The sequence below is a fragment of the Dipodomys spectabilis genome, unplaced genomic scaffold, assembly GCF_019054845.1.
Source record: "Dipodomys spectabilis isolate Male_0828 unplaced genomic scaffold, ASM1905484v1 ptg000069l, whole genome shotgun sequence".
Lineage (NCBI taxonomy): Eukaryota > Metazoa > Chordata > Mammalia > Rodentia > Heteromyidae > Dipodomys > Dipodomys spectabilis.
In genome coordinates, this window is record NW_024870746.1 from 21,949,631 (window position 1) to 22,021,719 (window position 72,089).

Below are 72,089 nucleotides of genomic sequence, written 5' to 3' on the forward strand. Positions count from 1 at the left end.
TCCATAAACATCCCTTCTCATTTGTAGATTACATGATGGGTGGAGGGTGGGAGGGAAGAGAGAGAAGAAAAAAAAAGTGCTGGCGTATGGCCATGCGCTGAGGGCAGAGGAAGAGAAGTTAAGAAAGGAAGCTAAAATTGGAGCTGGCTGTCTGGGGACAGGAATGAAATTATTGAAGCGAAGTAAGGTTGCTCAGGTGCTGATGAGAAATGTGATTAATCCAATTGCTGCAGTCGATTTAGCTCCTGGTGAGGATTAGGATTGGAGTTCAGCTTTGAATTAGTCAGGGTTTGGGTTTCCATAGTTTATATTGTAGAAGATGCTTGGGATGTTTCTGTCTGGGGAAGGAACCTTGAGGAATGCGCCATCTAGCTTGTCAATGGTACCTTTCATGGTCAGAGGGTTCCAGATTTCCTTACCTTTACTTGCCCTTCAGTATCTTATCTATCACTCCAAATGTTATGCTAGCTGTGTTCATATCCCAATATCCTGGTCTACCAATAATTCCTTCCCTTCTTGTAAATCAACAGATTTGGAATCTCTAAATTCTAAATAAACAGGGTTAAAAGGTATGGGGAAGAGAGGAGTCGTTGTTAAGTCTATTTTTTGATTGTTAAAAGTTTGTCCATAGGACCATTCAGATTTCACATACATTAAAAAAAAAAATCTCAGCAGCTGCAGGGTAAAGAGAAGTATGTGTGCTCTACACCAATATCCACCACAGCACCTGAACATCCCAAGTTAATACAAGGAGGGATTGTGCATGAAGAAGTTTGGTTGCTTTAAGAAAACTTTAGAATTGCTCTTATCAAGCTGTACACAAGAGAAGACAGAGGTGTGCAGGGGAAATAGTAAAGGCAATTGTAAACAAGAGGCCTTGGCTTCCTGTGCCAAGTGATGTATTCACCGTTGGTGAGCTCTTCACACTAGGACAGACAAAACTTTATTCATGTTAGAGTTACCTAATTTTAAAAAATAATGATCACATTTGATAGGTAAAGAAAAAGCATTTGACAAAATTTAACATTCTTCCACAATAAAGAAAAATCCTTAAAACTTAAATGTAAAAGGAACACAACTGTACACAATCAAGGCCAGTTATGGGCAGCACACAGCTGACATCATACTTGTTGGAGAAAAATGGAAAGCTTTGTATTTTTTTAAAATCAGAAATAAGTATGCCTACCCTTGCTATTTCTATTCAATATAATAGTACGAGTGTCAGCGAGAGAATTAGTCAAAAGAAAGAGAAGACAGGCAAATTGGAAGAGAAACATATTGTCTTTGTAGATGACATGAGCTTATTTACAGAAAAATCTGAAGATTCTATAAACACACGTACACACACACATACACACACGTCACCACTACCACCACCACCAACAACAACAACAAACCTGTCAGAGTTAATAAAGGAATTCAGTTGAAGGATACACAATCAACATAAAAAAAAGTAGCATTTCTGTATACTAACAATAAAAATGAAACTGAAGAGGCAGTCCTATTTACAATGACTACAAATCATAAAAGACTTAGGAATGAATTCAACCAAGCAGGAAAAACATCTCCACATTTAAAATTATAAAACTGGTGGAACAAACTGAAGAAGACACAAATATATGGAAACATGATCTCTGTTCACGGATTGGAAGAATTTAACAGCGTTCAAACATCTGCATTCCTCAGAGACCTACAGTTTCGATGTAATCCTTTTCAAAATTCCAATGAGACCTTCCATAGAAATATTTTCAATGGCTCTAAGACTCACACAGAACCACGAAAGACTGAAATAATTCAAGCAACCTTGACTGAACACAGTGGATACCACACTATCAACATTCAACTATAGCAATGCATTACTCATAGTCTGACCTGTGGAATTAGAACTCCTCTGTACAACTACTTATAAATACACAAGCAAACAAAAATCCTTATGGTGTCTAGCTAACATGACACTGACACAAAAACAGCAAAATCAGATGTACAGGCCAGGAAGAGAGTGGAGACTCTGCCAAAATGTCTATGCTGGAATTTATTTATTTATTTATTTATTTATTTAGGGTCAGTTATGAGGCTGGAACACAGGGCCTTGGCACTGTCCTTGAGCCTCTTTGTGCTCAAGGCTAGGGTTCTACCACTTGAGCCACAGCGCCCCTGCTGGTTTTAATTGGAGATAAGACTCTCATAGGCCTTCCTGCCCAGGCTAGCTTTGCACTGGGATCTCAGCTTCCTGAGTGGTTATTATAAACATGAGCCACTGGCACCAGGACATATTTGATTTTTAACAAAGATATCAAGAATGTACAATGGGACTCTTCTTCCACAAATGACATTGGGAAAACTTGAAATGGACATGCAGAAGAATGCAATCAGTTCTTTATTTTACTCTAGATGCAAAAAAAAAAAGATTAAAATGTGTTTACTCCATTCAAAAGGTACAAATGTAAGACTATAAACTACTAAATGAAAACAGAGGGAAGCATTTTTATGACATTAGTATAAATAAAAAACATCAAAACCTAGAATAACAATACCAGCTCAAGATATGAAACTTAAGAAATAATGTACAAAAACAGAAGAATTAGAAATTAGGGTTAAGATCCAAAATATACAAGGAACTGAAAAACTAGCATGAGAACAACTTAACTAAAATATTGGCAAAGCACTAGAAGAAGACATATTAATTTCAACATCATTAGGCATTGTGAAAATGAAAATCAAAGTGCATGCAGGTATCACTTCATATGTACCACAGAGGCTGTTATTGAAACAATGAAAAATAACATGAGATTATAAATATGTGCAGAAAAATGAACACATGCCTGCTATTGGTGAGGATGTAATTTGGTATAGCTATTATAGAGAGCCATATGGAGATTCCTGAAGAAAAATACAATAAAAATGGAACTATTATATGAAATAACCAGCTCATTATAGGCTGTGTATCCAAAGGAAATGAAATCAGGATGATGAAGAGATATTTGTATACCTGCATTCATTGCAGCATTATTCACAATAATCAAGATAGAGAATCAAACTAATTGTTCATCAATGGAGAATGGAAAAAGAAAATGTGATGTGTGTGTGTGTGTGTGTGTGTGTGTGTGTGTGTCTGTGTCTGTACATATATAATGAAGTATTATCCAGCTTTTAAAAATGAATGAAATCTTCATTTCCAATAATATGGATGAACCCAAAGGACATTACGTTAAATGGAATTAACCAGGCAAGATAAACACTGCATGATTTCACTTATATTTGTAATCTGAATGGTGGTTACTAGAAGCTCAGAATAGTGGAGGGCTGGGAAGAGGTTGATCAAAGGAGATATTTCATTGAAAAGGAAAGAGCTGAAAAGTTCTATTGTGTATCGTGGTCACTATAGTTGATTGCATTATGTTGTATAATTGAACATTACTAAGATCTTGTTAGTTCTTAGATTTTGACAATTCTTACTGCAAAAATTTGATAAGCATATGAGGCAAATGCACATTTTAAATTGCTTAATTTATACATATATTAACATCACATGGGCTTGCTCTTCATGAATAGATACAATTTTTATTTATCGATTAATAATACAGTATTAACAGTCTACTTTTATGTTTTATTTAATTATTTATTTAGATTTTTTTTCTAGCTGGGTGGCTCAATGCCTGTAATCCTAGCTACTCAGGAAGCTGAGATCTGAGGATAGCCGTTCAAAGCCAGCCTGAGCAGCAAAGTCCGTGAGACCCTTATTTCCAATAAACCACCAGAAAACTGGAAGTGGTGCTGTGAATCAAGTGATAGAGCACTAGCTCAAGAGCCTAAGAGCTGAGGGACAGTGCCCAGGCCCAGAGTTCAAGCCCCAAGACATACAAACACACACAAAAATTTCTTAAGGAGTTTTACAAAAGGGTTACAATTCCATAAGTCAGGTAATGAGCACAGTGCTCCTTGGACAATGTCACCCCTTCCTGAACTTTCACCCATTTTCCCCCTACCATACCTGCCCACCAATTGCATGGCTCATTTTTTATATAGTGTATATTGAATAGCATGAATGCACTTGTTCACCCTTCCTCCATTCCTGTGCTACTCTTTACTTAAAGAGTAACTAGCGGAGACTGCTGGTTCATCAGATGTGATCGGAGAAGCCTCTAAGTCCTTTTTAGAGGGTCTGTGAGATCAAACTATTCTTAAGACTGATCTTTAGATTTGGTTTAGACCCATAGCAAAGTTGATCGGAGAACACAGGGAACTCCCTTTTATATCCTTTCCTCACACTTGAAACTGCCACAATCACCTTCCCCCACCTGAGTGGTGCATTTGTTACAATTGAGGGACCTAGGAACATGCTGTTATCAGCCAGCATTCAAAGTGACATGCCAAATACTGTCTGATCATGGGGCTTGAACTCTGGGCCTGGGCACTGTCCCTCAGCTCTTCAGCTCAAGGAGAGTGCTCTGCCACTTGAGACACAGCACCACTTCCAGTTTTCTGGTGGTTTATTGGACATAAGAGTTTCACAGCTTTTCCTGCCCAGGCTGGCTTTGAACTGCGATCCTCAGATCTCAACCTCCTGAGTAGCTAGGATGACAGGCACCTGGCATCTGGCTGGTTTGGGCAAATATTCACCATAGTTTCACTCATGAATTCCTTTCTTGCTCTAGCCATCCCTCCTCATCCCCTAGCCTAGCAACCACTCATCTTTCTCCTGTCCCATAGTTAGTCTTTCAACATGTCTTATCATGTGAATCATACAATAGGTAGCTTTTTTCTTTTCAAGAAACCACGAAATGATCTTCCATAGGGACTGTACCATTTTGCATTCCTATCATCAAGGAATGAAAGTTCTTGTTGTTCCAAATGCTCTCCAGAGTTTGGTGGTGTCAGTGTGCTAGATTTGGGCCATTCTCATGAGTATACAGATTATTCCATTTTCACTTCAGTTTGCATTTTCTTGTGACAAAGGATGTAGAGCATCTTATGCTTCTGTGTAATCCTTAAGATTATTGTTTGCTCCTGCATGTAATTGAGCTTGGTTTCCTTATTGAGTTCCAAAAGTTCCTTAGCAGTTCCTTTTTGGGATATGCCTTTCTCAAACATTTCCTTTCAGTCCGTGATATGTTCCACATTTTTTTCTTAGCAATGACCTCATGGAGAAGAGCAGATTTTTATTTTAATGCAGTGCACTTTCAATTCTTTCTTTCATGGCTCATGCCCAGGTATCATATCTGAAAATTCATTGATATTTTGCCCTCTGCTATCTTCTAAGAGTTTTATAGTCTCTCATTTTCCATTTAGTTCTCCTCCATACTGAGTTAATTTTTTGAAGTGTGTAAAGTCCGTGTCTACACTTATTTACTTCATGTGTGGATGTCTAGTCAATCGTGAACAAGTTGTTGAAGAGTCTATTTTTTGTTGTTTTATTGTCAGAATTATTTTTGGAATGGCAAAATGCCTTCCTTTCATTGTCTTGACATTACAATGATAGTGCAGAGAAAGCGGGAGTCTGTTGCTATCACCTTAGTACAAATTCAGGCAATGCCACCAAAACCAATGCGGAGTCACTGTATTGCTTGCTACCTGGCACTCCCAGAAGAGAGAAAGAAGGGAAGGAAGGGGCCACAAAGTAACTGTGACATTAGTTTTGAATTGTGAAATGAATGCGTCTCTCTTTTCATATATATGATTATTAGAATGAATCATTGAGCAATGGCTGCTTAGACTTAGATATTTGGAAAATATGGCATTGTAAATGAATGCTATAAACCTAGCAATTAAAAAAAATAAAAAGAACTGACATGACATTATTTTTTTGCCAGTGATAATATCTGTGCTTTCAAACAAAAATTGGGATTCTGGAAACTTGTATCTCCTACTGTAAACTTGACAGCTTCTCAATACTTAATACTTTTTTTGATGAGATTAGTAGTGATAAAAAACCAAGAGGTGTTTTTGATGTTCAATAGCGAAATATGTCAACATTTGCAACAGCTGGATTACTTAAGGAAATAATATTTTCCAAAGGATCAATACTTGTTGTTACAAAATTACACTTGGGTAAAAGATCCATTTAATGTGCAAGAAAAGACAATGGATTTTGATGTAGTCTAGTATGAAAAATTAATACAGTACCAGAGTCCACATTATACCAAATCTTTAAGAAACTGTTCAGTCAGGCAGCTCTGTTGCTCTTGCCTGTAATCCTAGCCACTCAAGAGGCTAAAATCTAAGGATCATGGCTCAGCTCTAAAAAGACCAACCCAAGAGATTCTTATCTCCAATTTACCAACAAAAAGCCAAAAGTGGATTATGTGGCTCAAGTGGTTGAGTACCAACTTTGAGTCAAAAAGCCAAAATACAACATGAGGCCCTAAGTTAGAATCCCAATACTGTCATATAAAGGAGTAAAAAAGAAAGATAGGAATAAAGAAAAGGAGGAAGGGAGAAGAAGGGTGGAAGGGAAGGAGGGAGGGAGGGAGGCAGGGAGGAAGGCAGGCAAGTCAGGCAGGCTCTGGTCGGGACGAGGCCTGGTTTTCTTCATCTACTTGTAGTAGAACAATGTAACACAACAGACTGATTTCAGAAGACTATTTGAGAACATGTAGCTACTTTTTATGAAGCTAGATATTTTTGTGATTTTCAAAATGAAAATGTAAGAAAATGTGTCTTTTTCAATCATGTGTTTTGTGTTCATAAATGGATTTAGAGACCAGAAATGTGAGAACTGTACCTGAAAGTAGATGATTTTAGGGATTTCTCATTTTCCCTGTAATTTGACTGACTATAGGGACAGCTTATTCCATATATTCCACTAATTCCCTTCAGAACCAGTTGTAATTCTGCCATTATTTAACTCTTTAAGTCCCTCGATATAACAAATCTTTTATTAGGGAGGGAACAGACAGTATTTATTAGGCAGAGGGCTCTTAACTGTGGTGGCTTTTGAATCCCATGATTCACCTGGCCCTGTCCATCTTCCTCCTTGGTGGTTTGTCTCTGTCACAGAGCACCACCTTATATTACTACAGGAAATTGTAGAATATCCTGATGCAAACCCATGAGTGTTCTGTGTATTAAGGAACCCACATAGATATGGCCCTAAGTGGAAAATTTTACCAAGATATAAAGCAATAACTGGTCTCAGAAATATTTCTTCCTGAAGAAATAAAACGCAATCCAAAGACCTCAGCTGTTTTAAGTAAACAAATTCCATTGATCATTTCTTGACTTCCTTTGTAAGAGTGCTGAAAGAAGGCAGAATTGATGGCCTGACTCTGGAATAAGGTATCAGTTCCACAAACCAATGCTTCTCCTTGGTTAGATGATTTTAGGGAATATGATATGTAAAACTATAGATAAAACATGAGGTTAGATATTAGAAAATGTTGGTTCCAGTCTTGGTTTTGTACTCAAACAAACATGAAAGCCATTAAACATACCAACCACAGGGACGGTAGCTTTCTTTTCCACACACAGGGTGGTAAAGAGAACACTGGACACAGAGGAGTAGAGCACACATTCCATTTAGCAATGCTCTAATGGGAGAGAAATGCTCACTGGCAGTGTAGTAGCATTAACTTTTAATTAATATTAGTGTGATATTTGTGATGCCTGAAAAGTTGTTGAAGACTTGCTTTACTTCCTCCTATCGAAAATAGAAATGGCTGTGCCCTTTGATTCATCTACCAAAGCCATGAGATGCAGTGACAGGGTTAGTGAAAGGGATAGGACAGAAGATACCTTGGGTTTCAGTTCCTATTAGAGTCACTAATGATCAATCATGACTTTCAGGAGCCATGTTTTACTGGCTAGTTTGTTTGTTTGTAAAACAATCCTGGGGCTTGAATGCAGGGCCTTGGCTCAGTCCCTAAACCTCTTTGTGCTCACGGCTAGCACTCTACCCCTTGAACCACAGCACCATTTCTGGCTTTTTCTGAGCAGCTTATTGGAAATAAGAGTTTCATGGAGTTTTCTGCCTGGTCTGGCTTCAAACCATGATCTTCAGATCTCAGCCTCCTGAGTAGCTAGGATTACATTCGTGAGCCACCAATCCCCGGCCCTTTGTTTTCGTTACTGTAAAACAGAAGGACTAGACTAAACAATCTCCCAGTTGTACACAATACTATGATTCTCCAGTCTAGAACCTCCTATGATCCTAGCCGCATTAAACCACTTTCCTAGAATAGGTATAATACTCAGGGCAGAGTAAGATTGACAACTTAGCTCATCTAGTTTTCTGAATTTATGACTAGGTTATCATGTTGAGTGGGGGTATTTCAGGATAATCTGAACACCTGAAAATTCCCCTCTCAATGACTGCTTCTTAAGGAAACAAAACGCCACAAACGTAAGTGTCTGTATGATTAGATCTCTGGTTAAATGAGGAAGGGAGATGGTCTCTTGAGGACTACCTGTCTGGTTCCAGTGGGCTGGAAATGTCACCATAACATCCATCCTCGTGTCTTTTCCTTAGTTCCAGATACAGTAGCAATCAAGAAGTTCAAGGGAGAAAGCGAAAGAGGGAACAGCTTACACTAAGCAAATGGAAAGAAATGTACCTAGCACCCAATTTGGAAAAAAAAAAAATAGCTGTAGTGTGAAAGTTTGTAGAGTCCATAACCTTTATAGACCATGATCATGGCAATGTGCCTTGTGAAGGTTAAAATGTGACTTTAACTATCCCTATCCCACAACACCGTGAAATTTGTGAAATTGATGTAATCACATGAAGAAAAAAAAAAGCGCAAGGGAGTATGGCAACAATGAAAACAAGAAATGAATCCATGTCCTTCTGATTTCCCTAAGTGGGAAGAGGAACAAGGCCAAGGCTGTGGCAGCTAACACTGGGAGGTGCTAACTGCCCTATGCTTTGTACCCATTTTAAGAAAAGTTATGGAAATCGAGTTATTCCAAGAACATGTTTTTAAATCATACCTTCCCTCAGAGTTTAGATAGCTTTTATTGCTCATCTAAATCAGTTGACACAAAAATCCACGTCTGTGTTCCTCTTACAGATGAACAATAAATCAATCGCTTTTTATTGGATGTTTCCTCTCCCTTTGCCATGGTAATGGCCAGTGTCCTCACAGTTGATCAGATCTACCAGGCTATTGATTTGATTTGGTCATTGAAATGCTCCCTGAATTAGGTAATTTCATATTTTCTATCTTCTGAATGGAAATTATACTCAGCCTGCCGTTGCTTTAAAATGTGGTCTGGGAGCTAGCTATCTGTATGAGACGTGGGTGGTATTTGTCATAAGCCCCCTCACCCCCACCACTCCAGCACTTCTCAGACAGAATCTCTACAGTAGAGAAAATGGAAAGCAGCTAGCTTGTCCCCCAGGGGATCCTCTGGATTGACACAGATGTCCAGGCAAAAACCATCTCTGCAATCTTTAGACTATTCACCTTGCTGTACTATTTCACCAGATCTGCGAACTACTTTAAACTTCCTGATGGAAGGGATTCTAAAGTTTCCTTTTTCTTCTAACTCACTTCTGCCTCCCTCCATCTTGACTCTAGAGACTCAATGCTACTAACTTGGCTATAGCATAATTCCCCTCTCTCTGTTTTCTCTTAGCCCTCCTCCTCCGTTCTCTGTCTTTCTGTCTGTCTGTCCCTCTCTCTCTCTCTTTCTCTCTCTCTTTTCTCTCTCTCTTTTTCTTTCTTTTGTTTCTTTTTTTTTGTGGGTATAGGGATTGAACTGTTCTCATGTAAGTACTCTACCTCTTAATTCACAGCCCTTCATTTGGCTTTTTATTTGTTTTACACATAGGGTCTCTTTCAAGTCCCTCCTACCCTCCACTAGCCTGAGACCACAATCCTTTAAAACCTACCTCCTACAGAGCTGGGATAAGAAATATGCCACCATTCTTGAGTCTAGCCCTGTGTTTTTTTTTTTTTTCTATCTTCAGGATAATCTTTTTTTTTAATTGCTAGATTTTAGTCAAGTTGATTTTGTGATTAGGAACTTGGACTATTTCAGAGTCCTGTAGTTGGAAATCAAATACCTCTTTCAAGAGTCCCTAACCCACGTGGTCCCTTATACAATAGCCAAACCATGCCATTCCCTTTTGTAAATACTTTACACTTTCTTCTATACATTCCTCAGTGTACATCTCTCAAGCATAAATGATTTGTCCAATCCAGCTGCAGCAGAGAAACAATCCTACTCATCTTTTCATTTTTAAATTTTAGATGTTGCTTTCCACAATCAGCAGTTTTCTATTGAGTTCTTTCTAAGTCGAAATCAATGTATTTGGTACTGTAAGCAAAATCAAAGACTTTCTCTTTGCTACCATGGCCTCTGAGTCTAGGAATCATTTTACTAAGCAAATCTCCTCCCTTAAATTTTTGTGTAATGCATTTTTGCTATCCATATTCTAATCAGTATTTAAGAAAATTAGATAATGTCGTATAGCTATAACTAGACTGAAAGCCTTTTAATGGCATAGACCAAATGTTATAAGCTTTCTAACCCTCAGAATTCATAGTAGTGGTTCAATAAAAACTTGTTTCTTGGGATTGAATTTAATCTACTCCAATCCCTTTATCTGAGAGATAAAGAAAGTGAATTCCAGAGGGATTAAGGAACTCCTTCAGGTCAAATAGCTACTTAGTAGCAAAGCCAGAACCAATATTTTAATTCTCATGAAATGCCCTCATTCCAGTTCAAAAATCAGCATGAGAGATCTACTTCGTATTTCAGTGTTTGTCCTTTTTGTTCCCTGTGTGTATTCCACCTGTCACCTTCACATGTGTGAACAAATGGTTATTTTAGCCTATGTGCTAATTCCTTTTCTTTCTGTTGGTGAGTTTCATGTTTTCCACTGGATTTTCTTTAGCTCTCTACAAAAATTTTAAAAAAGGAAAGAAAGAAAGAAAAAAAAGAAGCCAAATCAGAGTACAGATTACCTCTCTAAACACAAATTTAAAAATCCCATAACATGGTTTTCTTCGCACACTCTTCTTTCCTCTCTTTCTTCTGACTCAATGTTTTTTCTTTTATTTGTATTCTTTGCTTTCCTTTTTAGCCTCTTTTTCTTTTCAGACCTCTTCGGTTGGTAATAGGAGCCATAAATAAATAGTTTCAAATAGCATCTCTTTGGTTTCCTGCTGTTTCGATCTATACTCAGAGAATTTCAGGCTTAGAAATTTTAGAGAGATAATGCATTGAAGTAGAAAGAAAATCAAATACTTTTATGAACAAGTCTGATTTGAATGATGTTAAGATCACTTCACTGATTTTCCATCTGTACAATGCAGGTAAGAGTAAATAATAAAGAAATAACAAAGACAAGTATTAGAAACAATAAAAATAAATGTAATAATTTTTTTAAAAAAAACTGACAAGAGATAGGATTAAACACAGTGCAAGCTCTCCTGCTAAATGTTGGTTATTGTCATTATAAAACCCTCTTATTCTTGATGGGCTTGGCTGTCCTTTGAAAATTGAAGCTTAGATTTATTTCTGAATTCTAGTTTGTACCAGACATTGCATTTTAAAAAGAATGGCCAGCCTGAGCTTTCTTGTTTCCACATGGGCTCTGGGCTCTCTTTCCCTTTAAAAAACACAATGCCTATGCTGTGAAAATAAAAAAGGGGGCCACTTTCCAAGGATAGCCATTTGGTGCTTTTTGTGTGTGAGGGGAGTGGGGAGGGGGGGTGGTCTGGTCAAGCAGAACGTGTGATTTCCTGTTGGTTGGGAAGGTGAAAGAGATTTTGACAAGTAGAGAAATGGAGAAAGTCTGAGCTTTGTTCATTAACATGCCACCTCCATTGTGTGTGTGTAAGGGGCGGGAGTCAACGTATGGAAGGCTAGACATACGAGCTATAAACTTGAAGCCTAATTTGCTTATGGAAACAGATCTGTGTCTGGCGGAAACACATGGTACCCCAGTCCTCGGGCCATCAGTGTTTGGGAAGGCTGATTTCGTTAATTGGTAAATCATCTGTCTTCCATTGTCCTCCACCAGCGTTATCTGGGAGACAGCTGCCCACCTTGGCTAATTTAAATATGATTTAGCAGGATGGCCTCCTGGCCCTCCTGCCAGGACATTCATAGAACTAAATTAATGTGGATTGGCATTTCCCACCCAGCCATTGGTGATTCATAGATCTGATTTCGTTACTGATCCATGCCAGGAGGAGTTAGAAGCGGATGTCTTTATTGCCCATTTCTCAATGGAAAGCATTTGGCCCATTTGCTAACTTTTTCTTTCTTTTTTTTTTTTTTTCACTTGTCTGCAAGAGCTGTTGTATGAACAGCTGTCATGTTTGCAGGTTGGGCCTCCTCAAAGCATTCTGGGCCATTCCCTTCATTCCAGGCCACACTCCTATTTGTCATCCTCTTTTTGCTAAAAGGACAGCTGATGTGTAAGTGAATAGAAAAGCGATCTTTTAACCAGTTGGGAAGTCTAATGAGAACGTTGGTATTTGACTCAGCATCCAGCAGCCTTATCTTTTGTGGATAAAGCTTTGTGTTAGTTGGTGTGAGAGACAGAAGGTGGGCCACGCATCCTTCTCTGGAAAATCAGTAGTCTAGCTGTAGCCACAATCACCAAGCACCAAATCATGAAGGGCTTGAGCAAGATTGCAATGACATTTTTGCCTGATCTCTCCCCTAGCTTTGTTACTTAGGTTCTAATCCGCAATCTACTTCTCTTTTACACAGTTCTCCTTAGAGGCTAGTCTGAGTTTTCTATTGTCCTCCCTTTTTTTCCTTTCCTAGCTGTATAAGTTATTCTGTTTAAAAGTTCAATATAGAGAGCTGGGAAGTTGGCTCAGTGGTAGAGCGCTTGCCTTGCATGCCTGAGGCCCTGGGTTTGATTCCTCAGCACCACATAAGCAAAACGGTAAAAGCTGGAAGTGGCGCTGTGGCTCCAGTGGTAGAGCGCTAGCCTTGAGCTGAAGAGCTGAGGGACAACGCTCAGGCCCAGAGTTCAGGCCCCATGACCGGACCCCCCCCCCCCAAAAAAAAGTTCAATATAGAAAAGTCACCGGTGATTTTTTTCTCAATTCTTCTTCATATTTCAATCTTTTTTTCTATGGAAATTAACACTATGAATGTTAATTTCATAACTAAGAAATCCTTTAAAACTATTATAAGGCACATATTTTATCTATCTATCTATCTATCTATCTTTCTATCTACGACCTATGTTATTTGTGAAAACTATATCATGTTGTAAATGTAATTCTACAACTTGCTTTTTCTGTCAGTTATAATTAGCAAATCTGTACCATTGCAATTTACTTCTAGTTTATCTCTTAATTACTGTGCAACATGTTTTTACTTCCTTATTTTTCTGACTTTTACCTATTAGATTTTGATTTTTCAGATTTTTTTAATTTTGGTGATAACCCAGGATTGTCAGTGAATATCTTTGAAGATGTGTCTCTTGCACACATAGGTTATATGCAAGGTTGTAGGCTATATATATATATATATATATATATATATATATATATATATATATATATATTCTGCTTGATATTGCCTGGTAAATCTTTAAAAGCATTTGTTCCAATTTGTATTCTTGCCAGCCATGTTTCATTTAATCTTCTTCCCCACCCAAAAATTGCTACCTCTGACTTTGCTTAATCTTTGTTGGCTTCATGGAATTCAATAGTATTACATTATTATTTTATTATTATTATTATTATATATACCAGGTACAGAATCACCTCCTCCATTACTCTCCCTCTTCCTCCCAGTCCCCGTTCCCAAACCAATCTCTACAAGCTTCATTGTTCCACTCTCATGCCTGCACATAAAGTATTTTCTCTGTGTTCTCTCTCCTTCATCTTCTCTAGTCCCTCTCCCCTATCCCAAGAGTACCCGCACCTGGATAGGGCCTGTTTTACCTTCCTGTCCTTCGTGTTGTAGTGTTGACTGTTGAGAGGCGTCACACCATGGGATTGCACACGTGCGTACACAGTGCGCTCTCACTCTCCCATCCCCCTGCCTGCTCAGGGCTCTTATTATTTGAATTCTAATTTAAATGAGCTAGATAGAGCATTTTCCATACGTATGTTCTCTGTGGGTTTCATCTGTGCATTGCCACTTCTTTTCACTCATTCTTCTATATGTGATTTTTCTGAATTGACCTGTAAGAGTGCCTTTATATTTTGTATATTATTGCTTTTTCTGTTGCCCATGCTATCACTCTCTCTTCTGCTTGGTGTTACATTTGTTTATTATAGTTTTGGCTGCACAGATGCTTTATATTTTGGTTTTATCCCTATTGTTAAGAAATGTTGTTCTATTTCAGTATTTTACTATTTTTTAATATTCTAAGATTTTTTTTCACATTTAGGTATTTATGACATTTGGAGCTTGTCTGAGGTTGAGATGATTTTAAAAATCTAATTGGATTTCACTTGGCATATAAAAAGACAAATGCTTTGAAATCACTTTAAGCCCAACTATTATATAGCTTTTCTAATCACCTCTCTACCATCGTATTTTTTGGGATTCACTATGTCTTTAATATATAATTGTAGTTTCCATATCTTTATCCAAAATAGCAAATATATTTTAGAATAAGTCTTTAATTCCAGTTTTTATGTTATGAATCTTCTACTACTCTTTTCACTTTATCTTAATCATTTTGATTACAATGTGGCATCAATGTGATTTTGTTTATTGAGTATTTGTATTTTCATGTCTTTGTTTTTCCAAAGTCAATGAGACAGAATTGGGAGAGTAACTCAGAAGTAGTATAACAGTTGCCTAGTCCATGGGAGGCTCTAAGTTCAATCTCTTGTAACACCTAAAAATATATAAGTAAATTAGGCACTAAATGATAAGGCAATTTTTTCAGAATCCTTATCCTCAAATGAGTAGCACAACTTTAGTTTTTCTTTGTCTTCATATGGATCCTATTCATTTGTTGCTCATATCCTTTTTTTTTTTTTTGGTCAATCATGGATGGGGCTTGAACTCTGGATCTGGGTGGTGTTCCTGAGCTCTTCAGCTCAAGGCGAGCTCTCTACCACTTGAGCCACAGTGCCACTTCCAGTTTTCTGGTGGTTAATTGGAGATAAGAGTCTCATGGACTTTCCTGCCCAGCTGGCTTTGAACTGCGATCCTCAGATCTCAGCCTCCTGAGTAGATAGAGTTATAGCTGTGAGCCACCAGTGCTGAGCTCATATCCTTTTTCTATGAGACAAAATGGCACACACACACACACACACACACACACTATATATATATATGTATATATGTGTATATATATATATATATATATATATATATATATATATATATATATGGCCAAAACTTGAATTTTGGTATCCTAGAGTCTGATCACAAATTCAAAGAATCCCAGTGCTATTTTTCCTCCCAAGACATGCAGAGGTCTTCAAGGGAACCAGACTGCTGGAAATAATTCCTTGGATTTTCAGGGCAAACATAATTTCTACTCTTCTGTGTATTCATATGGCTTTCTGCAATTATCTAATGAACAGCCAAAAATGAAAATGAAACAGAAAGTATGCATTCTAACAGAAGGTGATACCGAAAGGAAAAATGAGAAGAAAGTGAAATTATATGTAGGTAGAGTGAAGGAAATTTTGTCAATGTGCTATTTTAGTCAACATTGAAAATCAAGCAAGAATTTTAGATGACAAAAAAAACCCACTGTTTATCTGAGGAATTGAGGAGCAAGCCTATGTAAAAATGAAACTTCATCTAATTTAGCTGAGATCAAAGAAAGGTTTTAGACTAATTATGTGGCATTTGCATAGAAGCTGGCCAAGAAAAAGTTTTTTGCAAAAAATCCATGTTTTCTAAGAATATATTTTAGTACTTTCATACGTAGTCTATTACAAACACACACACACGTGCATGCACACACATGCACACACACACACACATACACTGGAAAGGACAGGAGAAATTTGAAGGATTTTTATATAAGAAAAATTTGCCGAAGTGCTTTACAATTCTTCCAAAGTCCCCACCCCATATGAGTAATCGAGTAGGTAAAGATCTATCAATCCTGTACTCTCAGTTTCTATGATTTGCTTCTTTGATATCTTAGAGCCTTTCTTACCTTTAAAGGGCTGCCTCTTTCAGGTCTAGCTGATCCTTAGATACAGCAGAAAACTCTACTGAGAACATGACTTTCATATGCAAACCAGCCACTCCTGAGCCTCCATCCCTGAGGGCTTTCTCCACTAGGCTCTCATGGTCGGGGCACTATTCCCCTCCTCTGATCACCTGGGCAAGGGGCACAGATAGCTACAGACAGCTTCTTCACCCAGAGCCCACTGAAATTATTCCAACTACCAACCCCAAGTAGGGCCTGCATGCTTCCTAGCTCTACAGATCCGTGAGTAGAATGCACACCTTCTTTGTGACAATCTTTCCATGGTTCCATGCCATAACCGAAAAAATCCTGGGTTTTGTTAAGGCAGAAGAGTATAACTAAGCTGGTTATGGAGTCTACATGGCCTGAACCTGTCTGTGACCTCTAAAGTACAAAAAACGGGAAGAGGCAAAGTGTGCTGATGAGGGCTGGGAATATTTAACATTCAGCTCCTCCAAAAAAGCAGATGCCAAGCAGTATGGAGGTTCCTCAAAAGACTCCATACAGAGCTCCCCTATGACCCAGCAATCCTACTTTTGGGCATTTACCCAAATGATCACAAACAAGACCATACTAAAGCTACCAGCACCACTATGTTTATTGTAGCATTATTTACCATAGCTAAGATATGGAACCAATCCAGATGCCCCTCAGTAGATGAATGGATCAAGAAAATGTGGTATATATACACAATGGAATTCTATGCCTCCATCAGAAAGAATGGCATTGCCCCATTTGTTAGGAAATGGAAAGACTTCGAAAAAATTATATTAAGTGAAGTAAGCCAGGCCCCAAGAAACATAGGTCCCATGGTTTCCCTTATTTGCAATAACTAGTATATGTCTGAGTCAAGCAGAAAAGGACAGATAAGTTGAAGTTAGGGGAATGAACCCCAAGATAAGTATTCAAGTTTTTTTCTTTCATGCAATTGTTTCTAACATATTTATAAGATGATTTCTACGTTGCTTTGTATGTCCCTCCCCCACGGAATAACTCCTGCTTTCACTGTATTTGATGTTGGTCTAATTTGTGGAGGGGAAGGGCAAAAACAAATCGTTTAACTAGGGATACAGGTTGACCCATTGCAACAATGAGATGTACAAGTCGTTATGTCGAAAACGAACTTTACAACTTTGGAGGGGGAGGATCAGGTGGGGGAAGTTGGGGGAGTATGAGAAGGGGAAACAAAGAGGAGGCAACAATGCTTGATAAGAAATGTACTCTTTATCTTGCCCATGTAATTGTAACTCCACTTTACGATATTCTCACAATAAAAAAAAGGAAGTATGTGAGTACCAAGGAATGGGGAGAAGGGTAGGCAAGAATTGTCTGGTGTGATGCAGATCTAGAAAGACTGACAAAAGGTAGAATGGTGTAGAGTGTTGCAGGCTGCTGAGATGTTCTAAGAACATTTCATTAAAGTTCATGAAGAGTCCTGGAGTTGTACTTGTCTATTTCAGGATTCCTGCATTAAGCAAGACCTCTACCTCATCCTGTAGGAGCAACCCAGGAGCAGGAGCCTGTGGTTACAAAGTTGCCACAGTCCAGCAGTGGGTTCTCTAGCAGATATAGGTATATTGATACATAGATATATAGCTACATATGGCAGTTATACATTATAATCAGGAATATATACTATATATTACATGTATATTTGTGTGTGCACACACACAAACATACTTGTGGCATGGCAAACTCAGACAGCACATGTGTTTCTGCTTTGTGTGTGTGTGTGTGTGTGTATGTGTGTGTGTTAATGAGAGATGGCTCTTTTTCATTGGTATCAGTCTACTGAGGCTTTTCTGTTCTCTTATCTTTCTAAACCCCAGAGATGTCAACTTTTAATTTAATGTCTTTGAAAAGAGGGGCAGAAAGACAAGGCAGAGATACAATCATGGGAAACAGACTAGTAACCACCTGAGGATAGTTAATAGTTAAAAAAATATATTCATTAAACTGATTTTGGAGGCTGAAAATTCCAGATCAGGTGGCCCCACTGACTTTGCCTCTGGTGACAGCTTCAGAGAGAATAGCATCATGGGTATGGTTGAGAGAAGTCAGGTCTCATGTAGAGACAGCACCCAGAAAGTGACTGAAGGACCTGTTTTGGCCTCTAAAAACTGCTTGTGCTCATAAGGACTCACTAGCATCCCCAGGTAACTGCCTTCATCCTTTCTGAGGGCAGCATCACCGATAACTTAACCACTTTCCACGAGGCCCCACCTCTTCAAGGTCACACAGCCTCCAGATATCCTGATTCTAAGGACCAAACTTCAACCACTTGAAACCTTGGGTGACAAACTACTTCCCAACCGCAGAACACAAGGATGATGCAGAACTGAACCAAATCCCTTCCAACCCATTCCCCACACGGCAGCCATTTTGCATCTGGCCATTTTGCATCACAGAACGTGAAGACCAGCTGCGACCTACCTCTGTGAGTCAACCTACCTCTGTGAGTCATTGCCTTCTACAACCCTGATCAAACACTCTGGTGTCTCAAATCTCAAGACCGAGGTAGCTGCTTCACGGATCCTCAATGGCATGCAAGCTCTTCATGTTCACATCTACCCGGGACAGTTCTTTCCTCTCTCAGTTTACCTAGTCAGTTGCTCTTGTTTATTGTGTCTCTGCTTGGAAACCATTTCTGATACCCTCCCCCTGACAGATGCCCTTTCTAGAAGACTTCTGATCTCTGATATTCACAACGCAAGATGTAACACGGCATATGCAATTGTCTTACCTGTCTGCCTGCTCCAAGAGGGAAAGACTCTGTTCCTTTTATGCATAAGTAAATTTTTGCATCTAAATTGGGTTCTGAGCACATAGAAGTCACCCAATGAATGCCACTGAATCGATAAACTTGAGTTGCCACTTCCAAATGTTTTTTTCACTTGAGAGGGGGAAAAAAAAACATGGCAGTGAACTTTATGCAACAGCTCTGCCTCAGGAAAGTTAGATCCTTGAAATAAATGAGATACGTTGAAAGACACTGGCATGATCTGAAGGCTATAGGGTATTTATACAAGTGACAAACAACACTCACCCAGTCCACAGCTGCTGTGCTTTTAAGCATCCACCAAATCAGCAGATAATTTTGTACCTTATACCATAAAGAAATCTCCTACCACAGTTGGCTAACATTCATAATTAATATCTTATAATAACCCAAATGCATTTATTCCTAGCTGAATCTTGGTGATGAAATTGCTAATATACCTCTTTCTCAACATGAATAACAATTACATCTCCCCTGGTAAAAGATAGGCAAGTATATTTCCCTTTATAAATGAGAGTTAGAGTCAATGAAGGCAACAACTCTTGTTATCTCTTCTATTCTATTGCAGTAAAATGGTTGCATAGAACTCTAGCAAAATGCCATACATTATTTCCTCCTTAAAAATTAGCATCTTTAGCACCACAATGAATACTGATTTATAGACTTCTTAAATTTCCTCTTACAATGTTTTTTTTAAATGTAAGATAGCTAACATCTCCAAGTTAGAATGTATTAGAATAACATTACTGGAAGCAGGCACTGAGAAGCAGGCTTCTTAGCTCAAAGATGCCTTTTCCCACTGAGGAGAAAGTGAATTCAGCATTAGAGGGACCCTTGCCTTTCCATTTTCATGAAATGTTAACTATGGTCAAACAGAGCTAATTGAGTGGAATGACTCATGTTAATCCCCCACATTTTCACATAGTCCTAGTTGATTGGCTTAGGACTTTCCAAATGTAGTTTGTTTTGTGATATCAGATTTAATAGACAAGAAAAAAATACCCCACCCAAAATGGAGATCTGGTATAGGAAATTAGGGAGGAGCCGCAGGATGGTCTTTGTCCAAAGGACTCTGTGGAGGGAAAACTGTAGTACTGGCAGTGGGGGCAATAGGCTGTGCGACCTGTTCCTTGAGAAACAGAGGAAATGGTGTCCCTTAGAATCCACTCAGTTCTTATCTATTCCTCATTCCTCATATTTAGAAGAGATGTCTGAGTCCATACCCTGACCCAAAGCAGGATTCTAAACCATGGAGGTTTTTAGCTCTCTATTGTAAATAACAGGATCAGAGAACATTCATTTGACAACACTGTCCGTACGCTGTCCCAGACATTAATTTGCTCTCTGCAACCATTTCCCATGTGTAGTTGATCCCAGCCCTCACACCCCAAATTTTACAGGGAAGCTAACACAGCTCTCACTCTTCCTGTTTTATAACTAGGAAGTGGGCTTAGGGAAGTGGAATGGCTTGTCCACGTATGTGCAATTACTGAAGAATGAAGTTAATGTTGTACTTCAAAGGTGTAACCCCAGTCAGATTCTTGGGCTACAAGGTGCTCCATTGTGAGCATATTACAGTGCTCCACCGTTCGACAGCATGTTTTAACCATATTTTTCAATTGTAGAAGTCAAGACCTGTCCCACTCTTAGTCACAGAAGGAAAAAAAGAAAAATAGAATTAACACACCTAACTCTTCCTTTGCTTTTGTCTAGAGGAAATAGTTACATTCAACAATTGTAACAATAGTTACAATTCAACAATTGTTTCCCACCAAAGGACAGGTTAAAGTGATAACAGTTAGCAGCATACAGTTAATACTGACTTAGTCAAATTCTCTTGGCTACGATAAAACACCTGCAGCAGCTGATTTTATGATGAGAAAACTTTGGAAGAGCACTGATGGTAAAGAGCTGGTGCAAGGAAGTTGTTTTTCCATTTCTTCGCAGGAGTTTTCTTTCCCTCAGTCCAGAGTGGTAAGATTTGACTCAAAGCATGAAAACAGAGGTTGGTTACTGACCAGTGGGTATCAGGTAGAAAAGAAATGACAGAACACCAGTGGTCAGCAGATAGACTTTGATAAAAAAAAATCTTTCACCAACAAAGCAATTCAGTGCTCAAAGAAGAATAGTAACATACTAAAAAGACATGGGAGAAAGTGATCTCACTGCCAAAAATCTGGTGAAATTTTCTGATAAAATGTAAAACAAGATTGAATTTTATAGACAATAAAGTGAATACATGAGTTTATAGAACAGAAGGGGAAAATTGAAGGTAGGTAAGGCAGGAAGGCAGGCAGACTCTTCCAACCAATAAATGGACAAGGAGTAATGGAATAAGAAACAAAACAGTATGTGGCAAACACCACTGTAAAACTAGTTTTAGTCAAGAGCCACAAATGGGTACTAAAATGAATGGGAATAGTATGATACTAGTACTGTATATTATTTCAAAGAATCTTTCCCCATTACACTTATAGTTAAAATTGGAAGAAACAAAAAGAAAAGCAAAAGCAGGAGATATCCAGCCATAATGATCTTAATCAGAGTCTTGGTTTTCTACAGAGTTCCATAGCAAACTGCCACAAACAACACAAAACTGTCAATTCAGTGCTAGGGACTTGAGACCTGGGATCAACGCGGCGTGAGGGCTGGTTTGCTCTGAGAACTCTGAATGGCTTCTGAATGGCTTGTTCCTTATGCCTTCATGTGCTCTTCCTCCTGTGCTTTCTGTCCTGATTTCCTCTTTGCTTAAGGACATAAGTCAATGGATTAAGTTCATACTAATGGCCTCATTTTAGCTTAATTAACCTTTTAATGACCCTGTCTCCAACTACACTCACATTCTGAGCCACTGGGTGTTTGGATCTCTGCATAGCATATTAACTTTTAGAGAGTAGAAACAATTCTGTTCACAATACCAAATAACCAAAGCTATTATCATTAGTTGTAAAGAATTCTTTTAATAGTGTATGGTCAACAGCATCTATCAGCACATCACTCTTCATTTTACGTAATTTCTAGCCTTCTACGTTTCTTTGTGCAGATTCAGTTTTCTGTCTGTTGTTTCTTCTGAGACTCAGTTAATAATTCTTATTGTACGGTTCAATTTGTATTTTACTTGCTCAATTTTTGTTTGCTAAAAATTCATGTTTGTGTTTTCTTCACTCTTGAAAGATGTTTTCATCTGTTATAAAGTCCTGTGTTGACTTTTTAAATTTTCGTTTTTGTTTGATTTTTGGCATTGTGCAGGTGTTGCTCAATTTATATAATTTCTGATAATAAAAACTCTATTGGAGTTCTTTGTTTCCTTGTATCATCTGTCTTCTTCACCTCTGGCTGCCTTAAGGATATTCACGGATTTTTACAGTTTGACTGTAATCCATTGAAAGATTTTGTTTGTTCATTTTTACTTATTTACTTTTTATTGGCAGTATTGGGGCTTGAGCTGTAGGCCCAATACTTAATAGGCAAGTGCTCTACCACTGAACCAGGACTCCAGAGATTTTTGCTCTAGTTACTTTTCAGATAGGTTTTGCTTTTCTTTTTTTCTTTTTTTATCCAGGAACCACAATCTTTCTCTCTCCACTTCCTTCTGGTATAAATAGGACCACATCTGGCTTATTATTAGAGATAGGGTCTTGCAACATTTAAACTCTGTTCAACATATCTTAAGTAGTTACAGGTATATCTGACACATTGCATGTTTGACTACTTTTGGTAGTATTCTCTGAAAATTATTTGGATTTATAATTTTATGTGTATATATTTGACAAATTTCAACTTTTATCTTTTGAACTTTTCCTTCTATTTGAGGTCTTTCTTTCCTCCTGAGATCCCAAATGTATATGGTAACCCTCTTGATACTGTCTCATAGAACTCTCTTTTTCTCTCTCTTTCTCTGTCACACACACACACACACACACACACACACTTCAACCTAAATAATTTTTCCTAAACTACTTGATTCTTTCCCCAGCTTTGCCTATCAGAGTACTGATTAGCCCATGAAAGGCATTCTTTATCTTTAACATTTAAAATTAATACCTTTTAAAAATCACTTTCATTTGATTACTTCTTATAATTATCATCTTTCTGCTAAAATTGTGCATCTGTTATTCATCCTGTCTCTATATCCTTTAATATATTCATTAGAATTATCTTAATCTTTGAGTTACATATCTGTGTGGTTCAGATAGTAGCTGATAGTGTTGTACTTATTTTGGTCCTCACTGCATTATCATTTTGAGTTAAAAGACAGATATTCAGTAAAAAATACTTGACCTCATATTTCTACTCCTTTTTGGTAAGCATTTAATGTGAAGAATTAAGTCAATGTGGTCAAGTGTTGAGCTAGCTAAGGTTTGAGCTTAATTATATCAAATATCAATACCAAATAGGCTCCCATGAACATTTGGAAAAGAAAGACAACTGAAAATAGAAGGAAAAGTTGGCAAAATAAAAACTGAAAAATTCTAAGAAATACATGAAATCATAGCCTTGAGTAGTTTTGAGAGAACACTACCAAAAATAGTCAGACAGGCAAAGTGGCTCACACCTTGTCATCTTTAACTCTAGGTTTTCTAGAGATTTTGTAGATTTCTATGAATCTGCACCTCAGACTAGGTCTCTCCCTGGTCTTGTCCCACTATAAAGTAAATTGTGTTGGGGCCAGAAGCGTGTTGCCTGTGGTTGTGGTTTTGTACAGTGTTCTTGGCTTTGAGGTATCACATATAATAAAAGAGATTTTGTAGGCTATCCATCCTTTAATTCTTATTAGGTCTTAAACAACATTTTTTCTAGCTTCAAAGCCCCAAGTAGATTGATATCCTGCTGTGTTCTTTTTGTAAAAAGCTGTATTTATACCCAAAGCTTCTCTGACCATAAGTATTGGAATCACCATGGGTGTAGAAATGAGGAAACATAGGCTCAGAGAGTTTTTGATCATCAATAGGCAGTGTTTTACTTGAATAGATTGGATGCAGCACTAACAAGAGAATATCATCTTTGAAATTTGAGTCTTTCTAAAGTAGGGTAGAGTATGATCAGCTTTTCTAAGTATTGCATGGACCCTTGAGACAGCATATTAATTTTATAGTGATTAAATTAAAATGGTTAATTTTTAGAGATTAGGGTCTGGTTTATAGTGATTAAAGCCCCTACAAATTTTCACTGATCACATTATTTAAAACTTGTATCTATTTTTATAATCTTGCATTGTCAAAAATATTTTAATCTTTTTGTCTTTATAATCTAGTAATTTTTATATTGAGTAACTCATATTAATGCAAACAAGGAATATATGTTAATATAATCCTTAGGGATTACTAGGATTTTTCTTTTTCCATTTACCATAACAATCTTTATAACACAATGTAGAATTCTAACACTAACACTAGCTATGGTGTCCCGCATGTTAATTACAGTCACACAGGAATTAAAGGTAGTCTTGGAATAAATAACCAAGACATAAATGCTTTTGTGTTGTGGCTCAAGTAGTCAAGCAATTGCCTAGCAATTGCAAAGTTCCAAGTTTAAACACTAATGTGATCATAAGTAAAGTTATAAAGCTATATGTTATTTTTGATATAGATATAATTTTCCAGATAATTTTAGTAATTTTTTAATAGTAATTAATTTAATATTTCAATATAACACCATATGTGATCTAATATCCTTATTCTTTTTTTGGGAGGGGGGGTCCGGTCATGGGGCCTGAACTCTGGGACTGGGCGCTGTCCCTCAGCTTTACAGCTCAAGGCTAGCATTCTACCACTTGAGCCACAGCACCACTTCTGGCTTTTTTCTTTTTTGCTTATGTGGTGCTGAGGAATCGAACCCATGGCCTCATGCATGTAAGGCAAGCGCTCTACACTGAGCCACCTTCCCAGCCCCTTATTCTTGAGATCTTTTATCCTGTGGCTTCTTTCTTTAGTTCCCACCTTTGACTCATCTATTTGGCAAATGGATTAAGCCTTAGAATAAATGTTTCAGGAAGGATACATGGGTGGAACACTTTGTGAGCTCTTGCATGTGTGAAAATATATTTCTGCTACTCCAACTCATAAGCTTCTCTTTTATATATAGCCATTTAATATTGCTGGATGTTCAGAAGCAAATCAATGAAAGGAAGACTCTAGTATCAGCAGTAACTTTTTGAATCTAAAATGTCAGCCAGCCCTCCCCATAGAAAGAGAGAGAATAACAGGCTTTTTAAAAATGGTAACCTGGGCTCCACAGCCTGACTATAATGCAATGCAGTTGTTAGGTTTGATGTACCCAAATGACTTCTCCGTCTTGTTCAATGCTCTAGATTCGAGGATATTTCCTCCAAGAAGCTCACATTAGTCTTATGATGTCATTGAATTATTTCCTTGGTTTCTAGTGTTGTTCTCTGCCTTTTTGAGGTGTCTCAATAGGAGGCTAAAGGGAAATGAAGACTGTTGACCTTTAATAACCCCTAAAAATATTCCTTCCTTAAATATTAGTGGGATGTCTATTTAAAAACTACATTCTATTTCAAAAAATTTTACCATGTTCAAGTTTATTTAATTGTATTTAGAAACATATTATTTTACAAAGAGGAATAATATATTAGGGTAGATTGTTCACTTCTGCATTTATAGGCTAATGGTTTTGGTAATTTCAAGTCTCTTGGTATATAATGTTAAATTACTTTCCAAAACAGTTGTTCATTTCAACTCCCAATTCAGTGATAATGGTTGAGAGAAAACTCCAACCAAGATGGCCCTGCCTCCAAGGTACTAGCTAATATCAAAGAAATGACTGGGTAAGAGTCACTTCCAGCCCATCCTTCAGACTATATTATAAGGTTGAGGAGAGCCTGGAACACTCCCTCTGGCCAGAAGATGTAAGAGAGAAATTTAAAGAGAGTCAAGGCAGGGGGGAAATTGGAATGAACTAAAACAGTAAAGAAAAAAATGAGATTCACAGAATAAATTGTTAGGAAGTGGCATCAGATAGAAAAAGAAACAGAGTAGGCAAGGAAGAAGTCCAAATCAGGTGGCAGGATGAAAGAGGGAGAGGGGGAGGGGGTTGGCTAGAGATTGGCATGCCAGGATCATTGTCTAACGTGATTAAAATAGTCCAAAGATGTATCACTATCTAGAATGTTCTTACCACCAGTGCTGGGTGCTGGGTAAGTGGCTTATTGTGTACTCATGGAGCCTAACCCATATGCTTTATAATTGAGATCTTTTTGTGTCCAGTGCAGAGGGGAGACCCTTACTAAAATTTGAACCAACCAAGTCTTTTATTCTTCCTCTACAAGGCTACAAGTGCCAAAGGAAGAGAGAAAGAGAGAGAGAGAGAGAGAGGGAGAGAGAGTTTGTGTGTGTGTAAGCTTCAAAACTAGCCATAGATCAGAGCTCCAGATTGGACATGCAAGTCCTTGAAGGCAGAATCATAGTATAAATAATAGGTTGGGCAGGACTGAAACCTCCATTTTAATTTTATAACATGATTAAGAGTGAAGGAAGCAAGGGTTTTGTCAACCTCTCTTGACTCCAGCATCTGAGAGAGCTCTGAATTATTCTGTGGTTAAATTTTTGCTCAGCAGATTGACTGGGGAGGATTTATCAGTAGTACTAACTGAACTTACATTTTCAGACGCAGGGAACACTAGCTGAAGAGCTCATTATTTCCTTTGCAAAGGCCTAACTCTGAGGGTGTCCCTACCTTTGTGGTGCCAGCTTCCAATACTACATCCCTAAGTGCTCAGGATGCTTTGGAAGTCAAAAATCCTCTAACTCTGTCTCTCGTTTTACCTGGAAAAGCACTCAAAGCTGATTCAACCAACTCCAGGAGTTCCTGGAGCAATCTGATAACTCAACAATAATTATAAACAAAAATGCTGGCCTACTATGCTCTTTTCAGAGAATTTCTGTTTGCAAGATTGCATTTAAACGTATAAAACTAACATCTCATCATTGTGATGGTTAATTCTATGATGAATTGCTCCCAATTAAAAAATACCATCCAATCCGCTGAACTAGATCGGGCAAAGGAGGTTTGAATTTGCAATCTACAAGATGACTTGAGCTGGGTTTTCATCTCCTGCCCTTGGCTTTTCTTGTAGCCAGACCTTCAGATTTAGACTTAAATCAATACCATGAGCTGTCTGGTTTGCAAGACTTCAGATGATAGCATCAGCCTTCCTGGATTTTCAGTCTGCAAGTAATAGACAATGGGACTTCTCAACCTCCACAATCTTGGGGGCCAACCCCTAACCATAGGCAAGCTCAAATGATCACACATCTTATGATACATCTTACAAGTCCTAGTGTATAAAAGACCTTTACTTATATACACATAGATATGATTAATTATTTTTTCAGTTTCTTGTGAAAACCCTGACTAAAACAGGTTGTGACCAAAAAAAAAAACAACCTGTCTACTTTACATATAACTCCTCTAGATTCAGTCATTGTTCCTAAAATGCTAATGGCCTCCAATAGTTAAAGAAAGGGTGACTAGGAACAAAACTGGGCACAGGAAAATGGAACTGACCAGCTGATCCTTTATAATTTTGTGTTTTAGTCATTAAACATAGGAGGGAATCCAGTCATAGAACAGGCAATATTGAAAGAAGGTAGAATCTCCAGAACCCTCTACCAACGGTGCAGCTTTCTCAAATGATCTCAATCTCTTCCAGGACAAGTATGTCTCAAGACAAGTATGTCTCAAGCCCCCAAACCTCCCCGTCAGCAACTTCATTACATACTAGGCTATCAGATAATCAGCTATGTACACCTAAGCTCTGCTCCACTGGAGTTTGCCTGTAATTTCCCCTCAGATCATTTATATGTTAGCCAATCCCTGAGTATTTCATAAGATTTCTAGTGCCCAAATCTTAACCCCTTATAAAAGTAATTGTATATTGCATCTGATACAAAATAAGTCTGGGTTTTCAGCACCACGGACAGTATCTCTTTGACCTGGATTCATACACACACACACACACACACACATACACACACACACACACAAATGATGGACCGCTTTACATGAGCAGAATTGGAGTCAGGTGGAGAAGTCACAATGGAACACAGGAGCTAGGGAATAAATCATGAAAAACAACCTCATTTGTCAATACAAAAACTAGAGTTCTGAGTAACCAGTGTAGTCACAAGCAGAAGTTTTACATCCCTGTTAACCATTCATGTTGTTCTGGTCCAAGCAGGAAGCCACACTAAGGGGACCTGATGCCTTGGACAAAACTTGCATAGCTGGTTTCCACAGGTTTACCTGGCCTTCCCTGGCGTGAGTGTGTTTATTCCTGCTGTCTCTGTCTTGTGACTGGGCTCACCTCTGTGCTAAAGAATGGTAAGGCCCCAGAGCTCCCACTCACTCTCAAATGGCTGTTATTTTTGACCCAGCCTACCCAGTGAGAAGTTGGTTCTTTGGGGAAGCTTGAAAGAAGGAAGAAAATCATTTAGCTTCGTGTCTATCATATTCTATTTGCCATCCTGATATCCCTGTTTACATTACATTTGAAAGCTTGATACATCTGTCTCCACATTCCCTGACAGAGTCCAGAATAGCATTAGTCAGATTGATTTCCCTTCTCTCCTCTCTGTGTAGCATTAGGCGTGTGCTCTGCTGAAACCCAGCCAGTGTGCCTTATAATGCCCACCAGTTATTGTATACTGCATTCCCTCCCATTGGCACTGTGTTTTTGAGTATCTATCTGATCCTAGGCAGAGAGCAGTAGATCCATGCCAGTCATCTTGGTGTGTATTAAATCAAGGGGGAGTCACACAGTCACAGTTCCTTTGGTTTCTATCCTAATATTCATAGATCATTTTAAGCCCCTGTTGTGGTTCGAATACAGAGCCTCCAACAAATAGGCTGAAGTGTTGAATTCTTAGTGCCCAGTGGTCCATGCTTCTGTGAGAGGGTCTGGAACTTTAGGAGGTGGAGCCTAGCTGGAGGAAGTAAGGCTATGTGAACACACATCCCATCAGTTATGTTAAATATCTATGACAAATATGTATTTCACATTGTTTCTCAACTCCTTTAAAACTCTGTTTTATAAAGATAATCTTAAAGCTTCGTTTCCATAAGGAAAGCCTATGGATTCTTGTGGTAGAATATAATTACCAAAAATAAAAAATAAAACCTCAGCAGTAGTTCCATTGAACCTGATACTCTGGACCCTTCCTCTCTCCATCGGGTTGTTTCTCTTCCCTTTATCCTGGGTAGGCTTGTGACTATAAAGAATATGGCAGAAGGAATGTTGTATGGAGACTCTAGAAAAGCTGATACAATGTCGCCCTAGTTCTGTCTCTTTCTTTCTCATGTTCTCATCCTTGGAACCATCATGTTATGAGCTGCCTTGTGTTCTGAGAAGCCTCCAGCCACATGGAGAGCTGCCAGGGTTGTTCTGGTTGGGATCTTTCAGCCAGAAGTCAACATCAGCCCCACACACATGAGAGAACAAGCCTTCAGTGACCCCAGGGCTCAGTCTTGGTGCTGCTATGTTGGCTGTGGAGTGAGCAAAGGTTATCCCTGCTGAGCCACGTGCTATTAGCTGATCCCTGAGGGAAATAAATGCTGCATTGATCTTCCCTTCACATTTTTTTATCAGCATCAATTGTAACATAAGAAAGTTTCATTTGGACATGTCCACCTATGCACGCAGTTTACCTTGATCAGACTCCCTCCCTCATCCCAGTACCCCACCTCCATATCAATTTCAATAAGCTTCACTGTTCCAAGTTCATGCATATACATAAAGTATTTTGACCATATTTCCCTCCTTCATCTAATCTGCTTGGCCTCTTCTTCCTACTACCTGTCCAAATAGGACACATTTCAACTTTCCAATGTTCCTCTTTGTTACAGAGTAGGTTACTTGTTCAAAGGAGCTTCACCATGGAATCTTGCACATGCTTCTGCTGTGTTTAAATCAAGCTGACAAGCTTGCTTGCTTTCACTTGATGCCATTTTTCTCACTCATTAGGATTCAAACTGTCTTGTTACATAGACGTGAAAAACTTAAACTATCGTAATGAAACTTAAACACATAAAAATGGCTTTCAGACCAAGGAGAGGGTAGATAGCCTCTTGAAGAGCCACTAACTGGATGGCCCTAGAAGAGCCACTGACCAGGGTCTAGTGGCCCTAAAGTGGTTGTCTGTGAGGTTATAAATGCATGTAGAAACATCTTATTGGGTGCTTGAGGAACAGGAGTCTTGAGCTAAAGTGGTAGGAAGTTTAGCAACACTGCCACCTACATTAACATAGGAAATTTTGCCTAATAAACCAGACGATTTAGCTAAGAAGATTTTTGGGCAGTATGTTAAAGATAGACTAGCTCTTAACTATAATTAATAAAACACAAGTGATAAGCTGGAGAAATAATTCTTAAATATTGAGGAACTGGGACTTGACAAATCTCACAATGGTTCTCATCGCCAGTCTTTCCATATGGAAAATGATGCTAAAAGTAATGAATGGTGTACAGGGAAAGGTCAGATCTAGAGGTGTTATCAGGAAGGTCAAATATAGAGCATCATCTAAAGAGAAACTAATGTTAGAAAAATCCTCACTGAAAACCTCAGGAATATGTAAAATGATGTCACAACCTCAAAAATAAATAACCTGACTACAAATGATCTTAAGGTTATGTCTCACAGACAGTTTCTATAAAATATGTTGTCTCAGTTTTATTGAGGTAGAGAAAGCTTTATCTCAAAGAAATTTTATGGCTTTGACTTTTGTCTGATGGAGTAAACGTTAATAAAATTTAACTAGAAGGAACAGTGATCATATAAAATGAAAAGGGCTCAACCAACTAGGAAAAGAAGTCCCCCAACCTGATTAAAAAAATCACACAGCTCAGGAGAGCCTCAAATTTACTAAGGAGTCCAGGGTAGGTTTGAAATCATGATCTGTCTGCCTCAGCCTCACTAACAGAGGTGAGATTGCAGATATGTATCACCATGATCAACATACAACATAATTCTTAAAGATGAAAAACTGAATACTTCCCTCTCTAAAATCAAGAGCAGTTCAAAAAAAGTCTTATTTTTACCATTTCAATTCAACATTGTGCTGATATTTCTATCATACAATTTAGGAAATAAAGAAAATCAAGGGTATCTTAGGTTAAAAGGAGTAAATAAATCAACTTCAATTTTCAGAGCATATGATTTTGTATATAAAAAGTCCTGATAAGTTGAGTATCAATGGTTGATATCTATAATTCTAGCTAGTCAAGGGGCTGAGATTTGAGAATCAACAGTTCAAAGCCAGCCTGGGTAAACAAATCTTCACAATTGTTATCTGCAATTGACCAGCAAAAGCTAGAATTAGAAGCATAGCTCAAATGGTAGAATACCAGCCATGCTTGAAAAAGTAGAGCAAGAGTGCTGGAGTTTAAGTCTCCATACTGACAGAAAAATAAAGGAAGCCCTAAGGAACGCACCCCACACCCCCACACCTCTGTTAGAATAAGCAAGTTTAGAATATAAAATTAATATAAAAATCAATTGTATTTGTATACAACATTAAAATCTGAAAATGAAATTGAGTAATAGTCCATTACAGCAGCAGATAGAATATATTTTATAAAGAGTTCAAAATTATATACAAAAAAGTATAAAACACCATTGCATTAATTAAGGAGGATTCAAATTAATAGAAATGTATCACATGTTTTAAAAATTCAAGGCTTATTGTTAATATGATGATATATCCTAATGTATCTTTAAATTTAGTACGGTCTCTAACAAAATCCCAACTATCTGAGTTTTAATAAATCACTAACACAATGCTGAAATACAAATGAAAATTCAAGGGATAATGAACAAATTAATCATACAAAAAAAAAACCAGCCAGGCAATGGTGGGATGGATGAGATCCGAGGATGGAGGTTCGAAGCCAGACAGGGCAGGAAAGTCAGTGCGACTCTTATCTCCAATAAACTACTCAGAAAAATCCAGACGTGGTGCTGTGGCTCAAATGATAGAGTACTAGCCTTGAGCACAAAGAAGATCAGGGATAGTGCCTAGGCCTTGAGTTCAGGACCCAGAACCAGCAAAAAAAAAAAAAAAAAAGGTAGAAGATTCATACTTTCTAATTTTAAATGTTCCATGGGGACACAGTATTACTAAAGACATTGGCACAAGGCTAGACACAGAAATCAATGGGAAAGAACTGACAGCCCCAGAATAAAACTTTACATTTCTGGTCCCTTAGCCATTTTCCTCAATGCTAGCATTCTATCAGTTGAAATACCGCTCTATTTCCAGCTTTTTGCTGGTTCATTGTGCATAAGAGCCTCATACGCTTTCCTACCTGAGCTTGCTTCAACCTTTGACCCTCAGATCTCAGCCTCCTGATTACCTAGTTTGATAGCTGTGAGCCACCAGCACCCAGTGTCAAAGCAGTATTTTGAACTTGGTCTACATTGTTGTATATCTCCTTATTCACTCATTTTTAACTGATGAGGAGATAGTACTCACTGTATGAACATACAATGATTTTGTTCTATTCTCTTGTTGGCGGACATTTGAGTTGCCTTTACTCTTGGTCTATAATATGGAAGTCCTCTGTGATATCACATCTGCCTTCCTGTGGACACATGGTTTTGGTTCCCTTGAGTAAATATCTAGGAATAGGTGGATAGATCAAAGCATAGATGTGTATTTAACATTATAGAGAAAATCCAAACTGCTGACCAATGTAGTTGTGACTGTTTACTCTTCATTTGCAATGTACAAGAGCTGTAGTTTGGCTTGAGGGAGAGGGCTTGGATAACCAAGGGATAAATGGGTGGAGAGAATATACTTGAAGGAGTTCGTTTGTATGTATGAAAATAGAAGAGAATAGAATAGAAAATGAAATCTGTTGAGGTTGTTTTAAGAAGTAAGGAGAGGGATAAAGGAGAGTAATGGGGGATGAGCTGGACAGATACATTTGTATGTTTGTGTAACTGTCACAGTGAACCTCCTCCTGTACAACTAATGTATGCTAATAAAAATAAATAAAAGCATCATGCAAAAATAGTGAAAATGAACATGAATGCTAGTTTTAAGCAGATATTTCAAGTGTTCTTTTTTAAAAAAAATTCTAGACATGCTGTTGGGCACATGATAGAGCTTCATTTTCGTTTCAAGTTGTGTTTCTATGATCCCTAGTGATGTTGAGCCCTTCTTCATGTGATCAATCCTGTGATCCATACTTGCCAAGTATCTGAGAACTGTCCACTTTTCATGAAGTTGTTTCTTTAGTATTCATCTGTAGCATATTAGGAATAGTCAAATATATATTCATTATGCAATTCCTTTGTTCTATCTGAATCTCTATCTTCATCTCTCTAAACTTTTCTATCCAGCTATCCATCTATTTTCTGTCTATAGATGGGCTACCTATTTTTTCTGATTATTGCCGTGCATGTTCTCCAAAAAAATTCCATACTGCTATAGTACAAAGATGTTCCCTCACGTTTTCTTCTAAATGTTTGGAGTTCTACTTAATTTTAGAGTTTGATTTCCATTTTAAACTAATTCTAGAATTTAGAATAAGTAAAATAATAATTAAGGATTATTTTTGTATGTTTTTATTGTAAAAATGTTGTATAGAGGGGATAGAGTTACATGAGCAAGGTAATGAGTACATTTCCTATTGAGCATTGTTGCCTCCTCCTTTGTTTTCCCCCTACCATCCCTTCCCTCCCATCTCCACAACTACCCCCTCTCCCCCTCCCCCTCCCCTCCACCCCTCCCTCGCCCACTGAGGTCTTATTTTCCACATAGTGTTTTGTATATCTCATTGTTACAATGAGCCAACCTGTATCCTTATTTAAGCATTTTGTTTTTTCCCTTCCCCTCCCTGAATTAGAGAAGTGTATATTACAGGGCATCCACATCAAATACAGTGAAAATAGGGATTATACCTTAGGGGAGGAACATACAAAGCAACAAAAAAATTCACATGGTACATTATAAATACGTTAGAGACAATGGCAAGAAAGAAAAAAGATATTTGTGTCCCTATCTTAGGGTTCGTTTCGCTTATAATCATCTTATCTGGTCATATGTACACAGCTTTTGGCCTTTTCTGTTTGTCCTACACATGTACTAGTTACTGCAAATAAGAGAAACCATGGGACCTATGTTTCTTTGGGCCTGGCTAACTTCATTTCATAGAATTTTTTCCAAGTCTTTCCATTTCCTAACAAATGGGGTAATGTCATTCTTTCTGATGGAGGCATAGAATTCCATTGTATATATATACCACATTTTCTTGATCCATTCATCTACTGAGGGGTATCTGGGTTGGTTCCATATCTTAGCTATAGTAAATAATGCTGCGATAAGCATAGTTGTACTGGTAGCCTTAATATGGCCTTGTTTGTGATCGTTTGGGTAAATGCTCAAAAGTAGGATTGCTGGGTCATAGTGGAGCTCTATGTGGAGTCTTTTGAGGAACCTCCATACTGTTTTCCAATGTGGTTGAACAAGTTTACACTCCCACCAGCAATGCAGTAGGGTTTTAAGGATTATTTTTAATCCACGCTTTTATCCAGATGGTCCAGCACCATTTAAAATTAATTTTGACTTCCTGGATTAAACACACTTGCCTCCTTCCTTATGGATCTAACAAAGTCATATAAAACCAATCACCTGTACATATGAAGGTTTATTTTGGGAAATCTGAATTTATTTTGTTCATCTTTTCATTTAACTTCAAGTCGCGTTGCCCTGTATGCCTATTAGAACTTTGTAACTATTTTTGAAGTTAGGTTGTGTGAGACCTGCAGCTTTTTCCTTATTTGCAATTGTTTTGGGTTCTTTCATATGAGTTCAAATTTTTATACACATTATACCAACAGTCATCAATTCCTTCAAAAATAACCTGCAGGTTTTTATTCAGATTGTGTTAAATCTGTAGATAAACATGGGGAGAGTGAACTACAATATTGAGTCTTACAAATATATCTCTGTTTATTTATGTCTCTAAATTTCTCTCCACAATAGTTTTTAGTTTTCAGTGAAGATGTGCTTGTTTCTCTCCATGGAGTCTGATTTATTTCTTAGTCCATGATTTTCTTAGGCTATTGCAGATGATATATTCTTGTGTTCTCTCAGATTGTAGGATGAAAAAAAGTTTAATATTTTACCATTAAGAATGATGCTAGAAATATATATTTCCCAGATAGGCTTTAACAGGTTGAGAAAGTTCTTTTCCATTTCCAGTTTGTTTTAAGTTATTATTATAGGTGGATATTAAATTGGGCCAAATGTACTTCACTGTGTCTACTGAAATATATGATTTTCTTGTCTATTCTGTTAATATTGTGCGTTACACCAATTGATTTTTTCTGTTACATGAACTTATAAACTCCACTTGGTTAGGAGTTAATATATTTTTATTTACTTTTGGGTAACATTTGTTAATATTTTGTTAAGAAATTTTCTTTCTATGTTTATGAGATATATTGATCTGTCAGTTTCTCTATAATGTCTTCGTTGAGCTTCGGTATCAGGTTTATGCTGGTCTCATAAAATGTGTGAGCAGCATTTTTTCTCTGCTTCTTGATCTTTTGTAGAGAGTTGAGGTATTATTTCATCTATAAAAGACTGAATATTTTTATTATACCTATAAATGTGGGATTATTTTTATTACAAACTTAACTATTTTAGTAGATATAAAACCATTTAAATTATTCTTTCTTTTTACTTTCCACGAAGTTTTACATTTCATTATTAAATTTTCTGGCATAAAATTCTATTAATAGTTCATTATTAATTTTATGGGCTTTGTAATGATATCTTCTTGATACTGGTCATCTGTGGGATCATTTTGTATGCTTTGCAGGGAATTTATCATGTTTTGAATACATGAAATAGGCTGTTTTCTTGTGCTGGTACTGGGACTTGAATTCCAGGTTTAGATGCTATCCTTTAGATATTTCACTCAAATGGCTCTCTGGCACTTGAGTCATAGCTCCACTTCTGGCTTTTTGGTGGTTAATTAGGTTAAGTGTCTCACAGAAGTTCCTGATTAGTCTGTCTCAGACAGGTGATCCTCAGATCTCAGCCTATTGAGTGAAGAAATTGTTGATACCAGCTTTCATAGAATGACACGTTACAGGAACCATGAACTATTTTGCTTTCAACATATTTTCAAGGAAGCACAATGATTGTTAGATGTATCCATGCTAGAGCTAGTATCATTATTTATACTTTTCTTTGCCCAGTAGTTAGTATTCCATTGAATGGCTATGCCACAGGTAAAGAGTATTTTGTTTGCTTCCAGTTTGGGCTCCAGTTTGTACGTGAGTAGAAAATTTTATATAGGCACATTTTTTTTTGTTCTTTTGAGCATATATCTAAGAATAGAATTGGCTAAGATTCATTGAATCTGCATACATAACTTTAAAAAATGGACGATTGTTTTTCTTCTAAGCAGTTATATTCTCACAATGTATGTTTGACCTTTAATAAACAGTAAAATTCTTTTCAGGATTTGGAATGTAGCTCAATATGCTTTCCTAGCATGCACAATGCCCTGGATTCTAAATCTAGCTTCTTCTTCCCTCAAAAAAAATAACTTTGGATATTTAGGGGGTAGAGACAACACCAGCCAGGGCAAATGTTGCATGACCCTATCTTAAAAACAAGATAAAAACAAAAGAAGGCATATATTCGCAGAATGCCTCATTCCCTCATCTGATCCCGAATTCCATAAAAGGAAGGGAAGAGGACAGAAAGGGAGTAGATGGGATAGGAGAAAAGGGAAGGAAGAGAAAAGGAAGGAAGGAAGCCTTGAAATCAATTATTCCAGTTTTAAGTAAGTATTAAAAATGAGATATTTCTAATTATAGCAAAACTGCTTATGTCTTTTCAAAAGTTATTTTGCTAGTCTATCTTAGATTTCCATATAACTTAGACAAGAAAAGTTCTTTTTTATTTCCCTGAAGATTTAAAAAAAAAAAAACATCAGGAATAGATATTGTATCATGTCTACTTTTTTTTTTCAACTGTGGAAGTGATCACTTTTTTTTGTACATTGTAAATGTGATGAATTACGTTCATTGATTTTCAAATATTTAACTAACACTGCAGCCAAATGTCAAATTCTACATTAAATTTGTTATTCTTTTACATGTTGCACTGATGGTCCTCAACTTATAATGTATGTGGTTACAATCCCAAGACCCATCAGGATACATTGAAGATTTTAAGTCAAAATGTATTTAACATGCCTCGCCTACTGAACATCACAGCCAAGTAGCACAGGACATTCTGTTATCCATCTTCATAGTGATGTAGCTGACAGCACCCACTGTCCAGAATCAAAAGATCAAGGTTCAAAATTGGAAATATGAGTTCTACCGAATATATATTGCTTTCATAACATCACAAAATAAATAAAAGTCATAAGTTGAACCACTGTCTATTGGGGACTGTCTGTACTTGTAGTTTTTCTGATTTTGATATCAAGATAAGGCTACCTTTATTATTTGAAATATTTCACTTTTAAGTTTCTAAAAGAATTTATAGCGATTTAGAGCTGTTCTTGCTGTAAACTTTTGATGTACTCCACTAGTGAATACATACTTGGAGTTTTCTGATGGAAAACTTTTGAATTAGAAATCCATTATTTTTAATTTTATTAAAATTATTTTACTTTACCTAATTTTACTTTTATTTTTATTAAAATTATTTTATTTCACCTAATGTTATTTACCTAATTTTTTTTAATTTTTATTTATTTTTTATTGTGAAAATACTGTACAGAGGGGTTACAATTACATGGGCAAGATAATGAGTACATTTCTTATCAAGCATTATACCCTCTCCTTTGTTTCCCCTTCCCATCCCTTCCCATCCTCTCTCCACCTCCCCCACCAACCCTCCCCCCCCCCCCCCCACACACCAAAGTTGTAAAGTTCGTTTTCGACATGACAACTTGTACTTCTCATTGTTGCAACCGGTCCACCTGTATCCTTATTTAAACAACTTGTTTTTCTCCTTCCCCTCCACAAATTATACCGACATCAAACACAGTGAAAGCAGGGGTTATACTCTGGGGGAGGGACATACAAAGCAACAAAGGAATCATCTTATAAATGTGTTAGAAACAATCGCATGAAAGAAAAAAAACCATTTCAATACATATCTTAGGGTTCATTTTCCTAACATCACCTTATCTGACCTTTTCTGCTTGACTCGTACATATACTCGATATTGCAAATAAGGGAAACCATAATAATAGTTGTCCCCTTATCCATAGGGGTTTGTGTGGTTTGAACAACAATTCAAAACTTGTGAGTCATTTATCTCTGGGATTTTGTTCTCATATTTTCTATCTGTAATTAAGTGCAGGTATTGGAATCTATAGAAGATGAAACCACGTATTTAAGGGAATCCCTGGGGTGAGACTTAATAGTTGTGTCTTCCAAACCATTTTCCCCATTTCATCTAAGTTGGCAAAGTTCTTGATATGAAGTTCTCCATCGCATTTCTTTGTTAATACCTGAAGTAATTTCTCTTTGATCTCCCCGTAGATAATGTGCATGTTCTCTCTGTCTCTTTGTCTCTGTCTTTCTATTTCTCCTTTCCGTCTCCCCCTCCCTTTCCAGATTTTTCTCCCATCTACTCTTCTACTAATCAGTCTTGCTAGAGATTGACTACCTGTATTAATCTGCTGAAGGTGATAGTTTGGGCTTTCTTCTGTTTTTAATTTTATAGATAACTGCCCTTATCTTTACTGTTTTCTTTCCTTCATTTACATTGTTGGATTGGATCAGCTTTGGTTTTTAAACATTTATTGAAGAGGAAGTTTAGAAAATGCCTGGAGACATTCCCTACGAAATGTTAAATGCAAGTATAAATTTTCCTCTCAGCAGCAACACTTTGGCAAAAACCCTACAAATTGCTATCTAATTGTATACAATTGACAGCATTTTTCTCTTAAATGCAGGTATATTCTCGCTGATGTATGTATGTTTTAAAAGTTGATTTGAATGTAGAAATACGATGATTAAAGTCTCAGAGGGGAAGGAGAAACAGAGAGGTTAGATATCAGCTACCAATATACAGTTATAAACAAGTAATAAGTTCTATCATCAAGCCTCGCTATAGTTCACAACAACCAGTTCAGTAGTCTGTGAATAACTAGAACAAAGGAATTCAAAGCCTTCACATACAATGTGAAGATTAGGAAATGGAAATAGTACTTGCCCCAATTTTGATGACTACATCTCAATACTTATGTGGAAATAGCACACAATCTCTTATAAATATGTACAAATATTATGTGCTAATCAAAAAAATATAAACATATTCTAGGACATAGAAATACTAAGTACTCTGATTTGATCATTATACAAAACATGATTGTTTTCAATGACCACACTGTACCCCAAGAAATATGTACAATTGAAAAAAATAATAATTTACAGGATAAAAAATTATAATAATGAATTACATGGTCAAAAACTACATTAACAGTGTAAAAAATGGCTCCAGAAACTCATTGGTAGAACAATGTATGTAGATACAAACCTAAACATAAGCTGAGCTAGAGGCCAGATAGAAATATCAATGCATGTACATCAACTTGCATCAAATAAAGAGTTGAACAATTTAATATGGCTTTAATATGGATAATTTAAACCCCAGCTTTCCCATTTTATAGCAATTTTATTTCTAATGTTCTTATACACCAATTTTCCTTCTTTTAATCTTCCTTTGCTTTCCTGATATAAAATCCTATCTCAAACAGGAGGCCTATTACTGAGTAGGCAAGGAGTTCCTTAATTGAAACACTTACGGGGTACACTCAAAAACTACGAAGACCTTTAAGAAATAGAAAACCTTTAATAGGTTCTTTGTGTATTCATGCTGCAACCTAATTCCTTGTTCTCCCAACAATGCCAGAGGATGTTGCTAATTTATGACTGGGATGAGCAATAAAGCAATAATAGTAATCGAAAGGTGTAATATTCCTTGTTTAAGGGGCATTTATGGTTATGTATTAAAACTATAAATACTTCAAGAGGCTGCAAAACTGATCCATAGAAAATGAAAGATAAGCTCCTCACTGCCTTCTAAAAGTGCTTTTCTAGCAGAATTCTGAGCCTGAGTTTATAGCATATAAATACAAACAAAGCAACAGTGAAATGCTCAGGGTCTCTACCCATTCAAACGGGACCATTTAAATACCACTAACACTTAAACTTAATAAGGACTGGAAACTTCCTTTCCTTCCCTGATGATTTTTCAAGTCTCTATTTCCTTCTCCTTGGTCCTTTACAAGAATTATTCTTCCTCTGGTCTTCAGATCGCTTGCATTTTTTCTTTGTCTTTCCTTATTTCCTTCTTCTTATCCATCTTTGCTCACATTTTCCCTTCTGTCCATGCTGGATACAAAAAAAATTGTATTGAGGTAGAAATAAGGTCCAGAGTGTTGTGCCAGTTTAGCTGAGGATCCCAGAGCAGCTACCGGTGAGCTGAGTTTCTCCTGACCAGTTCAACCAGCCCTGAAATACAGACTACCTATCAAAGCAAATCTGGCATTAGTGCCTGTTGTATGCAAGTATCCAGTATCCTTGCTCTTGTTCCTCTCTCATCCCTAGTGCTCTGTTATTCAGGCCACCATCATCAGGATTCTTGCTCATAGGAATTCTACACTGAGCTCCACTCCCCACTTTTTACTTTTGGACAGAACCAGGGTTAGAACTCAAGGTCTCGCACTTTCTTGGTTTGTTTGTGTGGCTGACACTACCACAATTGAGTCTCACCCCCTTCCAATCCATCTTTTTACTGATCATTTCAAGGATGGATTCTAGAGAATCCAGTTGTTGTTGTTTGTTGGGGTTTTTTGCTCAAGCTGACTTTCAACTGTGATCCTCCAGATCTCAGCCATCTACACGCCTAAGGGTATAGCCAGCAGCTACCAGCATCTAGCTGAGTCTCTCCCTTTCCAGTGCCATATATAGTTTTTCCAAATTACCCATCGACAGACTGTGCACTGTGTGCTAGTAATTGTCACATCTTTGTTTCTGGCCCAGTGGTAGTTGTCATGACTGTTTCCCGACATTTTCTGGCTCTCCTTCCATCTGGAGAAATGCATCCCTGGTTTCCTAGAGCTAGTTGCAGCCCCGTCTAAAATTCTTAGCTGAAGTGTCATAGTCACATCCTGATAAAGCATTCAGTTGCGAGGCAAGATGCTCCTTCTGTCTTCCCTCCCTCTGGCCCAGCAGCCAACAACTTCCGGAATGATGGCTTGGATGTATGAGTAACTGCGATGATGCCTATAGACCTACAGACCTACAACAGATGACTCATGAAGAAATTAGCCTTGGTTTTGTGAAGCCACTGAGATTTTTACTGTCTTTTTTTTCAATTACAAACCTCACTCATCTCAACTGCTAAAAGTCCTGCCTCTCTCTCTTGAGTTCCAGATCTCTGTATTACATTACCTCCTAACATTTCTGTGTGGATGTTGAATGCACTCTTGCCACATTAAACCAAGGTGAATCTATTTTTCTCACTGATGTAATGGTGACTGCCATTTCCAAAACCGACCCCTACGCAAATGCAAAACCATTTTCCATATGCAATCGGGTGTTGTGATGCCCTTACATCTTTCAAACCCAGGCTTTTCTCGCTGCTCATATTCTCATGCAGGCTTTCCATGCCTCTATGCAGTCAGTTCTAGCTGCTTCTTATTGGGCTCCAGGCTCACATTCTACCCCATTCTCTAAAATAACAAAATAAACTTTTGAAAAGCAAGTGCGTTCATGTAACTATTCTGCTAATTCATCCCCAGTGAGGATTCACGGCCTTCAACTAATGTTCAGACTGCTCAATATGGTCCAAACACTCCCCCCCTGCCATTGGAGTAGCACTCAAAGGAGAAAGAGGGGCAATCTAGTAAAAGAAGTCCCAATGGCAAAGGGCAGAGCAGGTGATGCATCATAAAGGGCCCTCATGCAGGTGCTACTTACTTCAGTAAGGCTTATATACAAGGCTGCAGAAGGTGGAGAGGAGAGGATGGGAAGGGGGGGGTAGAGAAAGGGAGAGAAGAAAGAAGAGAGAGAGGAGGGACTAGACAAGGCCTCATGGCCAACACTACCCTCTCTGCCTAAATCGTACTTTGTTTTTTTTTTCCTGCCAATCCTTTCATCCTCAGAGTTAACACCCACTGATGTTTCCAATATTTATCTTTAGCCCTCACCTCTCCAGGCCTTTCCGCTCACAGTAACAGATTATCAAGCATATTCTTTTCCTAGTGTTCCTCTCTCTCGCTAACTTAGGACTCATCTACTCAACAAACACATCGTGTATTCAAGGAATTTCTATGTAGGTAGTCACTACCCTGGCTTCCGTGAACCAGGTTCTCAATTCACAGTTGTGGGATGAATGAAGAGATGAATGAACAGAGCTGCTTCCTGGCATCCCTTGGACCCCCTGTTCATTCTTCAGAATGCTCTGTTCAAGTCCAAGCTTTATGGGATGGCAAGGGGCAGGGACTGTTCTATTGTTCCCGTCCTCCATCCCCATAATGTTGATAACCCCATACCAATCTCTGCCTATAACCCTGTCAGCAGCCAGATGCTGGCTACCAGCACTATCAACTCAGGTGCTTTCCCCATGTATCCTTGGGGGAAACCATTCACCTTATCACCAGAGACAGAGAATGCCCATCTGTTCCAGCTCAGAACTGGAAGCTTCATCATGGTATCAACACCCAGGCTGAATTTCTAAGCTCTTTGTTCTAGGGAGCAATTGGGGGAGATTTTGCTCTCCTTTTATATGGTTTTCTCCCTAGCAAGTGACTGTATTTCATCTCCACTGAGACACAACGAAAGAAATTTCCAAGCAAAACTTGTTGTCTAATGATTTCAGGGAAGGTGCTTAAGACCATAACTGTCTTCCTGAAAAATCTGTAAAGGAGCCCAGCTCTGTAAACTGGTTTTTCTTTCTTCAAATTAACACATAGTAAACGTACAACCCTTGTGCAGGGTTAGTTCTCAGAACGAAGGTGATAATGGCACTCAGGGGCTCCCATGGTAAGTATCGCCCCAGCGCAAAGCTAGTAGACTTTGATACCTGGAGCATTTCCAAAGATGACAGCCAGGGCAAGGTTTAAATTACACGAGCAGATCCTCCAGTGTGAGCTGTGGGGTATCTGGGCAGCTCAGGAAATTGCTAAACTGGGAAAATATGTTTAGATTTATTATCAAACATCTGATTTGCTTTCACGATCATTGACGAACCTCCATTGTCCACATTGAAAGACAAAAATCCAGGCCTCAGACCTTCTTTGTCCTGTCTAGAAAGCGGAAAGAGATGGAACTATGTGAAATTATTTGAACATGAAGAAATAGATAACATGTTCCTTCTGGTGATAAACAATAGAGAAGCACTCACCATTGCTTAGGAATGTGTGATAAGCAAACATACTGGTCTGATCTTAGCCCTTCAGGCATTCATTCTGTAGGGGAGACAACTAGTAAATCAAGATACACACAAATAACTATTTCATTATGAATGAACTTCTTTGAAAGAGGAGTGTAGAAGACTGTGAAAAGCATGGGAAAATAATCTAATTAGAATTTGGGGTCCAGGGAAGAAGGGAATAGCAGGGAGACAGGGAGGAGGTCTTGCAGGGAAAGCCCACATATAGGACCTGAGGTAGCCCACTGATAAAAGAAAGGCAGTGGGTTGAAGTACACAGATGGACAATAACATTTTTTTTGTTACCTGTGAGGAGTAAGCCAGGAATCAGGGGCAAATTCGCTTCGTTTCAAACCTTACACTCATAACAATTATGATGACCACTTCTTTGACCCTCCCTTGTCCTAGGGCAGCTGGCCAGGCCAACCTGAGGAGGGTAATAGATACATAGGGACTAAAAGGAGACTGTGAGCAATGGGTCTAGTTTCTCAGAGGAGCACTGCAGGTGATCTGTGGCTGACTTCGAACTTCATGGACAGACGATTCCGTTGATTGCATTTTGAGGAAGAAAGTGGGTGAAGGAAGCCATGAAATCATGATCCCTACCACTTCTGGACTGAACAAGATCCTAATTGGATTAAAATTTAAAATTTTCGTGGAAATAGCTGCCACACATTTGCATACCATAGGAGTGGGCCGAAGAAGCCTGGCGTTTGTTAAAAGGTTTCTGAGGTGCCATGATTTGAATATTACGGGTCCTACCCACAACGAGTATTGAAATCTAATGGCCATTAATGTGATCTTAAGAAATGGATCCAGGTGGGACCTTTGAGAGGTGATTAGGGCTCTACCCTCAGGAAAAGATTAGCTCATTTATGTAATGCTGGATTAATGGGTTACGTTGCCAGTAGATCTGCTATGAAAGTCAGTTTGGCTCAGTCTCTCCTGGTCCTGTCTCTTGCTCTGTGCTGTCCTGGATGGCTTCAAGAATGTCCTCAGGAGGCCATCACCAGAGGCAGCCTCACAATCTTAGGCCAGGAACATAGCTGAAATTAACCTCTTTTCTTCACAAATAAGTCTGAAGTACTGTGCTCTTTGCAACAAGAAAACACACAGAGAATCTAGGTAAGATCTAGTCAAGGTAAGAACACAATGCTGACAGAACTGGTTTGAGCCATCTAATTTCCTGTTCTTTAAAAACAGTTCCTCCAATATATGTGTGTATATGTATGTATAAACATTTATGTCTACATATGCATAAATATGCATATATATGCATAATAAAAACAAGCCAGGAGTGGCTCACTCCTGTAATCCTAGCTATTCAGGAGGCTGAGATCTGAGGATCACAATTTAAAGCCAGCCTAGGAAGGGAAGTCCAGGAGACTCTTATCTCCAATAAACTAGTCAGAAAAAAATGGAAGTAGCACTGGGGCTTGAGTTGTAGAGTGCTAGTCTTGAGCACCAAGAGGCTCAGGGACAGAAGCTAGACCCTGAATTCAAGCCCCAGGACTAGCAAAAAAAGAAAAAAGAAGAAAAAGAACAAAATGAGCCAGGAACCAGTGGCTCATGCTTGCAAACCTAGCTACTCAGGAGGCTGAGATGTGAGGATCAAAGCTTAAAGCCAGACCAGGCAGGAAAGTCCATGAGACTCTCATCTCCAATTAACCCCCAAAAAGCCAGTAGTGGAGCTGTGGCTCAAGTAATGTGCTAGACTCAAACACAAAAGCTCAGGAACAGTGCCCAAGTCCTGAGTTCAAGCACACACAAAATAATAAAATAAAAACATACTCTCTTTAATGTCAATATACATCTCAGAATGCTTCATGGCTTTCTCTGAAGAGGGGAAAGGCTATAATTGTGTAGATGTCCTAGGAAGAGCTACAGAGAGAACAAAAAAAGTATTTAATGCATGTTTTTGCTAATTCTAACCATGAAAATGACACTCTACTCCTAGAAGAAGGACTTACAGAGCAAATGGCTAATATTCATACATTTTGTGGCTAAACTAATTGTGCTTTCTTTGAGTAGCCACATTCATTTAATATTCTTCCCATAAATAATGCCCAGTGCACGATTCTGATCATGATATAAAATGAGAGGTAAAGAACACGGAACACCTCTGGGGAAGCACAAAGGAAGTTGTAACTCAATTTATTTATTTATTTATTTTAAATAGTTGTGATTTGGGTAAATTTGCAGCAGTCGATAGAGCATTCCTGTAGGGCTCCTTCATCCCTGGGTGGCCTTTAATTTCATTTGCATATTGGAAATTCAGCATATTCTCCTGCTTTAATCAAACTTGCTGGAAAAAAAAAGCTGGTTTTCTGTACCAAATGTATTTTAGATATGAGAGAAAATATGGCAAAAAAAAACCCACAAAAGAACATTGTAAGCATATCTGTATGAGTGTTAACTTCCCTTTCTCTGGGCCCAAAGCCTCATCTTTCTGCAGAGGTAGTGGTCCCACAAAGAGACACTATAGACTTGAGGTCAGAAAATCTGGGTTTTCTATTAACCTTGCTACAGCATGGATGTTGGACATCATGTGAATACATCTGTGTCTCCTTTTCCCCATCTTTAAATTTAGAGTGTTGGCATATGACTTTTCATAGAACATCCTCTTTATATGCTTTCATTTCTTTTCTTTTCTTGTACCAGCACTGGGGCTTGAACTAAGACCCTGGGCCTTGTCCTTTAGCTCTTTCAACTCACTGGAGCCACACTTCTTCTTTTGGCTTTTTGGTGATGAATTGAGATTAAAACTGATATCTTTAGTTCTCAGCCTTCAGAGTAGTTAGGATTACAGGCATGAGCCACCAGTGCCCAGTTTATGCCTTTCTCCTATTTTTCATAGTAGAAGGTGGCTCTTTTCAGCACCCAGCTCAGGTAGCTCGTTGATGTCTTACTGGGAGCTCAGCATCCTGTTTATGTTTAGTAATGCCACATGAATCCTACTATCTTGTTTCAGGAAACTTTCATGAAAATATCCAAGAGGAAGAGAAGCCACTGTTTCATTTCAGCATGTTGGTAAGATGTTTTCCTTTATCGGACATAAATGCTATTAATCTCTACACATAGAGTTCTAGAAAGATTCTGAGGGATAGAACAAGTGATTTTTTGCTACTTAAAGACACCTTCCTACTCAAAGAGTCTTGACGTGAAAATAATCTATCTCATCTCTGTATTGATGTCTCTCTATGTATCAATGTATCTATGTAATGATCTATGTATGCATGTAAGTATGTATGTGTGTATATATGTTGTATGTATGTGTGTATCTATTATCTCTATGTATCTGTCTCTATGTATCAGTGTATCTACTTATTGATCTATGTATGCATATATGTATGTTGTATGCATGTATATGTGTAGCTATCTCTATAAATATGTACACAAACACCCTGGGTGAAATCCATGGGGTCATCAAAGCAAAGTTTAGTTTGGTCAGACATCACCAAGAACCCTCAACTCTTCTACTCAAATCAGAATGTTCTCCTTTCCTCTCTATATTCAACAGTCTACTTTTCCTCTGGGCTGCAATTCCCTTAGTGCAAAGAGCCTGCATTACTCATGCTTTCAGAAAGAGCTGTCAGACACAGCTTGTAGATAGCTCTCGCTATTGTATTCAGCAGGCCGAACAGCAAGAATGGGCTGTTCAAATGTTCTTGATCTCTTTATGACTGAAAGTGCAAGCGTACGGTCCATCCAAGAGAGAAAGCAGGATCCTAAGTTTTGCTCCCTAAATCACTTACATATTACATTATCCCTTTTTTGTACTACACCTGAAGTGTATCAGAAGTCGGAACTTGTTTTATGCCTCTGTGTCTCTCAGCTTGGAATCATACCTGGCATATAGCATCCACTCAGTAACTCCAGTGAACTGCAGAGTTGAGTGGTGTAATATCGTGGGAAGGGCGGTCCAATAGTTCTGTGATCTCAGGTATTGTTTCTGCACTGAAGTTCTATGAATTAAAAGTAAGACCCAGATTGGAAAAAAATTTCAAATGTAATATAGAAATGTAAAGATCATTTGGAGGAATAAAGTTCTCCACTAATTCTGTTTCTCTTTTTCCTTTTCTCCTACCCTTTTCTCCTTCCCTCCCTCCTTCCCTACCTTTCTTTCCTCCCTCTTCTTCCTTCCCTTTCTTACCCTCTCTTTCCTTCCTTTCCCTACCTTTTCCTTTCCTTTCTTTCTTCTTTTCCTTCCTTCCCTCCTCTGTACTTCCTTCTCTCCCTATCCTTTCTCCTTCCCTTCTTTTCTTTCTCCTCCCTTTCTTCATAACTTCCTTTCTTCCTCTCTCCCTTTCTCCCTTCTTCTCTTTCTTCCTCCTTTCCTCCCTCCCTTTCTCCCTTCTCTTTCGACCTTTCTACTTTTCTCCTTTTCTCTCTTCCTCCATTTTCCTTTCCTTCATTTCTTCTTCCCCTTCTTCCCTGCCTTCCTCTACCTCTCCTTCCATTTTTCTCTCATTTTTCTTCCTTCCTTTCTTTCTTTGTTTTCTTCCTTTCTTACATAAAGCTCTAAGCAATTCTCAAGAGGAAACCCAGTATTAGAAATCTGTTGGTTCTTCCTTTACTGGAAAAGGATTCTTCAGTCCTCTGAAGCTATTGTTGTCCTAAAGACATTTTTTCTAGAGTGTCACTTTATTCTGTTCTTTAAAAACCATCTTTGAAGTATATTTGCTTAAAGAAAATTGAGTAAAATTCTTGTATGTTCAGAATCAATGGATAGGAATTGAGATTCAGTCTCCTTCATGCACCAGAAGCCAGCAGCTGTAAAGGCATGGGTACTGTAATCAGAGATATGACCCAGACAACGATCCCCACACAGACCTTCCTTTGTTCCCATCCCTCTAAATGCACACCAGCTGCAGGTCATGCTGAACTGGATTCACCTACAGGAGGCTAAATGTGGATGCATTGGCCAAGTCTGAGGGATACTTCATCTATTTCAGAAATCTCCGAGAACCTCCTTCAAATAAAACTATTCTGAGCACTAGCTCCTTAAGAAAAATTTGACATCTTCTATTATAAATCCCAGATCATTGGGCTGAGCTTGCTGGGGAAGGAGAAATGTGGATCACCATTTAGAAATAGGTGTGGCTCCAGGGGTCCAGGGAGGCTCTTGCCAGGAGGTGTTATCTAGATATCTGAGGAAAAGATGAGAAAGTACCTGAAGTATTAAGAGTCCTTGAGTTTATATTCTATCATACCTCCTGGGTTCTTTATAAGATGCAACAGTCAGGCCAGAAGGCAGAAGCCTGGAGTCAATAAAGCATAGTCTCCCTCTTTAAGTGGGAATGGGTTAATGTCTCTCACACTCTCAAACTGGCTTCCAGTTTGCATTGCAGACTAGCTCCAATCTTCAGATTCTTTACCAATTTTCAGATGTGTGTGTGCACGTGTATGTGTGTGCATGTATGTTACAATGTTTAAGAATAGCAATAGTCAGATAGCACAACCTGACTTGTCTAATTGAATATTTACAGAGGTTTCCATTACAAAGGACTTCAGAGGTCAAGTACATAAAAAGTGTGTGAGCCAAAGAATCAGACAAAAACAATGGAGTACAGGAAAGACTAAGACAAAGGCAGAGTGCATGTCCTGCTTAACAGACACTCTGCTGACCAAACAACCACTGCCAGTCTGTGTGAACAGCAGTGTTCGGTCTGGGTTACAGCAAACAATCATTCACTCAACATTTGAAACAGATATTGAGGGATTGTGTGTGAAGCACTGGGTTGGATACTAAATAAAGAGGAATCAAGAATGTAGATTTGGACTTGAAGTATTTCTGCATACTCACTAAGCAATTTCCATTCAAAGCAGTATCAATAATTTTTAAGTGTAAAGAGAATACAATTGTCAGAGGTATTAAAAGAAGCATTTATGCCAGATGCTAGTTGCCTCATGTCTGTAATCCTAGCTACTCAGGAGGCTGAGATCTGAGGATCATGGTTCAAAGCTAACTGGGGCAGGAAAGTCCATGAGATTCTTCTTTTTGCTTATGTGGTGCTGAGGAATCGAACCCAGGGCCTCAGGCATGCAAAGCAAGTGCTCTACCACTGAGCCACTTTCCCAGCCCTCCATGAGATTCTTATGTCTAATTAACCACAAAAAGATGGAAGTGAAGCTGTGGCTCAAGTGATAGAGCACTAGCCTTGAGTACCAACTCTCAGACACAACATCCAGCAACAGAGTTCAAACCCCATGACCAGCACAAACAAAAAAGAGGAAGAGATGTTAACATCAAGAGGATCTTAGACAAGCTTCTCTACAGATGTTGAGAAAGGGGCACTTTGCATTTTAGATTTACATTCTTTTTACAGGAAAAATATAAAGGGTCCATTAAAAAACAGGAATAAAGGCAACTTGTTAGCGTGATAAATGTTTCTCTGCTGCAAAATCAACATAAAATATTAGAAACATTAACAGTCATGCACTGACATCAGGAATGGAGCAGGAATGCCCTGTGTCCCTGCTCTCCTGGACTCCATCTGAAAGCGTTGCAAATGAGGACACACATGAGGTGTGCTGCTTAAGAAGAATTCATAAAGTTATCTCTGCATTAGGTATAGCAAACCCTGCTCCCAACAAGAATAAGAAGGAAGGGAACCTTTTCATGTAGAAGCAACAACCTGTTACAGCTTCTAACAGAAGAAAAGTTATCTGTTTTAGTTATGCTAAATGTATAAAATACTTAGTAATAAACTTAATGAAAAGATGAGAGCTAAGTGTTGATGGCTGAACCCTATAATTCTAGCGACCCAGGAGGATCTGAAATTGGGAGGATCACAAATCAAGGCGATTCCTGAGATTTCATCACCTGCTCCTGTAATTGCAGCAATGACTGGAAGCCAAAAGTGGTGGATCATTTCTCAGGTGTACCCTCAGGAGGGAAGTAAGACTCTATCTCAAAAATGACCAACAAAAAACAAGCCTAGAGGCGTGGTTCAATGGCGGAATATTAGCCTAGCAAGTATAAGACCCTGAGTTCCACCAAAAAACAAAAAATATGGGGTATGTGTGTGAGTGAGTGAGTGTATATGTGTGTGTGTGTGTGTGTGTGTGGGTGGGTGGGTGTGGGTGTGTGTGTGGTATTTGTATATGTACATGTGTGTAAGTGCATATTTTATAAGATATTCCCCTAAAGATATGCAACAACTTGCATAAATCAATAAGCATGTGACATGTTGGCATAAAAGAACTAAAAACCATAAGACTTTTGATTATTCCTCAGCTCAACTTTTATATTTAACATGCTCTCAGTTAAAAAATGTCAATGAGATTTGTTTTTCTTCAAGCATGCAAATTGATCTTGAAATTCCAATGGGGGAAAAGCAGAAAAGGAAGAAAATTTTAAAATATATAAACTAGAGAAAGAAATGTTAACATTGCCAGATATTAAAATATATTAACAGAATGCAATAATAAAACTTTGGCTATGGTACACAGATAAACTGGCAGTCAATGGGACAGAAATGACAGTCTAGAAATAGGCCAAAAGAATTTAGTTTATCATGATTTCCATTTCATATCAGTGGGAAAAGATAGATTATTCAATAAATTGTCTTTGAAAACTGTGTCACCATCTGGAAAAATTTAAATTGGATTCATACTTTTCGTGTTATACCAGAATAAATTAAAATAGATAAAAATGTAAGGGTGGGTAAACATGGAACAATATAAACAGTACAAGACACCAAGGGGTGGGGGGAGGCTTTTCTAACAGGGTCATAAGTTTCAGAGGCTAAAGAAAAGTTTAGTACACTAAGTTTAGTAAATTAGACATTATATTCATGGCCAAGGATTCACAAGTACTGAGAAGTTTTGAGATAAACTTTGAGAACTACTTTAAAAGTCTTACAGGATAGAAAGCCAATTGCTCTAATATATGAAGAGTTCACACAAACCCATGACAAAAGCCAAATATTTCAATTTTGAGAATGAAAGAAAGGTATCCCACACACATCTCACAACAAAAGAAAACACCATTGGCTGATAAGCAAATAAAAGGTGCTTAGTGTCATTCACATTAAAAATAAATGGAATACACAAGTTGAAGTTATGACCCAGAACAAGACACATTGTGTACATTAACTGCTTTGTTAAATGGCAAAAAAAAAAATGGATACATAACCGAAGAATTAAGAAAAGTAAGGGAAATGGTGGGTTGGGAGAGGTGAGAAAGAATGTTGGAAGCGGTGTCATTGATCAAGATGCACTGTATTCATAAACTGCTTTGTTGAAGGGCACTTCCTTTGTACAACAGATAATAACAGATAATACAGATAATAACAATATTCAAAAATTAGCCAGGTGCTGGTGGCTCACACCTGTAATCCTAACTATTCAGGAGGCTGAGATCTGAGGATCGTGGGTCAAAGCCAGCCCAGGCAGGAAAGTCCATGAAACTCTTATCTCCAATAAATCACCAGAAAACCAGAAGTGACACTGTGGCTCAAATGGTAGAGTGCTTGCCTTGAGCTGAAGAGCTGAGGGACAGCGCCCAGGCCCAGAGTTGAAGCCCCACAACTGAAAATATAAATTGAAACTTAAATGGAATCAAAGCTATAAAAATGCAATCACACTTTTTTTAAACTTATCTTAGTGTCCAAGATGAAATGTTTGATAATCTACTGTCCTGATAAAGACAGGGAAAAGCAGACACTCATGCTTCAGAGAGATTAAATTGAAACAACATATACGAAAGACATCTTGGTAGTACTGAACATACATTTATTCTCAGATAGTTTCACTACCAATGATTTATTCCAAAGTTATACTAACACATGAGTAACACAGAGATCAGTGAAGAGCATAACAGGGAATGTGTGGATCACATGGCAAAGGTCCATCAGTACAAAATAAATTAAATGTATTATTGGGCATCTACCTAACAGGATACCATGCAGTCAATAAAAAAAATTTTAAAAAGAACATGAAACTCTTCTTAGGTACATATGCAGAAGTTTCTTACATTGAGGGTTAGGTGAGAAAAATGAAGTGCAAGATAATTTATCTGGCTTGCTACCATTCATGCAGTGAAGGCTAATGTACTTGTTCATGCACACAAATATGAGGGCATACACATACACGCATTCAAGCACATGAAGTTTGGTGTGTGCATCAAACTGCCAGATGTATTCACAAAAGGTAAGAGTGCTAGGAGAAAGGGAGCTGAACGAGAAGGGAGGGGAGAGTTTTGTTTGGCTATCCTTTTGTTATTTATCTAACATTTAAGATATTAATAAAACCAATGTTAAAAATCAAAAGGAGGAATTTTCTACTGAGCTGAACTTATCCAATCTTCATTTTTTGTTACTAACGGTTCCTGCTTTTATATGCTTGCATAATAATTCTGATATTCAATAGTAAATGTGGTTTGGGTCATATTTATTGATTTTAATTTTCAAAATTAAAAAGAAGGGATTTGTAGTTCTGGAACATGACCCATGATCTTGATGTGTTTCAAAACTTGGAACAAATAAACCTAGCAAGAGACTAAGAAAGCAGAGGTGACTCCTTAAGTCTTCATAAATAGTACTGAAAAGCATCCATATTTCTCTAGATGGTAGAAATGGGACAGTCAGTTATTGAAAAAAATAGAGGCATAAAATATGAAGAGAGCGCAGACACCTTAGAAGAACTATGGAAACAGCTGTTACTGAATAGTCAAGGAATGTTAAATACTGAAAGTTAATTATACGCTCTTTATAGCAATTTGAAATGGACCCAGTGATCTCATTCCATCTTTTCACAAACATTGGCATGTTTTTTCCCAACCCCTCAGGGTTGGGCTGCTAGCATTGAACAGGGCTGTGTGAAAAAACAAAACAAAACTTGCCTATAATTCACTGTCCTGAATATTTCACTTTATACTTTACTTATCATTTTATATGATTTGTCTCATTCTAAATTAAAGGATACCAGAAGACATTTTTTTCTTGCCACTACTGGGTTTTGAACTTAAAGCCTGGGTGCTGTCCCATAGTTTTTTCATTCAATGTTGCATCTCTACCACTTTGAGCCACAGCTTCACTTCTGGCCTTTGGCTAGTTAATTGGAGATAAGGGTTTCCTGGACTTTTCTGCTCAGGCTGTTTGAACAACAATCTTCAGATCTCAGCCTCCTGAGTAGCTAAGATTTCAGATGCCTGTGACATACATACATACATCATACATACATACATACACGCATGCATACATGCATACCTCCCTCCCTCTCTCCCTACCTACATACATACATACACACACACACACTCACACACACACACACACACACACACACACACACACACACACACACACACACATATAGGTTTTTTTTCCTTACAGAGCAGAAGCTGCAGTTTTGATTGTTCACATGACCTGTTCCAGGTTACACAGATAAGAATTGTAGGGCTAGATTTTAGCTATCCTGGTTCCTTGTCTGGTCTTACTCTCTCAGTCAGTCTGTTTCCTGAAGCATATGGAAGAGCCTTCCCAGCACATACAGCCATCAGTACTGGGGGCTCACTTCCAACCACCCTCCAGTCCAAACCCCAATAGATTCCCAAGCGCAGTCTTCCTCTAATCGTGTCTTCAGTGTGAGCAGTCGTTTCTTTGGTGTGCAGGCATGTGAGTGTGTGTGTGTGTGTGTATGTGTGTGTGTGTTGTGTGTGTGTGTGTGTAATGATGTTATCTATATGCGGTAGGGCACCTGCACATTTGCATCTGAGGAAAGAACTGAATAAAACATGAGGTATTTTATTCCAATGGGATACAAGATCCTCAAAGGATATTTACAAATGTACTCAAGTCCCTTAGAATCAATCAGTCTCTGAATCAACAAATGTTCTTTGAATCCCTAGTATGTGGATAAATGGCATAGGGAAAATAATGGAGCCGGGAGCCATGCATCCCCTCCACCACCTTGGATGCCTCCATTAAAACAAAAGAACAATTCTGTTTGTGGTGGTCTGTAGCCAAGGCTGAAAGAAGACCATGCTCATTGGGTTCCCTCCAAAGTGTTCCCATTGGAGAGAAAGGAGGAACAGGACAAGATGCAGAAACTAGTGACCCATACGCTGTGAACATGTGCCAGAGGTTAGCTGACGGGCTATTTCAACTCTGGAAGAAGCCAGGTGCACTGACAGCACAGAGAGCTAGCCACGTGCTTTCCCCGTGTACTGTCCCCGTCACCTACTTCCACTCCTGTCTCTCTGTAGACTGTCCTCTGCCCAGCAGATTTAGTGTTTTAAATCAGTAAATTGGGTCGTGGTCTGCCTTTCCTTGTTTACACCAAAATGAAGTCTTTTTTTTTTAACTCCTAGACTAAAATTGCAATGCCCCATGGCTATCAAGATGATCAGCTCCCATCTACCTTTCTCTCCCTACTTGTCTCTATTTTCCTCTTTTCACTCCGGATGCTCCAGTCTCCTTCCCATCATCCTCCTGTCCACGCCTCCCCAATTGCACACCTTGGCTCTTGCAATGCCTTTTGGGATGTTTGACCCCAGACTTTTGCGGGGTGCCTCCATACCTTTATTCAGATGTCAAAGCAGACGTTCACACTGTAAAGACTCTCCCTATCACACAGATGTAAAGTCACTCAGTTCAACTCTCCTACTGGCAACTTATTTGTGCCATCTTCGCTTAGAGTAGTTCTTGCTCCGTGTAATTATCTTACACATTTGTTTGCTTGTTCATTGTCTATCTCCTCCAACCAAGAGATAGAAGCTTTATGAAAGCAGCAACCTTGTCTGGCTTGTTCATTGTTGTTGACACAATCTCTCAGCATGGAGTATTTAATGTATAATAAGTGGAGGAAGGAAGGGAGGAAGGAAGGAAGGAAGGAAGGAAGGAAGGAAGGAAGGAAGGAAGGAAGGAAGGAAGGAAGGAAGGAAGGAAGGAAGAGATAAAGCCTCTGTGGCTTCCATTATCAATTGCTCTCCTCTTTTGCCTGACTATTTGGGGATCCTCACTCTGCCATGTTAATCTGCTTCTTATTAAATCAATACTCTTTGACACAGGGGAGAGTGGCATTATTAGAGCATTGATATAAAGACATAAAAATAACAGTAAGTACAGGCTGTGGGTGAGCAGAAGACTCTACCTGGAAAACAAACTAGAAATGAACTACTAAGAACATCACATAGGTGGCAGAGCACTTAATCCTTGCAAGTGCAAGGCCTGAGTTCAATCCCCAGTACTACAAAGTAAGTAAGTATATTAAACAAAATAAAATTGTAACTTTCTTATTTGCAAGATTGAGGCCCATTTTGATATCAGAGGTAATTCCAGAAAGAAGCATGGCCTAAAGTAGATGCTTTAGCTAGTGAGTAGATGAAGAACAGAAGAGATGCTTTATTCCACCCAGGAGACAAGAGAAAGCTGGAGCCACAGCCAAGGAAGAAAGGAGAAGAGGGTGTAGGCAAGGATCTGCTGAGCAGTAAAGTATCTCAGAGGAGAAGTCACAAGGCAGAGTCCCGTCAGCTTCCTATGGGGGCGCATTCTGAAGTAATGAGTGTTCTCAGACTATGGAACAATTGGCATGCCTATGTTGCTAGAGTTCAAGGAGTCAGCAATTGCTCAGGATAGCAGGGAGGCCTATGCCAAGATAAACAAGCAGTGTCTATGGGATGTCACTTTTCTGCAAGAATAACAGAAGACAGCACGTGGCATTTTCTGAGTCCCCAGGAGTGGACAAAAAATGGTCAGAAGCCACCTGTTAGATACTTGAAGGTACTCCGGTTCTATCAGGTCACAGAGGATCCTCTGAGTTCCTGGATCAGAGCTAATGTCCTGAGAGCAAATATCATCTTATGCCAGCAGAGGACAGAGAGCAATGCAGGCAGGGCCAACATCTCGCCCTCACTCCAGGATGCTTTTGAGTCCCTGCAACCGATGGACAAAAATGGAGGCAAGGGATGAAGTCTTCACATACCTGAGTTTATTATCAAAATTCTAATGTAGCTGGCACCGGCGGCTCACACCTCTACTCCTAACTACTCAGGCAGCTATGATCTGAGGATCGAGGTTCAAAGCCAGCCCAGGCAGGAAAGTCTGTGGGATTCCAATCTACAATAAATTTCAACAGCAACAATGGCAACAAGCAAGCCAGAAGTGGAGCAGTAGCTCAAATGGTGGGTGCTAACCTTGAACAAAGGAAGCTCAAGGACAATGCCCAGACCCTGAGTTCAAGTGCCAGGACAGACACCAAAAAATAAATCTAATGTTCTAAGATAATGCTAAAATATCCAGGTTGATGTTTATATTATCAGCTGGAAATTGAGTTTGTGTAAATTAAAGGTTCAAAGAAAGAAATTTTAGATCTTCCCCACTATAGGATATAAAATTGCTCTTCATTATACACGTTTGAATGATGTTCCAAAGCTTTGGAGGAAATGTTCCTTTGAGGTCAGTGGTCAGAAGCTACCTACTTGATACTTGATACTCACAGAGTACCTAAGTCCTGTAACCTGGAGTGGGGTAAGGGGGTCCAAACAGGAAGCAATACCCTTGAAGCCTGAAGACTTTAGAGCCAGAGAGACCTGGGTTCAAATCTCTACCTTTGATTCTTGTAACCTAGTAATTTAAGACCTGGCATTCTAAACTTTTGTGGCTTCAGTTGTCTGATTTAGATAGATAATACTATCCTCAGAAAGTTCATTGAGAATTAAAGAAGATAATACATGAAATTGTTTAGAACATTTCCTAATTAATTATCAGAATCTAAAATGGGAATTACTATTGCCCTCCTAAGAAGAGTGAATGGTTTTGACTTTATGGAAATTGAGTATGTTCCTTTATCCATAAATATTTTGTATGTTGTTTACAAATTTCTCATTGCACTGCACAGTTTTGCTATTATGTGCAGGAATGCTCAAAGGAGGAAATTAACAGCTAACATCATAGACACAGGGTTTGCTCTTGTGAGTTTAGCAGAACGGACATCTTTATCATATAAATTGTGGCATTTGTATTCTCACATTTAATTGAAACTGCTCCTAGAGGATGAGCAAACAATAATAAAGAACTCACTCTATATTGAGTTCTATAGCATCACTTTATGAAAAGTTTTCCCAGGAAATCAGGCCATACAATGCAGTCTTTGAGGTCATCTGGCTTAACCTTTCCATGTTACACAGGAGAACACTGAAGCCTGGGTCAGAAGTGACTTAGTTGGAGTTAGCTAGGAATTCATAGAGTTGAGAGGAAGTTTGTATTAGGCAGGTATGGCTGTGTAACAAACCATCCTTCATCACAGTACTATCTTAAAACATCAAGAATTAATTTTTTTTCTATCTAGCCTGCAAGTCAATTGTGGTTAAACAGATCTCCAGTGGGCTCCAATGGGCTTGACCCCATAGTTCTGTTTAGGTTCAGGTCTACTCTATTCTCTCTCTCTTCTTCTTATATCAGCAACTTTCAGAAGCACGTTCTTTCTTTCTTTTTTTTCTTTTTTAAGAAGATTATAGGAAGGCAAATGGGCATATTGAAAACTGTGATGCCTCTTGAGACCACAACTCAGAACTAGAAAAATTGCTTCCACCCATGTTCTGTTGACTAAATAAAATCATGTGGCGTAGACCCCCCAAAAATGAATAGATCCAAAAAAAAAACTCTTCCAACAATTCTAGCAGAAGGGCTTTACAAGGCAAAAGTGGGAAGACAATTCTAACAGAGAGAGGGCTTGAAAAGCTGAATGCCAGTGGCTAGGCCTATAATCCTAGCTACTCAGGAGGCTGAGATGTAGATCACAGTTTCAGGTACAAAAAATGCCTGTAACGGGGCTGGGAAGATGGGTAGAGTGCTTGCCTTGCATGCATGAGGCACCACATAAACAGAAAAAGCCAGAAGTGGTGCTGTGGCTCAAGTGGTAGAGCCCTGGCCTTGAGCTGAAGAGCTGAGGAACAGTACCCAGGCCCAGAGTTCAGGTCCACAACTGACCAAAAAAAATAAAAAGCTTAGAAAAAAGTTTGCTAGAATCTGTCTTCAAAATAACCAGCAAAAGGTCAGAGCTAGAAACATGGTTCAAGTAGTAGAACTCTCATTCAGCAAGGAAGACTAGTAAGACTATAAGGCCCTGATTTAAAATCCCAGTAACTCCCCAACTCAGAAAGATACCTTCTTTAGATTCTCAGAGGAGACTGCTTTCCATCATATTCTAAACAGCCCTTTGCTGGAGTGTACTAACTACTCAGTTTTAAACTCTTCAGGGCGGAGCCACGTAAGTTCAGCCTGAAAAAATAATCACAACCAAAACAAAAACAACAGCAACAACAGCAAATCTAGAAACAATCACATAGAGATGAAGGAATGGAAAAAAAAAGAGACTAGTTCATTAGCCAAGAATTATTTACTCATCCCTCCTAAAAAACTGCAACTCTCTGTACATTTTCCCTTCAGCAAAAGAGGATTTATAGTCTCAACCCTATCAATTGTTTTTTAATTAAAAATGTATGGAGACCCTCACGAAGGAAGCACATAAACCAGATGTTCCAGTGCACAGCCAGCCCAGTGTGTGTGTGTGTGTGTGTGTGTGTGTGTGTGTGTGTGTGTGTGTGTGTGTGTGTGTGTGTGTGTGTGTGTCTGTGTGTGTCTGTGTGTGTCTGTGTCTGTGTCTGTGTGTGTCTGTGTGTCTGTGTGTCTGTGTCTGTGTGTCTGTGTGTAAATTCTATCTCAGATGACATGAATCTGGTCAGGAGATCCTGCAGCAACTCAGAACTACACTTTATCTGAGTCAGAACAGTGGTAATGGATCTGCTTAGAATATTTAAAATATCCAGCATAGGCCTGTGAAAGATGACCTCTCCACCTCACCAGGACATCTGCCTTCAGCAATTTCAGATGCTGACCTTGTCTACTATAATGTAGGATGGCTTCTAACAGCCCAGCCAGCCCCAAATTGCACCCAAAAAAATGGTGACCTGATGCTCTCAGTGCCTACATAAAAATTCAAATTATAAGTCAGACTAGCTGCAATGCATTTGCTGCTCTTGATGATGTTTGCAGAAGCCAAGATAGTGCTAGATTCTGGATTCGCAAGGGATTGACATACATGTCACACAGTGTCATCTACCTCTCTACTGTCCATCCATCCATCCTTCCATTGACTTCCATGTCAACTCAGATTTTGCTTTGGATCATCACTGTGCTGAAACCAATATCCAACACTGAGGTTTAGCAATTTTCCAGAAAGTTGCTTGGAGAGCCTAGGCACGATGCTGAGCAGGGAACTTGGAGAAGGTACAAATCTGTCTTCAAAGCCAGAGGAGACATTATGCTAATCTCCCCTTGTTCCCACTTGCAAAAAGCAATGAAGAAGTAGGAAATGTTTGCCTTCTGCCTATGGCTAGTGTGGAATTGATTTTGATTAATCCTGACACACAAATATTGCATGCTATCGTCTGTAATGACTGTCAGTAGGGAAAGAGGAGTTGTCCTTCTAGCTTTTCCCCAAAGTTACTGACTTTGCTAAGGAGCAGGCCAAGAGGCCATTTGCAATGTGAAAGAGAGGAAGCTTTAGTGTACCACAGCAGGAAGTGAGCTCATAGAGCAGAAAGTGTCCTACACTGAAAGTCTAGCTGTGTGACATTTAAGCAAGTTTCTTCCTCTTTTTTTTTTTCTTAGCAGACATTGCAGTGAATCTTTTATTTTGAAGTGTACAATACCAGTAAAATATGCATTGTGACCTATACATGATGATTCAAGTCTATTGAGCTACTTGTGAGGCTACCTAATTGAGTAGCTACATGATTGATAGAGGATTCTGGTTCAAAGCCAGCCTGGTCAAGAATGTGAGACTGTACTAGAAAAATATCTAAAGCAAAAAGGTCTGGGTCTGTGGCACAAGTGGTAACATACCCTAAATTCAAACTCTAGTATTGTCAAATGGTGGGCAAATACAGTCATCATACCCAATGTACATATGTAAAAATGGCACTATAAAACTTGGGGGAGGTGGGCACCTATGGCTCGTGCCTGTAATCCTAGTTACTCAGGAGGCTGAGATCTGAGGATCACAGTTCAAAACCAGCCCAGCAAGAAAGTCTGTGAGAATCTTATCTCCAATTAATCACCAGAAAACCAGAAGTGGTGCTGTGGCTCAAAGTGTAAGAGCAATAGCCTTGAGTATAAAAGCTCAGCGACAAACCCATGCTCTGAGTTCAAGCCCCATGACTGACCAAAAAATAAGCATAAAAATGAGAGGTCAGATGGGGTTGGGAAAGATGGGAAAAAATGATGGAAGGGGTGATACTGATCAAGACGCACTGTACACACAAATCAACATGTGGAACTAGAACCTCTTTGTACAACTATTTACAAATAAGTTTTAAAGTTAAAGATAAGACGCTTTACCAACAATGACAAAAATTTAATGATCATGGGCTGGGAAGGTGGCTCAGTGGTAGAGCACTTGCCTTGCATGCATGAGGCCCTGGGTTCGGTTCCTCAGCACCACATAAGCAAAAAGAAAAAAGCCAGAAGTGGCGCTGTGGCTTAAGTGGTAGAGCGCTAGCCTTGAGCTGAAGAGCTGAGGGACAGCGCCCAGGCCCAAGTTCAGGCCCCACGACTGGATCCAAAAAAAAAAAAAAATTAATGATCATATCAAAATTTTGATTCAGTTTAAAAGCATGAAACTATTTACCTAACTAGACACTATACCAAGAAAGCTTATTACAACAATGATAAAACTTACCTTAATCTCTAGCCTTAATTGCTTATGAAATTCTAAGGCCATATATATATATACATATATATATATGGCCTTAGTTTTTCATGACACTAAGCTAAAAAGTGGCAAATGTCTCAGAAATGTGATTAGTGGAATGAAAGGTAATTCTTTTTTTAATATATAATGAAAAATATTTTTTCATTTGGTAGTTACATAAAGGAGTTGGCATTCAACAGAGCAGTGTATGAATACAGTGCCTGTTGATCAGCTTCATCCCTTTCAACATTCTCACCCATTCCTCCTTCCCTACCCCTTCCCTTGCTTTTCTGAACTTCTAGGTTATGTATTGAATTAATTTAGGCATCTGTTTTCTAAGCTGAAAGAAGAGAGTGTTAGATTTGATGAGCTCTACATTCTTTCCCTTATGTATGCAAAACTATCTGGGTCAAGAATTATTCTTTTTTTTCCAATTGCCTACCTATGTGAAGTGTTTCCTATATGTCCATACTCTGTGCCAAATGGTATGGTATGCCAGGAAAACCGTAGGCTCATGATGGAGCCTTGAAGTTTGAATGGGAGCAGCTACAGGCGTACGATGTTGGCCAGATCATATCTGAAACCACCTGGGTAGGTTTCAAAGAAGGAAGCCATTGATGACACGACTTGATCACTTCCAGGGTAGTCCTGAACTAGGAGCAGGAAAACCAATCCCTTCACACTATCACGTCATGTTTGATTTCATGGTGGTTCTTGAGAAGAACATTATTAACTATTTGAAGTATAAAACAGACTCAGTGCCTTCAGGATATCCAACATGGCCCTTTTGGCATTTTAAAGGCTCCTCCCTAGCTCTCAATAAGGGTTTTGATGGAGAACTGCAGACAGCATGGATTTTACTGTCAGGTTAACTTTTTGCTTGAACACAACTTAAAATAGATTTATTGGCTACATTCATTGATTCATTCACTCATTCATTCCTGTTATCATTTATTCATGAACCAAGTGACCACTGTGCTTGAGACACAGCCACATAGGCACTGGAGCTATGGAACTAAATGAAAATAGAGTTTCTTCTTCTTGCTAAATACTATTCAATAGAAGAGTCAGATAAGCAAATATATTGCAATGAGATCAATGCTAAAATAGAAGTCAACTGAAAGTGATGTGGGAGAGTGGAGGTTTCAAAAAAAAAAGGACAAGAATTTCCTTTTCTATATCCAATACAATCAAGTCCCCTTCCTCTACATCCAATACAATCATTTGTCTTTTTGTTGTTTTTGTTGTACTGGAGCTTGAACTCAGAACCAAATGCTTGCTAGGCAGGTACTCTATCATTTGACTCATGCCTCCAGCCCTTCTTGCCCTGGTTAATTTTGAGATAGAAACTTTGTTTTCCCCTTATCAAGTGGAGATATGAGGGTCATGTGTTTGAGGCCGCCTAAAAGATAACTCTCCAAAACCACATGAAAACGAAGAGGGAATTAGAAGATTTTATACAAGTAATCATGATTTATATGTATGTTTTCCAAGTCAGCGTAAACATTCGTCACCACATGGGCTGATTCTTCAGGTTTCTGCATAGTTCATCTATCACTGATATTAAAGTATACGGTTATTATTTGAAAAAAATAAGGTAGAGGACGGAGCTCAATCAGTAAAACATTTGGCTAGCAAGCATAAGACCTTAGGTTCAATTCTAAGTGTAGAAGGAAGTAAAGAAGGAAGGAAGGAAGGAAGGAAGACAGAAGGAAGGAAGGAAGGGAAGGAAGGAAGGAAGGAAGGAAGGAAGGAAGGAAGGAAGGAAGGAAGGAAGGAAGGAAGGAAGGAAGGAAGGAAGGAAGGAAGGAAGGGAAGGAAGGAAGAAAGAGAAAGAAAGAAAGAAAGAAAGAAAGAAAGAAAGAAAGAAAGAAAGAAAGAAAGAAAGAAAGAAAGAAGAAAGAAAGAAGAAAGAAAGGAATGAGGGAGGAAGGGAAGGAGGGAGAGAGGGAGGAAGGAAAGACAAAAACCCAATAGTAACAACAATGTCCCCAAGGATCCGCTTATGATAATATTGCAAATCAGTAAATAAACCTGCATCTGTTTTGCCTATTAAGTTACATACACTATTGCCAACTCTCATGCTTTCTGTAGTCATTATTCTATGCATGTGATCGCCGAGGTTCAGAGTGATCATACAGTTTTCATAACAACTAGTGGAAGACCTGAGACTGAAGGCCATTTCTGTATGGCTTTGGCCATACCTGTTCTACTAAACACCAGTGCAGTGCTTTCTCTTTCACACGTGGCTTGGATCTTTGCTTCCCAGCATACATATCCTCAGGAGCAGCTGACCCATCTGAGAAAACAACCGAACCGTGAGAAATAATCATTTCCTCTTGGGTTGCCTTCTTATCCCTGAGAGTTGCCTTACTTATCCCCGAGAGTTACTAATCCCTAGATTAGTGCTGAGGGAGCTCTCTGAGAAAGAAGGTAAGGGCATTTACTGAAAACTGAGTGAAGGCTTTGGTGGCCCCAAGGCCTCCGTTTCCACCTCACCTCCCATTTCAAGACATGATTTTCCAAGTCATTGTGGCCAGAGAAGCTTGAGCTTCTCTTCTGTGCTGTCTCCCTTTTCTGATACACCATCCTTACACAAAGATACACACACAAAAAAAAAAAAAGGAAAGAAAGGTTATGTAGAGAACAAGTACAAAACATAACTCAGGAATGGTAATGTTGCATAGCCCACTATGGCTGCTGACTAGTTGCATTTGTAATAATTTTCTCCAAAGAACGCGAACACTCTGTTTTTCCTGAGGAAAATGAAATATGTGTGTGCCACATTCCACCGATGATGGGGGAGAGCTCATAAAAGATTTTAATCTTCCCTTGTCAAGCTTCAGAAACGGCCTCGTCCTCATTTTCTTTATGCCCTGGACTTCTAATTGAGGAAGCTGGCATCAATTATGCATGTAGGCACTGCTGGGGAGGGAGTTGGAATAAATATTTGGGAGGGGGTATCGTTAGCCAGAACATCACTTCATCTTTGTGTCACCATAATTTCCCAGATCGTGGTGCTTTGGATTAGAACATATGGCAGTAAGGTAGGTAATGAGAACAACAATTTTCTGAAACAACATTATAACTTTTCCCTCTTTATGGCCGCATTTAGTTACAGTGCCTGCTGCCATTTAGGTGCAGAGCTTTATCAAAGCAAATCTCCGGGAGAAGGGAATTCAGGAGCAAAGGCCTAGGAAGTCTGAATGGCTGGAACCAGAACAGACCAGGCAGGTGGGATTTGGGGGTTAAAGGAGAAGCCTATTTTTCACTAATATTCCCAATTCCAAAGTCTATTGGGACAGCTAAAGGTGATCCCTATTGAGACACATTGTTGTCCTGGTCAGATTGTCCCAGACTAAGCATCCAAGTGTATCAAACACCTCTTTATGGTAGTATATACTTAATAACCACCCTACAAATCTAATAACCAATCTATAAGTCAAAGTCTGGGCATGTTAATAAAGCACGGAGGATTCATTAGGATGTTGATGTCCTTATATGCAATCGAGGGAAGAAATCTGCCAGTCTGAGCAATACAAGTGACCACAGGTAATCCCCCTACCTCCACCCCATCATTATAGGCAATTCTCCATTGGGAAAATGCAGTCAATGCAGGAAGTGAGTAAAGAAATGTCATCAATAGTGCCAAAGCAGATCTCAAGTTTAGGGAAGTACAAAATCAGCAAACAGCACTACACTAGCAAAAAGAGAAAGGAAAGCTGAACTGCTCTGTGTTAGGTGTAACTTATTATCCTATTTAATCTTCCGGACACTTGGAGGCAGGAATAATGCAAATGAGCAAACAGATGAGTTTAGTGATCTACCCACATAAAAGATGAAGAGATGGAGAGGTCAGATAAAATTCTAATAGCAATGGGATGGTCGAACAATTCGGTCTGTCTACAGAAGATAGGAAAGAAACTAGGTTGGAGATGCGGCATTTCCTTGGTGAGTGAACACACCTTTCAGTGGATGGAAGAGGAAAGACAAGAAATGGGCCCTTAAAATGAAAGAGCCTCTATTGTGTGGAGATTGGATGGGAAAACAATCTCTGTGGTTGTAGCCTATATATATAATGTACATGAGGATCACAGTCCTCTGCGGTTTCTAAGTACCTACCTGAAAAAAATAAGCTAAAAGAAAAAGAGCTAAAGGCTGATTCAAAATGGTGGAGAGTGCTTGCTTAGCACAAGTAAATCTCTGAGTTCATACCTCAGTAATGATCCCCCTTAAAAAAATAACCCACAAAATTCTAAAAAAGATCTCAGTAAAAGAATTCTCCAAGATACATGCCAGGGGATGGCTGCCTTGGTCCCAGAGATTGGTAAATGTATCCCAGAACCTGAGTGCCTCTCTGTGGGACTTCAAAGAGTTAGAAGGAGCCTCTAGAGCCTGGGTGTTTTCTGAGTTCAAAGCTATGTTTGATGTGATTTTAGTGTTCACTTTTGAGATCTGATGTAATTTACCCATGTGATAAGTGATTCATCTATAAATGGATAAATGGCTTTGCAGTCAGACAGGCCCCTAATTTCCAAAAGATGCCGTGCCTCCATCTTCATTTACCACATCCAAATTAACTTCTAAGAATCAGGATCCATTATGAAAATAAAGGACAGGCTTCGTCCACATCCCCATCCTCACTCTGCCTCTTGCCACAAGAATACATGCCCAAACCCATGCACTTATGTGTGTGTGTGTGTGTGTGTGTGTGTGTGTGTGTGTGTACACACACATGTTCCTGGAACACACACACACACACACACACACACACACACACACACACATACATCCCAAAACACAACTCGAAAAGAGAAAATCTTCATGTGAAAAGCAGTACCCTAAGGGTTCTGAGTCTGCCAACTCCCTGATACCCAGCTATTATAAATCTATTGATGATCAATGCCCAAACGTGAGCTAAGCAAGTCTTGTCCCTTGATCTCTTTTGCAGCTGACAAATGAGGCTGGCATTTGAAAGATAATGTCATTTAAACTTTCAGGAAGAAATAGCACTAAGAGGTAGGAAGAACACATGGGCTCTTTTCTAGCTCTCAGAGTTTCACAGGATTCTCATTAGTTTTCCTTAGTCCTGTGGCCCTGATTCTTTCTTTTCTGTGGCACTAAATAATAGCCTTGTTTATTTTTATTATTAAAAGCATCTATCGAGTGACTTGGTCTTACAGTGAAATACAGAAATGTGAGTTTTAGGATAAAAATTCAGCAAAATTTGTGTTGAGAGCACAGCTATAGAACATGAGCACATTTTGTTTTATGAAATGTCTGGATTTATCCCCTGTCCTGGGTTACTTGCATACATAGTCAGGTCACTGTACCTTGGATTGCATGCTTATGGATTCCACCAACAGACATCAAAAGCATTTGGTACAAATTGCGTCAGTAATGAACATAATTGGGTATTTTTCTTGTTAACATTACAAAACAATACAGTATGACAACTCTTTACTTTGTAATAAGTTTTATAGTGATTTAAACATGACTTAAAGAATCCAGAAGTATGTGCATCAGTTTCTCCAGGTGTTACACCATTTTATATGGAACAAACATGAGAAGTCACTGATTTCATACCTGTGTGGATCCTAGATCTCATATTTTGGGTACCAAGTAACTAGAGTACTACTTTCTAGGCTTGTAAGCATTCATTTTGTGAGTGGCATTCAGATTCTGTTAAAGAAAAAAAAGGATGTCCTTAAAATTCCATATGAAATTTGTGAAGTGGGAAAAATCACAGAAATCTTTCATTTGTGTTAGGCAGCTTCATATTTCCTTGGTGGATATGTTCAGTGCAATCTAATAGGAAGAGTTTATTTGTTTCTTGAGATGCTCTGTTGGGAATATGTTTATTAAATTGGAAGGTGAAACTGTGTTCTACCTTTGATATAAAGAGTAAAAAATCCTAAGATTAACTTTTCAAGAAAGGCGATTTAAACTTTTTTCTATGCAGTAAGTATGTCTAATAGGAGACACTGAGGACACAAATATACTTCCAATGATGTGTCTGCCAAAAATTAAGTAAGTTGACTCTCATCAGTACAAATACCAAGGCAAACAAGATGGAAAGGTCCCTGGACAGCATCCTTACAATAAAATAAAATTTGAAAATGAAAAGTGATATCCCAGAAGCCTTCACTCCTAACTTTCTGTGGTTAACTGGTAATAAGAGTCTCATAGGCTTTCTTAACTGGTCTGACTTTAAATCTTGATCCTCAGACGGCTGCCTCCTAAGTAACTAAGGTGATAGGCATGAGCCATCAGCCCATGGCTGCCAGCGTCTTCCTGTGCAAGTTCCTCCACTGAGACAGCTGTTGCGTGAGCAGTGACTGAAGGCAGGCTCACCAGTACGGTTTACCTGCTATGTTGCCCTGTTTATGCTCAAATTCCATAGTTTCCATTCACAATTTTCTTGCTCAGCTCAATGGAATAATGCTTCCCTATGGAAGTTTCAACAAAGAACACCATAAACCAACCTCATGGGAGTCAAAATTCTAATGTCTCAATGACTGATCTACCTGTGACATTAAGTAAAGAGTGCCAAGGAAGGATGACTCTGTGTTAGAGAGTAGGAAACAGGGGCTATTTGTTACCAAGTAGATCCAAGACGGGCTGTCTGCAGAGAGAGCTTGTGAAGCAGTTGACTGGTGCCCAGCATGGAGGAGAAGGGTGATAGATGGCTACAGTTGCACCCTAGGCAGCTAGGGTGAGCCAGCCAGAGCCCTCACATAAAGAGCTGACATGATTTGGAAGCTGACGTTGCTCAGGCTGTCTTTGTAAAAGGAAGAGAGTAAGGGTGTCACATTATCCAAGTAATTGTGAGTGGGGCATTTAATAGGAAGAGAAAGCTTTATCTCTCAGCTTCTCATTTAGAATGGAATTTCTGGGGATAATAATGCCTAATTCGTAGCATTATGGAAAGGTTAATGTGCTAATGCATTGAAGGGACTTACTAAAATTCCAGATGCACGGTAATCCTCAGTGGATGGTAATTATGAGTTACTATCATCCTGAAATGCATTTTAATTATAATTAATTAATGGCCATCAGCCCATCCCACCCCCACCCCACTGGATCGCAAGTTTCACAAAGGATCAAAGTTCCAGAATTTTCACTTTAATAGTCTCTGTCCAGTGCTACCACCATGCCTAGTGCTTAGTACAGCTGTGAGAAATACTTGTGGAAGGAAGGGAGGAAGGAAGGAAGGAAGGAAGGAAGGAAGGAAGGAAGGAAGGAAGGAAGGAAGGAAGGAAGGAAGGAAGGAAGGGAGAGAGAGAGAAAGAAAGAAAGAAAAAAGAAAGAAGGAAGGAAGGAAGGAAAAAAGAAAGAAAAAAGAAAGAAACAAAGAAAGAAAGGAGGTAGGGAGGGAGGGGGAGGGAGGGAGGGAAGGAGGGAGGGAGGAAGGAAGGAAGGAAGGAAGGAAGGAAGGAAGGAAGGAAGGAAGGAAGGAAGGAGGGAAGGGTTAAGAAAAAATGAATAAGCAAGAGCTCTTACTTGGAAAGGAAAATAAGAAGGATGGATGGGGGGCGATAAACAGAAACAAGAAACTCAAACCAATAAATGTGATAGAAAAGGCCGTCTAACTGGGCATGAAATAGGACTTCTGTTTTGACTAGATCCAAACTGCTTCATCCCTCTGTTTTTCCCTCTACTACCCACCCAGAAATGAGAGGGCTCAGGTTGGGACTTCAAATTCTCTGGTCAAATCCCAATTGCCTGGATTACCCAGAGTTCCAGCAAGGCCACCGTTGGCCCACACAACACCATTATACAGATTGCCAATGGGTCCCCACTATTGCAGGAAGATGCAGCCACAAGCTACAAGGTTCTGCTTGTGGAGTGGAGAGTGGGATGGAGTTTTAGCCTCCTCCAATCCCTTCCCCCTACTCCTCAGCCAAATGAGAGAAGAGAATTCCACAAAGGCAGGAAGAGGATCTATCACGTATAACCTACGAGTGCACTGTAGTTCGGGGCTCTGGACATCAGCAAGAGAAGTATTCAGTTACTGAGTGTGTGTTTATAAGGTGCAGGGCTTGGGGATACAGCAGTATAAAGAGTAGAGAACAGGCTCTGTAAATGCTGGGTACCTAACTGAGGAAGTGGAAGCAGCCAAAAATGGTTGAGCAAAAGGTCTGGAACTGAGACAAACATGGATGGAATAGAACGCATTCGAATGCCCACTAGGTAACCTTGAGCAGAAGACTGAATCTCTTCAAGCCTTGGTTTCTTTATCTTGAAAACAAGAACAATAAAGGCAGACAATGGTGTCTCACCTCTATTATCCTAACTACTCTGGAGGCTGAGATCTGGAAGATGATGGGTTGAAGCCAACCCAAGCAGTTCCTGAGATGCCACTTCTAATTAACCAGCCAAATACTGGACTAGAGATGTGACCCAAGTGGTAGAGTACCAGTAGAACAAGCAAACAGAGCAACTGTGATGCCCTAAGTTCACAGCCTGGTATCAGACCAACCACTTCCTTCCTCTGCACCCGCCGCCCCCCCCCCCGAAAAAAAAATAAGAGCAATACATTATCTCATTCAGAGCCCTGGTTGTGAACATAAGGCAATCTGTGGCTCTGTCTTTCATCTACCCCAGGTATTATCACTCTAGAACCAGTCAGTAATCAGGAAGGAAAAGGAGCTATTCTTTAGGACTGAGACCAAGGGGCTCTCTTTCAGGAGTAGGATATACAGAAGAAGCATTACCAAGACAGGGTAATATAAGCAAGAAGAGCAGCAGGCAACGCCTTAGGGAAGAGGGGGAATCAAGTTAGTAAAAGAGACCAACGTGAAGTGTTAAGGCATAGTGGGGAACATGGCAACAGAGCATGAATACTATGTTAGCAAACCAGCAGCATTCAACATCAAGCAATATAGCCTGTGAGATACACTCTACTAAGGCAGGATGGGTAAAAGAGGCAATGCAGTGGACAAGAAAGTCCCCGTTCTCTAATCCCTGTTATCTTGCTCATCAGCTACTGCTATTCTTGCTTCTTGCTCTTCTAGGGGTATTTGGGAACCATCCTAGGCCCTAAACATTGCTCATGACCATCTCCCCTGGCCAAAGCTCAAGCCCAAGTCTACAGACAGCAAAGCCCTTCTGTGTTCAGACTCCACAGTGCCTTGTGCCTAATTCCAAGAATGTCAGTCCTTCCCTGTGTCCCTCCCAGCCTCCTCCCAGGTGAATTGACTGGAGAGACTTCTCACTCAGAGTACATTGTTTGAAAGTGTGTGTCATAAACGTATTGATCCTGCTCATGCTCCCAAACGGAATCTCGATGTTGAAGCAGTCCTTTAATCAAAAGTAAATTATGTACAGGCCACGTAGGTCAGCTCAGCCAGCCTCACACACAAAAAAAGGCAATCTATCATTTATTCCTAAATGTCAGTGAAATCTGGGGATCAATATGAACGCCAATGTGGATTATGTTTATTATTTTTTCTGTAAATATCAATGCTGAGAAATAGTTCCAGGTACCATGGGAAATCAGAATCTAGCCTGGAGTGTGTGGTTGAATGGTGGAATCTCCCCAGGTGGATTTCATGGGTCTTGTTGGAACTCTTTTACAGGTAAGTGCAGGACTGTTCCTGGTATCATGAGAAACAAATTTGACACCAGTTTTTTGAGTGACTAAGGCAAATGAGAAAGTTCCAGAACAAATATAACCTACAATGAGATTGAAATAGGTCTTCACTGACACATTCTGAAATCTGAGTTTCTATTACATACATTTAAATGGCTACAAATGATTTGATTCATCCACATGCCCTTTCTATCCAAAAGAACAAAGCCTCCATGATGCGGCCCCATGCGTGCTATGGTATGGACATTAGTGTGGGCTCACACTTATCCAGGCATTCTGGGAAATAGCCAGCAGTTGTCTGAGATGTTTCAGATGTCACATGACTTTCTTTCATTAAGTCTAGGAACGAAAGAGAGCCTTAGAGGGTTTAGTCACAGAAAAGCATCATCAAAGTTGTACTTAAGACAGATAAACAATCAATATTTGAATAAACAATGTTAGAAGCATTCAAAATTGAAGGCTGAGAGAGAACAGTTTTGCAGCCAATGTTTTGTTTTTGTTTTTGTTTTTCCTCTCTGTGGTAGCAAGCATCGCAGGCTTTGGAATCAAACACACTAGGGCTGAAAGTGAAATCCTCCTTTCATAATTATCCGATATAAAGACTTGAAGAACTTATACTATCATTCGGAGCCTGAGTGTCCTCCTTCACGAAATTAAGTTTAACAGGGCAGCTGTGTCACTTGGAGAAATAAACGACACCCAAATCTCTGTGGTTTAAAAAAGGGAAAAGATTTTTACTGTGTAGTTGGTGGTGTTGAGGGTGGTGCTTTGCTCATGTTCTTGTTTGTTCTGGTTTGAGGCAGGGTCTCACTATCTAGCTCAACTGGCCTTGAACTCAAGATCCCACTGCCTCAGCCTTCCTAGTTCTGGGATTACAGATGGGCCTTTTGCCAGGCTACTCATCCTGAGTGAAGTGCCCTGTGCAGCATGCGCTTTCTCCAAAACAGGCCATGCTTTTAATTAGGTAATAGAGAAAATATAATGGTACATTATATTCAGAGGAAGAAGGAGAAATAGAACAAGAAGCAGAAGCAGCAGCAGGAGGAGGAGGAGGAGGAAGAAGAAGAAGAAGAAGCACCATGTTACATACTCAGGGCTGAGGTGCAACTGAGAAGGAGCATGTGAAGTTGAAACACAACATGACAGGATGAAGTCTAGGACCTTGAGTCAGGTTCTTGACATCAGCCTGTGGAATCTGATGTGTAGGGTCACTGGAGACCAGAAGAGGACAATGACTCTATAGCAGGCGTCTAAGTGTCATTTCAAGTGTGAAGAGGTTGAGAATTTTTGTTGTCAAAAGTTCTGAAGTTTGCCGGGTGCCAGTGGCTCACGCCTGCAATCCTAGCTCCTCATGAGGCTGAGATCTGAGGATCATGGTTCAAAGCCAGCCCGGGCAGGAAAGTCTGTGAGACTCTTATCTCCAATAAACCACTAGAAAACCGGAAGTGGTGCTGTGGCTTAAGCGGTAGAGCACTCGCCTTGAGTTGAAG